Genomic DNA, 70,150 nt, shown 5'->3' with positions numbered 1-70,150 from the left:
CACTCACACTCTCCCTCTCTCTCTCACTCTCCCTTTCTCTCTCCCTCCCTTTATTTCTCTCTCTCTTTCCTTTTGGGCCTTATAGTTTGCAGCATAGATATTGAAAGTTTATCAGGAATTCCCTTTAGTACTTTCAACCCTCAGTTCCTGACCAAAATGATCATTTTCAACTATTATTGTCATCTTGGTCCTTTCTGTGTCCTAACTGCTCTCCGCCCCACACACTCTAGAGGCAACCATTGACCAGTTCCGGTCCCTCTTTACCCTGGACTTGGGCATTAGTCTCATGCTATACATATATATTTTATATCCCACACATGAGCGCAGTCATTCTATATCTGTCCTTCTCCCTCTGACTCATTCCACTCAGCATGATACTTTCCATGTCCATCCACTCATGAGCAAAGTCATGATGTCATTCTTCCTCTTGGCTGTGTAGTTTTCCCTGTGTAAGATTGCCATGGTTTCTGCTATGTGTCTGTTCTTGGGCGCTCGGGCTGTCTCCAGATTCTGGCTGTTGTGAGGCAAAGCCGTTCTTGGGGTCCAGAGCAAACCCCTCCCTCCCTGTTTCCTGACAAGGAAGCTGGGACCGGCCCCCAAGTGTGGCTGGGATGTACGACTCGGGGTGGGGGTGTCCTGGTGGAGAGGCACGGGTGCTTCAGCAATCCAGAAGGGCCACGGACAGTGGTGGTGGCATGGAACATGGTTTCCAGTGAACACAGCGCAGTGGGCAAGGGGGAATGGCCCCATGGGAGGCTGCATGCAGGCATCCCCTAGCAGGGTGCCCCCGAAGCAGGACTCTGAGCAGGGCAGACAGTGGGATGCAGGAGGAGGTGGGAAAGAGGAAGTAAATGTGGGGGGAGAGATGGGGCGCGTGCTGGGCCTCTCAGCCCTCCCCCCGGGGTCTGTGTACAAGTCCTAAGCCTGGCCTGCGGCCCTGTTCCAGGAGCAGCCCTCCTCCGCCTTCCTGCCCAGGTTCTTCTTTTTTTCCTTTCCTCTTCCACGTTCTGTTTGACTGCTCTCTGGGCCTGCGGGAGGTGGGGGCAGCAGAGCGGCCGGCCTTGCTGTCCTGGGGCTGGGCGGGTGGCTCTGGGCCTCCAAGGGGGTGGGGGGAGCTGGTGGACAGTGGGCAGGTCTACCACTGTTGGGGCTCTCCTCCAGATGGACCACTGTTGACTGCTGACGTGACACAGAGGGGCCAGCCCCCACCCGCAATTTCATGCCCTCCCCAGAGTTCCTTCTGTGGTTTGATGTCCCCACTGGGCTTTAGGGAGAGAAGGGAAAGAGCTGGAGCTGCCGATGGGGCTGGCAGAGACCGGACTTGGGGGTGTGTGTATAACTCAGGGTTCAGTGAGCAACATGGCAGGGGACACCACTGCTGAGAGAGACAGGGAGACAGAGAAAGAGAGAGAGAGAGAGGGAGAGGGGGAGACAGAGAGGGAGAGAGAGATGAAGAGAGAGAGAGGGAGAGGGAGAAAGAGGGAGAGAGGGAGAGGAAGAGGGAGAGAGAAGAGAGAGAAGCAGAGGGAGAGAGAGGAGAAAGAGGAGAGAGGAAGAGGGAGAGAGGGAGAGAAGGAGGAGAGAGAGGGGAGAGACAGGGAGAGAGAGAGAAGAGATGGAGAGAGTGAAAGGGAGAGAGGGAGAGAGGGACGGAGAGGGAGAGAGGAGACAGAGAGCGAGAGGGAGAGGGAGAGAGGAGGAGCTGCTGGGCCAGAAGCGCTCCAGACAGGGAGAGAGGCTTGCAGGGAAGGTCCTAGAATGAGAGAGGAGATGGTTGGAGGGGGGTCAGGTTCCCAACAGGCGGAAGACCCCAGGCTGCATGTTCTCACGCCTGCTGTGAGCCAGTCTGAGCTAGTGTGAGCCAGTCTGAACTGGTCTGAGGCAGTCTGTGTTGGTCTGAGCTCATCGGAGCCAGTCCCAGCTGGCCCAAACCTCCGGAGCAGGAAAGGCAGCTCCCAGGGAGCCAAGTGGAGCAGATGACGCTGTGGCACCTCCTCCCTCAGTCCCCCAGGCTGGAGCTGGCGGGATAGCCCCGAGGCCACTTCTAGGCCGTGTCCCTTAAGGGGGCAGCTTGGGCGAGGCCATTTTCCTTCCCTCCCACGTGTCTAGGAGGAGAGGGGTCTGCGGTCACCTGCCAGCCGCCCGCTCTGCTCTTCGCTGGTCTGGGCAGGATGGGGCACGGAGGGTCTGGGGAGCTCAGCCGCGTGCCTCGCAGCCTAGAACTGAAGCAGGGAGGACACGCCAGAGACCCCCCTGCCGTGTCTGGACACAGCCCTGGGACATGCGGCACACAATGACTCAGGCGTCTCGGCCTGCGGAGCTCCCAGGGCCCATCCCACAGACAGAGCCGGGCACGAATGTGCCCCCCCATGCCCCCTTCCCCTTCCCTCCCTACAGCACTGTCGGGGCTCCCAGGACCCGATCAGGAGCTGTGCCATGGCGGGGACATTCAGTGGCTCCAGGACGCCATCACTGGTTCCCCATGTGGGGCCAAGAGAAGCCTGGCTCAGGGCTGAGGGCACAGGTCCCAGCGTGTCGGAGAGGCCAGCAGCCCCGACCTGTCCTACGGGTTTCTCACGCATGGGAAGGTGGATGTGCGGCGCCAGGTGGCTGGGGATGAGCCAGTGACAAAGCCCTGCTCCTGGGCAGGGGGCAGCCACCACACCTGCTACACACACACACACACACACACACACACACACACACACACACACACACACAGTCTCTCTCTTTCTCTCACACACACTCAGGGACACACACATTCACATATACACACATATGCACCCACTACATATTCACACACATACACACTCACACATACACACACACACTCACCCATGCACTCACACACTCACACACACTCAAGGACACTCATGCACTCACACATACACATTCACATACACACATACACACTCACACATACACACACACTCACCCATGCACTCACACACTCACACACACTCAAGGACACTCACGCACTCACACATACACATTCACATACACACATACACACTCATACATTCACACACATTCACATACACACATACTCACATACACATTCACTTACATACACTCATACACTCACACAATCACACACATTCACACACTTGGGGACACTCACACACATACACAAACACACACAGTTTCTCTCACACATTCACACTGTCCTAAACACACTCACCTGCTCTCTTTCACACACTCCCCTACACACTCAAACTTACCTACTCTCACACGCCTGCACACACACATCTGCCTACACACTCACAACCACTCTTTCTCCCACAGTCCCCTGCTCTCTCACACACTCACACTCAAGCACTCTCACACAGTCTCATATTCACCTATACCCTCACACTTGCTCTCACACTCACACTCACACTCACACTCACACTCACACTCACACTCACTCACCTATACTCTCATACTCACCTGTTCTCTCACACACCTGTTTTCTCACACATTCACATTCACACACTCTCCCACACACACTCATACTCACCCACACACATGGCTGCTTTCTCACACTCACCCATTCTCACATGTTCATCCAGTCTCACACACTCGCACACATTCTCACACACACTCACCTCATGTCTCTCACACACTCACACTCACTCTCACACACTCACCCGATGTCTCTCACACACTCAGACTCACCCACTTTCTCACACACTCATTCACTGCCACACACCTGCTCTCTCCCTCTCACACCCTTGCCCATGTGCAGGTCACTTCCTCTCATAGTCACATGGTTCCTGTGTGGCAAGATGCTCTCAGGGCTGTTGGACCCAGTGTGGCCTTTCCCTTGCTGGGCCTGGCCCTCTGCCGTCCCTTCACTAGAGTCTTTTAGGGCGCAGGAAGGGAATAACTTGGGCTGCGGGGAGGGGGGTATGCTGTCAGGGCAAGCGAGGGCCCAGGGCAGTGGGAGAGGAGCACTGTGTGTGGGGTAGCAGGCATGGAAGCTTCTCGGCAGAGCCTCCCTCCAGCTGCGTGCTCCCAGGGTGTCCCCTCTGCAAACCCTCCACGTCCCCACCCTCATCTCTTTGCACCCCATGGCCAGGGGCACCTTCTCCTTCCGCCTGTCTCCTCTTGTCACGGGTCTCTGTCACGGTCTCCTATCACGCCCCGTCCTGTCACCAAATCTCTCTTTCACCATCTCTCCATCAGCCTCCTCCTGCCTGCAAATCCTCCTGTCATCATCTCCCTCTTAGTCACCGTCCTTTTGGGCCAGCCCCTCGTGTCCCCCTCCCTTCCTGGCACCTTGTCCTACTGTCAGTCTCCTGTCCCTCTTCCCTCCGGACCTGTCTCTTCTTGTCCTGTCCCCCGTCACCCTGTCCTGCCATCATGATCCCGGGGGGGGGCTAGGTGATGCTGGGGCTCCCCCACGGGACAGTTGCCTGTGAGTTGAGTCTCCCGGCAAGAGCTGAAGCCAGCCATGTGCTTTAGGCCTGGGGACATGAGGCCATGAGGCAGCTGTGTCCCCTCAGTCCCCTGCATGAGCGGGCTGAGCTGTGCGCTGAGGGGAAGGTCTGTCAGGCCCGAGCAGCTCCGGGTCAGACCACGCGACTCAGTGACTCCTCTGGCCTGAGCCTCTGAGCTGACCCCTGAGCCCTGGGACAGGATCTGGCAGAAAGGTGCGGGAATGACGTCATGTTGAGTAGTGTGAGGCAGCAGGTCCCAGTGATACGAGGACGGGCAATGGCCTGGGACTGGTGCCCCGGTGTGTGGCGGTCCTGGGCAGCAGTGAGGCCCTGTCCACCCTGATCCAGCCTCGCCCTGCCCGGCGCTGCGCTGCTCAGGCGGTGGGAGACGCTCTACAGCTGAGCCCCGGGTGCAGAGATGCTCACCCCACGGACCCTTGGGCTCGAGACGCAACTTGGGGAGGCTGAGGGAGAGCGGTGGGGCTCCCCCACAGACAGGGCCTGGGACAAGTCTCCCAGAAAGAGCCTGAGGACTCCAGGTCACGAGGCAGCTGTGTCCCCTTGGTCCCCTCCACGAGCAGGCTAGGCAGTGTGCTGAGGGAAGGTCTGTCAGGCCGGAGGAAGTGATGCCTTTGCTTCCCACCACAAGCATGCCTGCTCGTACCACAGGGAGCATTACCACGGAAGGGCTCGGAACCTTCCGAGATGGCAGGTGCTCGATCAGGGCAGACAGGGTGCGAGTGTCTGCACCGACAGCGGCCGGCCGAGGCAGCCCCCTGACCAGCGCGTGTCTGAGGGTGCCCGCCCCTTACACGGCTGCCCAAGTTGGGAAAGAAGGGTTTTTTTTCAAGAGTCTTGGAGTTTTAAGGTTAAGTCCTGCTGATAAGAAGTGAAGGAAGGAAATCTGAAATTCAGATTTCCATCTTCAAATAAGGAGCTGGGTCTGTGCCCTCAGATCTGCCTTTGCCAGTGACCGGCTTGTCGGCTTTGTTGAGAAACAGATTGCCCAATGCCGAGATAACAATCCTGCGAGTCTTCAGAAACGGGTTAGACCACTGGCACTTTCTCTTTCGTGGCCCTGCACCTGAGTGGGGCTGGGCTGGGCCGGGGTTCCTTGGGGCTCTTTTTTGGGAATGGAGAGAATCCTCGCGTCTGTTGGGCTGACCCTGAGAGAAATGTCTTAGAACCCTTCCAGGGATCGAGCGAGGGGCTGTCTGTGCTCACATCTTGGCAGCAGCAGGAGGGATTGGGGCCATATACAGGGTCCGAGAGGCAGCGCCCTGCTCCCCATCTTTTGGGTGTCACTGCCAAGGTCATGGGGACAGTCCTGAGGTCTGGCCTCTGCTGGTCAGGGGGATGGGGGTGGGGGGGTCCTTTCTGGCATTGGTGCGGGGCCGGGGTCCTCCCCGAGAACTGACAAGACCTTGGGGGCCCAGATGGGGGTTCCAGTGCTGGAGACTTCCTCATAGTCCAACCCCAGCAGCCTCTGCGCCGAGCATGTCCAGGCCACACTGGCCGGCCACTTGCCCGTGTCCCCATCCCCCGGGCAATTCTCTTGCATGATGGGTCCCACATTTCCCGGGTCTCCAAACAGCCTTGGCCTCCACTATAGGAGGGACCAGGAGGGACAAGACATCGGTGGACGTGGCAGGACCCAAAGTGCATCCGTCCCCTGGAGACCTGTGACCCAATCAGTGAGCATCCTCCTGGGCCAAGCCCGTTCTTCCCTGTAGCCAATGACGACTCATCCTGTCACCCGGACCACGTTTTACATGCTGGGCCCTTCCCAGCCTGTCCCCTGGGGCCCAGAGAGGAAGGGGGTCCCAGCACAACCATCCCCTCCCCGGGCAGCAGGCGGACCCGATGGCCCGCAGCCCTCGTGGGCGGGCCCCATCAGCCCAGTTCCTGCATTTCTGGTCTGCAGCTGGCTCCCCTCCCTGGGAGGAGGCCTTGGCCCCAGGACAGGAGGAGGGTGGGGACCCTTTCTCCTCCCTTCGCTCCGACTGCACAAAAGGGGAGCAGGACTGTCCTTGGCACACCTTCCCTCTCTGCCTGAGTACGTCGCACCGAGTCCGGGTCCAGAGCAGTGCCGGCACCATGGGTGAGGAGCTGCCGAAGGAGCAGGTGGCGGAGTTCCAGGAGGCCTTCAACAGGTTCGACACAGACGGGGATGGGAAGATCAACGTGCAGGAGCTGGGCGCCATCATGCAGGCGCTGGGCAAGAAGATGTCAGAGGAGGAACTAAAGGAGCTCATCGCCCGGGTGGACAAGGACGGAGATGGCGCCATCAGCTTCCCAGAGTTCCTGGCCGAGATGACCAAGAGGATGAAGGGGCACGGCAGCGAGTCTGAGATGCGGGAGGTCTTCCGCGCCTTCGACATCAACAGCGACGGAAACATCAGCCTGGACGAGCTCAAACAGGCCATGACCAAGATGGGGATGCCGCTGTCACAGGAGGAGCTGGAGCTCATGATCCGCGAGGCCGACCTGGACAAGGACGGCCAGATCAACTACGAGGAGTTCCTGAAGATCCTGTCCCAGAAGTGACCTTGGGGAGGGCGGGGCCGGACTCTCTGTGGCGGGGTCTGCTGAGACTGGAGTGCGAGGGGCTGCCCGGCCCCCAGTGCTCTGAGCACCCCGTGGACCCTGGGGGGAAATAAAGGAACGTGAATCTCATGGTGCTGCCGGTGTCTGCCGGGGTGGGAGTTCTGCACTCTCCCAGCCTCGGGGGCTGAGGGGACATGTGCCGCGCTGGCCCAGGACCTGCTTGGTTTGGGTCAGGACCACAGATGGACCGGCACATAAGATGAAGCTCGCAGCCTTGATCTGGGGGTTACGAGGCTTCAGCTGTCAGGAGCAGCTGGTGCCCAGGCGGAGGCTGGTGAGGGGGGCAGGGTGGGCGCTGGGCCTGGCCCTGCTCTTCCTTGTCTCAATTCCCCTACGGGACACTTTCAGGGTACCCGTGAGAGGAGGGGGACCCCCTGCACTTCCTCAGCCCCTCCCCTCTGCCTGGGCGCCCACTGACCCACATGGCCCTGCCTTGGAGTGGGGCTCGGGGTCTCCCAGCCCCCATTAGAATTGCAGGACCCCGCCCTGCAGTAGGGGGGTCGGGCCAGCCTGACTTGGGGAGCTCTGTCTGTTCTCATGGAGGGGCTGTGTGCTGGCCCCAAGTTTGTGTGAGCATGCATGCATGTGTGCATGGGTGTATAGGTGTGCATGATGTGTGTAGTGTATCTGTGCATGTGTACACATCTGTGCATGCATGTGTGTAAATGTGCATGCCTATGTACATGTTTGCATCTGTGTGAGTGCATGTGTATGTATAAGTGTGCATGTGTATGTGCGTGTCTGAGCGTGCCATATGTGCATGTATGTAGCATTTATACATGTATGTGCTTGCATGTGTGCATACATATGTATAAGTATGCCTATGTGACTGTGCGCACATGCATGTGTGTAACATATGTGAGCACATGTACATGTTTGCATGTGTGTGTGTGTGTGTATGTGTGTGCACGCAGCTCTGGCTGAAGGGAACGGTGTGCACACTGTGCATTCAGTGACTGACCGGGTGCTGAGAGTTTGCCTGGGTATCCCAGGAGAGCGGGTGTGGCTCTGGGTGGGCAGAAGGGGGCCATGCCTGAGGGCTGGGCTCTTGGGCGCAGACGCTCTTGTTCGCTGTAGGATTGTCAGGAAAGAGCCCCCCAGCCCGGCCCCCTCCCAGTTCTGAAGGGGTTGGGCAGGGTCAGGGGTGCTGGCCCAACAACAGCCCCTCCAGTGCCCTCAAGGGAGTTCACTGGGTTTACTGACTCACACTCAGGTGTCCTAGCAGCTTCCAGGGCTCCACTCACACCTGGTTCAGCTGAGGGTGTTCCTGGGGGCGTGCTCAGTGCCGACTGCCCTTCCTCCCACGACCCACTGATGCCCGCTTGCCTGCCTGGCTCTCTGCTCTGGGCAAAGAGTGGGTTGTCTCGAGAATCAGAGCTGACAGTGGGCCAGGTGTGCTGGACTTCAGGACGGGGTGGCATCCGCCTCACATCGGTGAGTGCTTCCTGTTGTCTGTTCTGCCCTCACTGCTCACAAGTGCGGTCAGCTGGCTCAGGAAAGGTGAGTCTGTGTATTTTAGGTGTTTGGGACACACTCAAGTGAAAATCACCCATGAAGCCATCAAGTGTCTGGTGAGCAGAGAGCCTGGGGAGGCGGGGGGGGGGGGGGGGACAGAGCCCTGGGGGAAACCAAGGTATCCAAACTTCAACTGTGGACCCTCTGAGCTGTGTTTGTTGATCGAAGATGATTCTAGGTGACCTCCTTTATCCCATCCCATTTGACAGAGAACTGTTCATCTACACGAGCATGCTGAAATCCGAACACCAACCCACCTGCTCTCTTGGTCAGATTCCCTCTAGGTCTAGTTTCCATCTGTTCCCAGAACCAATGAGCCAAGGGCATGATCAAATGCTTCCTCCTCCAGGAAGCTTTCCAAAACTGGGAGGCCATAGCCCCAGGAGGCCTTGACAACCTGGACAGTTCTTACCAATGCTCCCCTGATCTTGTCAGCCTCTGGGAATAGATCTCTGAATCCAGCTAAGACCATCAGGGCCCCAGGGAGAAGAGGGGGCTCCCTCTGCAGTAGCCCTGACCTTCACCCCAGGTCAGCTGGTTGCTTGGCCTCTTTCCTGCCTCTCTAAGGAGGAAGAGAGAAGGGGGCGAGAGTGGAGAGATTTGCTGTAGGAATGGGAGCCCCCTTTAGGGGCTGATCTGGAAGTCCCCTGATCTGCAACCTACAAGTCAGTGGCTGGGTGGTCAGCATGCCTGCGGGCATGGGAGGGGCCGCTGGCTGTATCTGTACCCCTTAGCTGGGGAGCGGGGTAACTGTCCCAGGGCCCAGAGCGAGACCTCTGAACGGAAGCCAGTGCCCTCATTGCTCCCCATTCGCCGTGCTGATCCCTGGAATACCCCCTAAGGGCCAAGAGGGGGCCCTGTAAGATGCACCCTGCACATGCCAATGGCTGGGTTCTAGGGCAGATCCCCCCAATGCCAGGTCCCTGGCGCCCCCATGCTGCTCCCAAACAGTCTCCCAGAGCAGATTCTGACTCACTCCCTGGAAGGCACTTCCAGGTCGACAGGGCTAATTGGGAGGATTGCTCCATCCGCCTTCAGGTTTGGGTTGACGACGAGGGCCCCTTCCCTTCTGCAGAGGATGTGGGGTGGCCTTGGCCAGCCTTGCTCCTGCTGCAGGGCTCCTGTACCCCACCCGCATCTCACAGTTCTGCTCCCCTCTGGAGGCCCAGACCCCCCCTCTGCTGCGTCTGCCTGCTGACCTGCAGTGTTGACCCCTGGGTCAGTTCTCCTCTTCGTGGCAGCTGGCATGCCCTCAGCACTGGCGCACACTCACCACCCCACCTCTGCCTTGCCAACCGGGGCCAGTACAGTCTGGGGTCTGGCTGCATAGTGAGGACAGGAAGTGTGAGTGGGCTCCGGGCTTGGCTCTCAGTGCTCCAATTACCCCCTCCTGTGGGAGCCCCCTTTTGGACTGGGCCCAAGTCTGGCCACCTTTGTGACATTCCTGGTTGAGGACCAAAACTGCAGAACAAGGCTGCAAGCGTCCCTGGAACCTGAGACGCTCCAGATGCCCCTCGCCCGGCCCGGCCCTTGCCCCACTGGGCAGACTGGCAGAGCGCGGGAATTGCCGGGGAAGGACCCTGGCTGTGCCAGCCCTGCGGGGGGAGCTTAGTTGCACAGTGGATTCTGAGTCACTCATAACAGATGCTGCTCTGCTTGGCAACCCACCAATCCCAGAACCCACTTGCCACCCAGTGACACCGGATACCAGGAACGGCAGCAGATAGGGAACTGGGGTTAGGGAATTGCCCCCTGTTGGGTAGACCTTTGACCTAGGTGAAGGGAGATCTTCAGAAAAATGTGCCAGTCATTAGGCCTGAGGAACTGTAGTCAGAGCCTGTGGTCATGAGAGTATGGCAGAGGTGATGCTCGTGGCAAAGTCACATGGTAACATCTACCCACCCATCTGCCCACTGTTGACCCATGTACCCACCCATCTACCAACATCTACCCATCTACCATCCATCTACCCCCCTACCCATTCATCCATCTATCCATCTATCCACCCACCCACCCACCCATCCATCCACATATTAATTCACTCATTCTACATATCTACCTACATACTCACCCTTGTGCCCATCTACTCAGCCTTTCATCTACCCCTCAGCCTAGTCATTCATCCACCTACCCATTGCCCTGACTATCATTTCACCCAACCATCTATTCATCCGTGTCTCACACAATGACCCACCCACTCACCCGTCCAGTGACCCATCAACCCAAGCATCCATCCATCTACCCATGTAGCCACCCATCCACCCACACCAATCTACCCACCCATCCATCCATGTTCTCTGCTAGGAGACCATGGAAGGTTCCAGATCAGAGGAGGTGTATGCCAATGTGCTGAGGGAGGATGCTATGGGCAGAATGAACAGGAGCTGAAGCCAGCCTGGAGGAGCGGATGCCAATACGTTGCATCTCCTGAGATTCGGGTGGGAAAGACAGTGCAGTGGCTTAGACACTTGCCTCGTGTGCTACCCAGCCTGGTTTGTCCCCGGCACCACATATGGTGCCCTGAATCCTGCCAGGAGTGCTCTAGGCCCCAAGCAAATAGCACACTTTCAGTGCTCAGGACCTGGGCCACAGGGAGTCCCAGCATCTGCCAGTCCCCCTGGTGGGCACTGGGCACCTCTAGGAAGAGCTGGGAGGGCAGAGCCTCGGGGGCTTTCATACTGGGGATGGGACGGTGGGTTTGAGCTGGTCCGTGTCCTGGAGGCTGGGAAGCGTCCCTGTAGGTATCCCAACACCAGGGCGGAGGGAGCAGGCCTGGTACTTCCCCTCGGTGAGGCAGAGGTTTCCATGAGGCAGAGGGATTTCCTGTTGGGAACTGGGTGGTATCAGCCCTGGAGGAGGCCGGAAGGGCTTTATCTCTCCCACTCGACTGTGTTCTGGAAAGACTGCAGCATGCTTGCCCGAGCTGCGGTGTGTGCTGGACTCCTCCACTCACCACAGGCATCTGTGGGGGCTTCAGCTTGGCAGCCACAGCCGGGGAGTGTCCTGCAGCGCTTCCCAGTGGGGCACGGGTGTCTCCCCACCTGCCCCTGGGAGCACCCTCAGGCTGCAGGATCGGGGACAATGGCACCTCTGGAACATGATGTCCCTGAATCATTGCCCCACAGAGGATGGGGCAGGTGTGAGCAGGATGGAGAGGGGGAGCACGGGTCTGGGACCCCCCCTGCTCCCAGCACTGTGTGCCCATTAGCGCCCGCTGCCAGAATAAATAAGGTAGCGTGGAAGGTGTGCGGTGTGTGTGTATGTGTGTGTGCGTGCATGTCCGTGTGTGTGCGTGCATGTCCGTGTGTGTGTGTGTGTGTGTGTGTGTGTGTGTGTGTGTGTGTGTAGGGCAGAGTGGGGAGAAGTGGGACAGTGAGCTTGTGTCCTGGTCCCCCGATGGCTCAGCCCTCTGTTAGGCGGGTGCCCACGTCTTCTGGGCTGTCTCAAACCAGGTCCGTGCCCAGGTCTGGCCTCGATGGTGGGGCCCAGGGTGTGTGTGTGTGCGGGGGGGGGGGGGGGGGAGGGGAACAGGCGAGGGAGGAGGGCGGGGAAGGAGGAGGGAAGTGAGGACAGGGCGTGGGGGAGCACTCTGTCAGTGGCCCCAGCCAGGTTCTCAGTCTGTGGCTGCTTCAGGCCCAGCTCAGCCCTCCCGTGAGAGCAGTGAGGTTGAGCAAGGCTGGGTGTTGATGACCAGCTTGTTCCTGTGTCCACTGGGCGCAGGAAGCAGGGCCAAAGGGCAGCGTCTCAGGCTTGGCCTCTGGGACCTGGGACACCACCCTCGGTTTCCCTGAAATGTCTCCTGATTGGTGCCCCCGGTTTGGTGCTCATTCAGGGGTCCCCAGGCCCATCCAGGCCATCACCCACGGTGATGGCTACAATCTGACAGCCCAGCTCAACGGTGGGGACCTAGATTCATTGTTTGCTGCTGCCCAGCAAGTTGCAGAGAAATCTGTCTTGTAGCAAAACCAAACACGATCGTCCTCTGGATTCCAGGGGAGCCGTTTACCCGGCAGTGCTGAGCCAGCATCTCTTGAGGTCTGGGGAGGTGCCCGCTTCTGTGGCCAGTGTGCTGGGAACTTGGCTGTGGTAGCTTGAGTGGCCTCCCCTTGTCACCATCCGTAGGCCGGGAGCAGGGCGGGTGTCTGGGAAGGAGCTGTGTCACCTCCCTTTCATTTCTTTGATCCGAGAACAGCCCTGTGCCCTGGGAGGCTGCCACTTGGGGCCCAGTGAGGCCAGAGCCTGCGGTCCAGGCTCTGTCCCCGGGGAGCCGACTCAGACTTCCTGGCTCAGTCAGCAAAGGTGCCTGTGAGACCTGTTGAAAGAGACCCTTCCCGCTGGCCGTGCTCGGTGTCATCGCTCTCCTGGTGGGGGCTGGCTGATGCAGTGTCAGAATGCTGAGTGACCTAGAACCTTCTGGGTTAATCTGGGTCTCGAGGATGAGCGTGTGCAGAAGGGATGGTCCAAGTGGGGGGACCCAACTGTGTGAGCAGAAGCAGAGTCAGAGTTCCAGGCACTACACTTTGCCTGGGTCAGTCGCACCCTCATTGAGCAGGCTCGTTTTAGAAACTTCTGGAAGCCATCATGGAAAGTTCCACACAGGCTGCCGGTGTGCTTCCAGGTCAGCAGAGGCCAAGCGCACACTTGTCTGTTTCTGTAACCAAGAAGCTCACGGAAAGTTCTGGGGGCATGGGGGTGGGTGGGTGGCACTGCAGGGAGAGGGTCCTCAAGTGGGTGGGGGCAGGGTCGTGGCACAGGTACGAGGTAGGGTGCAGGGGCTTCTGTCCTGGCATGACTGACAGGTGGGTTGGCCCTGTTGGCTGGCCTAGGGACCCTCTGCAGCCACCCCACCCGGGGCTGGCTCTTCCCTCCAGCCCCTCCCTAGGGGGCACTGCCCCGGAGTGGTGGAAGCAGGAGGGAAGGTGGGGAGAAAGGAGAGCCCCACTCCATTCCCTCCCGTGACAGGGGCGGTGCCTGCCGCCCCCCACCCCTGCACTCGGCTCTGGGTGTTGGCAGGGAGGGAGGCTGAGTCATGCCTGGACTTGGCCCGCAGCAAGACAGGCAGACCCGGCTGAGCCCTGGCAGAGGCGAGTGATGGCAGATAAGAGTTTCCAGCCCCAAGCAGTTTCCAGAGGAGGGGGCGCAGCCAACCGCGCCCTCTCTGGCTCCCAACTGGAGTGCCAGGGCGGCTGGCAGAGCTCAGGCCCAGCCTGCTGGGTGGCACAGGGCAGTTTCCTGGCCTTGAGCCCCCTGGAGCTAGAACCCCTGGCTTGCCGGCCCCTCCTCCTGTCCATAGCTCTGAAGGTTCTGGAATGTCCCAGTCGGAAGGTGACACGATAGTGCCTTTTTTTCACTCAGTGAGGTGCACGTCTGAGTTCCTGGGGGCTTCTCAGGGTGCAGAAGCCCTCTCCTTGCCGGTCCCGCTGGCTGTGCCATGACCCGGACTCCCGGCAGTTCCCCATGCTGTGGCTATTCATGGCAGTGCGTGCACCTTGGGGGTGGGGTGGCTCTGTGCCCACCAGCGGCCTGTGCTAGGAGGGATGTCAGGATGTTCCCTCGGCGCCTCTGCATCTCCCCAGGACACGATGTGGGCCCCCGTGTCTGTGCTGGCGTTCTGTCTGCCCTTTGCTCGGTCTGTTCGGAGTCTAAGATGTTGCTACCCTCTGGCTCAGGAGTCCAGGCTGACCTACAGGGAGCCTGGAGAGGACAGTGTGTTGGGCAAGAGGACAGAGCCGGAGTGGGAGTCTGGGCCTTGGTGACGTTACCAAAGGGAGAGGAGGTTGGAGGTCAAAGTGTGGAAGTTTTCTTTGCATTTTAATTGAGACCTGAATTAAATTGTGAAATCAGTGGATGTGTCTGTTTTGCTTGGAGGTCGCACTGCCTTCAAGCCCATCACTATTTCTTTTCTTTTGTTTTCATTTTCCTTTTGGCTATTTGTATGTCTTTATTGAGGAAGTTTCTGTTCATTCCCATTACTATTTCTGATGATGCTGCTTTCTCACTAGTAAGATTCACAGAAGCTGATCTAATTGGGTCTGGCGCAACCATGGATTTAAAGATCTGTGATTTTGGCTTGGAAGCTGGCCTCCCATGCAGGGGGGAAAAGGCAGCTCAGATAGAGAAGGGACCAACAAGTAAAGGATGCTTGGAGGGCCCGCTCAGGATGGGAGATGTGTGCTGAAGGTAGACTATAGACCAAACATGATGGCCTCTTAATGCCTGTGTTGCAAACCACAACACTCTAAAGGAGAGAGAGTAAAAGGGAATGCACCTACCACAGAAGCGGGAGGTGGGGGAAGGAGAATAGGGGTGGGTGGGAGGGATACTGGGAACATTGGTGGTGGAGAATGGGCACTGTGGGTGGAGGGATGGGTACTCGATCATTGTATGACTGAAATGTATGCATTAAAGTTTAACCCCCCCCCAAAAAAAACAAAGATCTGTGATTTATGGTTCTTAAACACCCTGCCATTATCTTTTTAAAAATATATATTTTTATACGTTGTATCTACACCCACAGGGCAAAGCCTGGCATGCTACCCGTGACGTATTCAATATGCCAAACACAGAAACAACAAGTCTCACAATGGAGACGTTACTGGACCCACTTGAGCAAATAGATGAACAATGGGAGGACAGTGATTACAGTGATACTTTGTGTGTGTGTGTGTGTATATATAGTTTTTTTTTTTTGTTCCTTTTTTTGGTCAGAACCAGCGATGCTCAGGGGTTCCTCCTGTCTCTGCACTCAGGAGTTACTCTTGGCAATGCTTGGGGACCACAGGGGATGCCAGGGATTGAACCTGGGTCAGTCAGCTGTGTGCAAGGCAAATGCCCTACCCACTGTACTATTGTTCCAGCCACTTGCTATTATCTTTTGCCACACTGATACGTCCTGGTAAATTGTACCCCAGTATGTAGACAAGAAAGATTTAAGGAAGTTTTGTGTGTGTGTGTGTGGGTTTTTAATTATAATTCATTTATACAGAGAAATCACATGGATTATCTATTTACAGATTTTCCCCCACAATTTTCATTTCTACAAAGGTCAAATATATTTCACATAATAGTCAACACTGACTTGAATAATTTTTCCCCCATCTTATGAATACATTCAGCAAATTTATCTAATACAGTAAAATTTCCAACACATTTCATGGTTTCTGTCCAAGTCCATTATTCACAGGTATTAAAGACCAAGGCAAATAAAGCTCACTTCCCCTCAACCCTTCAACAACTTACCTCACACCCTCAAGTTGACCTTCTCCCCTTTCCTTCCACATCCTGGCTCAGCCAGACACTTAGAGCCACTTAAAGAAAACTACGCTCCTTTTCCCTCTGTTTTTAACTAAGCACCAGTTAACACCTTCTCTCGTTTTTCAAACAACATTAAAATTTTCAGCAAAATCCCCAATACGTCCAGACGACAGTCATTTCACACACAGTTCACTACTCCAAAATGCTACTTTCCAAACTGCAGTTGGAAATCGTTAATTGGCTCAAAAACAGTATGGCTTGGATTCACTTGGTAAATAGGATTTAACATATATATATATATCTATATATATGTATAAATATATACACATACACACACATTTTTAATTAAGAAAAAAAGACACGCCAATTTGAAAAGGCATCAAAGTAAAAAAATAAAAGGAAATACTAAAAACTACTTTACAATAAAAAAATTAAATAATCGGCAGGATAAATGAATGCAATACGAGGAATGTGCAATGAAAAACAACTGTATACAACATTCCAGTTGAGGAAATGAAGATCTATTAAGTTTCATAGTTTGCTCTGCATGGAACTTAGTGTAATATTTCAGTGTAAATTCTGAAATATTACAGATATTCCATGTCAATTTTAGATGTCAATGCTAAAATTTCAAAATTTATTCAAATGAAAGGTTCAACAAAGAAGCACTGGAAAAATTCCAGTACTTGCAAATTTTAAGTTCGGGCCAATATTTTCAATGTCAGTTGGTGGGTACTGAAAAAGTCATGATGAACGATGAGAAGAAAACCCATTTCCTAACAGTTGATTAAAATATACTTTTTTAGCTGCCAGTAAAAAAAAAATGAACCACCAAACCAACCCCAAGCCTAGAACCCGGGAGACGGGCAGCGAGGCCCTGCTGCCACTATGCCACATCATGGGAATCAACTGTACACTTATAAATATGCCCCCCGCTCCCTCTACACCAGGGTCTCTTTCCGTTTGCCACCGAAGTGGCCCTTGTCCCTCGCTCTCCGGGCCCCAGTGAGGGCTCGGTGGCCTCTCACAGCTCGCGTGCCATCTGCTGCATGCAGCGGGGAGCTACACTCTGCCGTGCCTCCCATGCTGTGGGGCTGGGTGGCTGTGGAGGTGGTGGACGCCCTTCTCGGGGCTCTGATGTTGCCAGCAGAGGGATCGTTCTCCTCGCCCTCCTCGTGGAGCTTGGGCAGGCCCTGCAGCTCACTGGGGCTGGTGGCCGGCTGGGTGGGGGCGATGGCGGCCCTAAGGCAGTGCAGCCACTGCTGCTTGTGGAACACGTCGTTGGCCTGCAGTGTGTGCGACTGGCCCGGAGAGAGGTCTTGGCAGCGAACTCGGAAGATATTTTTAGCTAGGAAAATAAAATCAAGAACTTGAAAGTAGTTCATCCTGGATACAGCACTTGAACAATCTTAGCAGGGTTAGGAGTTAGCCCACATTCCCCGGCCGGAAGAGTAGGAACAAGCCCGGCAATGCACTGAGGGTGCGGGCCTAGGCCAGTGGGCGCATGTCACTTCCTGAACATTCTAGGAGCCGGGGACCGAACCCAACGCCTCACACGCATGAGGCAGGTGTTTGCCACCCGACCCCTAGGCACGAACAAAACTCTTGCGTCAGAAGAGAATTCCCTTTAGATTGTAAGTGGCTTGGAGTTCCTTTGCTTTACCTTTGTCCGAGTTGCTGAAAGCCCCTCGAAAGGAGCCCCCCATCCTCACATCTCCGTCCTGGAGGTCTTCCAAGACCAGCTCCTGCACTGGGATCGGCTGCCGGTACACCTGGTAGTAGGGACGCTCGTTCCGTGTAACAGGCCGAGTCAAAACCAAGATGTCTTGGAACAGGAATATGTAAAGTTTCTAGAGAAACGAGAAAACCAATGCTTTCTAAAGAAAGTGCTTTGTGACTTCAGGGGATGAAAATCCATTGCTAAAATAACTTGATTTGACATTGTTAATTGCTCAAGTTAATCCTTAGAAAAGACAATAAAGGCCATGTACATTCTCATCATAGAGCTTTTTTACCCTCATCACCGGAAGCCACAGAGGCAGCTGCAGCTCAGGAACAGGGCGCAGTAACACGAGTGGGAACAGCGGAGCTCTAGACCAGTTTCCTCACAAAGGATCAAGATATAACCTGGCAGCAATGCTAACGGTTCTACTTGGGCCCATATTAGCTTTCAATTTACCCCCCCCAAAGGACCTCAAGTTGAAACACAAATGTATTTTTTCACGATTATACTTAATTCTAGCAGGTACTTCTATAATTAAGATATTAAAAATAAATAGGCTTTTAATCTCCTGCAGAAATTTGTCCAGCAGTGCTAAAAATCACTATTTCTAAAATCCTTCCAAAAGAATCTCTAGACAATAAAGTTTCATTATATACTTCAAAACAAAAAAGGTAATATTGATGATTATCTACTGAGACATTTAAGTCACTTTGTAACTAGAGAAACCAAATATTGTTTTATCAAGATAAAAATCGGTACCGCTTTTCATTATATGATGCATTTTACAAACCTGTAACATAATTTATGTGGGAAAACCCTACCAGGGTAGGGAAAGTAAAGTAGCAGCTCACTTTTTAGCAGTATTACAGATACTTACATGTCCATTTTTATTCTTCAGTTCCCCATGGCAAAGTAACACTTTGCTTGCTTCAATTCTAGGGTCCTTTTGCTTTTCATCCAGATATTCCAGTTTGTCAATGTAATACTGGCATTCTGATTCGCCTTTCTTTAGGTTGATATCGGAAAGAACGCCTTGTATGATTAAGATCTACAAGAATTTTAAAAACCAAAGAACTTTAGCACATTATTCCGTTTCCCTACTAGGCCTAATATCACAGTAAAAGACTGTTTTTAAAGCTCAAAGGGACTCTAGAAATCAACCAGTTCCTGCATCTTCTAGATGAAGAAACAGCCTGAATGAGATTGGGTGACCTGCCTATGGTGACACAGCAAGCCAGTGAGAGAAAACAGAGTAGGGTCTGGTCCCTTGATTGAAACAGAAACAGAAAACGGGATCATCTCCATATTGCTCGGTGCCTACACAGTGCTAAGAACACAGGACTGGGGAGCTGCAGAACGGATACCTCCCTGCAGAAAGAATGCTCTCTCCCACACCTGGAAAACCCGAGGCTCCATCACAGGATGACTTACAGCCTCCTCCAGAAGCTGAACATCAGGGTGGTCTTTAGGAGTGTGCTTCAGAATCTCTCTTAACAGTAAAGGGTACTTGACTAGCCGGCTTCGAGGAATATCTAGGAAGCTCCAAAGATCTAGTTTCCGACTGAACGGAGACTCCAGACAGCGCTGGAGGAAGTCTTGGACTCTTGGATCCTGTTTCTTTTGATCGAGAAGAGCTTTGGCTGCCAGCTGGTTACTACAGTAGCCCCTGTAGGCATTCAAGCCTGGCAACTGCAGAGTAATGAAGCATAAATTCCGATTACTGCTGAATCCACTAATAAGCCCAAGAACACGCAACTTACAGCCATTTTTGAAAGTTTTAACAAGCTCTGAAAATGCAGTTGGTGCCAATGGGAGGAGAGTCTTCTGGGCAACATCAGAACGCTCTCCTCTAATTTCTCAAGGAAGCCTTCTGACTTCCCTATTTCCAGGACACCCAAGTGTTCCTCTATCACATCCCACCCACCAGCGGTTGCTGACTCCCGTGCCTATTCTCCCACTGTTGAGAAATGCAGAGGTAAACCTTCTTTCATGACACCTCCAGAACAGAACCTAGAACCTGACAGATACCTCAAAGAATAAAATGGGGGATTATATATGTGAGAATTATGTCCAAGGTGGAACACATTAAAAATGAAAATGTGTACCACTTGTATTTTCTTAAACAAACTGTTACTACATAAAGGTTACATAAATGGCTTAATGGCTTTGACGCTGTGTTTTATCTGCTTGTAGAATCCAGTTAATGGATCAAATCAATCTAATACTAAACACAAATTGCAAGTATGGCAAATCTGTCAAAAACTCTCCAGAGAAATCAACTTGCCACGTACCCAATTCACAAGAATGTCACCAATCTGTTCCACGGTCCCACCTGGCTTGGTTGCTTCTCCTATTCTTGCCAACAAATCTGCAATGCACAATAGCAGACACCCTTAAACAGGGTAGACTGAACAATCATTCAGCAGCAGCCAGAAAGAGACTTGTGCTACTGCCATTCAGAGACTAGTGGACATCATGTGGCCTGTCTGACCTTCATGCAGAGGGATGTAAGCGTCCAGATCGCCAAACAGATGGGTGAGCTCCTCTTCAGACATGATCGACAGCTTTAACATGGGGTCATGGTAGGCCTGTCAGTGGGAAAGAACGGGTCACATGAAGAGAAGCAGAAAAACAGGAGGGGAGATGACTAATGATAGAAAAGTTGGCAGGTATTCTATTTGCGACATATACAGAAACTAAAGTCTATGTTAATTTCCAGGCACTCTCTTACTAATGTTCGCATTTAAAGAGACATGTCTGAAGGTCATCGAAAGTAAGCACTCCCTTGTAGATATTTTCTACTTCTGAAGGTAAGAAAAATATCATCTAGAATTCACAAAATTTTGGGAAAAAAAAAGAAAAAAATATATAATAAAGTTACTAACGGACCTTTCTCGCCAGCTTGAGGTCTTCAATTAAATCCTGTTCTCCTCGGAACATTTCATATATTGCCTAAAAAAATGAGTAAACACAATAGGTTGGTCATTTCTTTCCCCGAGAAAGGTAAACTCTATATGACTGATATTTACTGATCTAGTGCTTTAAATGGTGGTTTTTAAAAAGTGACTCAATTTGAAACTATGATTTAAATGGAAGTGCAAATGGGAGATGACTGCGCTCTCCAATGCGGCTGCCATATATCTAATCATCGAAAGCCGGGAAGCCGGATGACAGCCAGCCCTCACAGTGTGGCCAGCATGTATGCAGATTCATAATCACAGAGGAAAGGACAGTTTAATTTTGCTGTGTCAGTACTCTATGCTTCGGGAAAATCAGAACAATGTTTAAGAATTAGCCTGGTGCCATGCTGGCAAGAGCTGGTGTACCTCCTGCCGCTTGATCTCTCTGGTGGTCAGAGACTCTTTCATGCTGACGTCCGTCAGCTCTGACCACAGTGCGCTGCTTCTCCTCCGGGAAGGCATCGGGACTGTGGATCTGCTCGACAACTTCTGGGCAGAAGCTGGAGATCTGGTATCGCCACGAAGGGAAAACGACTTCAAAGGGAAAGAAAAGATTGAGTCTATATCAATTATTCCCACCCCCCAAAACCCACCCATCAGTTTGGTTTTTAAAAGCAGGAGATAACGAGTTCTGGAATTTCTCAGTGCATGAAAGAATTATTTATCCAAAATTCAATCTATCATTCTAAGATATTTATTTGTCTAAATTTCCCTTCAGAAATGAAACCTCTTTAAGACGTTGCATTGATTAAAAAACCATTAATACAACATGGTCATACAGACATTGTTTGGGTAGTAATATTTCTAGCAAGTATATTCCAAGTTTTAGACTTAAAACTTAAGTTTAAGTCTAATAGTGCAAACTTCTTTGTAGCTCTTAAAGGCTTCCATAGAAAGTCCCTCCCAACACTAACCCAGCTTAGCCCCCCGCATCCGCTTACCTGGATTGTCTGACCGAAGCGCCTGACGGCCCCATTTCTCACAGGAGAGATTAGATTTGCCAAGGATGTGACCCTAGCTAGAGGTCGAACTCTTTTATTACTTGGCTCCTGTCAAAACAGAAACAGGTTATATGAAATGTGGGTTGAGGTGTAATGATTTCAAACAAGTATAGACAAAGTTTAGCTCTCTCAAACAACATTATACATTGTAAAATGCAGGAAAATGAAGATGCATGCTGCCCTTCACTGCTAACCACCACCGGTTAGCAATCATTTATTAAAAAAAAAAAAGACATAAAAATGAAATAAGGTTATAGGTGTTCTGAGTTTCAGGCCACACCTGGGAATGAGGAGGATGCTGGGAGTCAAGCACAGCGAGCACCCTCCCCGCAGTACTACTGCTCTAGCTCCTCGGTTATGGAGATTTTTAGTAAAGTGCTTCACTATGTGGAAAATCAATACATAAATATTACAAGAAAGGCAAATCCAACACACGAAAGTGGAAAATAATATAATGGGTCTCAAGGATGGATCTGTCTCCTCTAATGCGGCTCACAAAAGCTTGGAAATAATCAAAAAGGGGAAGTTGTATTGCCCCCTCTCCCTTCCCCAACAGTTAACGCCAAAGGAAAACTGTGACTAGAGAGCCATTCATGGACAAAGGTTCCGTGAAGTGACAAAGTCACCTCTGAGCCACGAAGTGGACTGACACAGTGTGTGCCCAAGGACACGTGTGAATGCCTCTGCAGCACCATCTGTGAGGCCCAGAGTGACACGGGCAGGCAGGAGGCCAGCAGAAGGCATTCCTTTCCGTTTAGCCAAGGCGCCACAAAGAGGCTTCTGTTTGCAGGAGATATGATCACCTCCCAAAGGAAGACACGCCAGCGGGGCCACAGACAAGGCACTGGCCGCAAGGGTCTGCTCCCCTTTTTGGGCAAGAGGTCGATTCCTCTTCTTTGTTTAAAGTGTAAAAGATGGACATCTTAGTGAATCACAAACTACTTAATTTCAATGAAAAAGTCTCTGGAAAGGTATTCTCCTCGATAGATTGCAGTTTCAAATTTAGCTGGGTGCAAAGGAATTTTTTGATAAATACTTTGTAACTTAAAAACTAAATTCATGACAAGAAATTCTTTTCTTTATAGGACCAGCCACTGTATAATTACTAATTTCTCACTACAAATCATGTGATATTTAAAACTAAAATCAGTCTTCTGAGTTAGAGAGTTAAGCGTAAGATAAAGCATCTTTCTGAACTGAATGTGTTTTTTTTTTTTTTTAATACAGTCTCTTTAGGGTGGCAGGATATGGGGCGAAGTGGTTAAAAAGGTTCCATAATTCTTGAAACCTTGAAACCCACTTGAAATTCACTTCTTTACAAAGAACACATTACCCTAAATACATCTAATCTAACATCTAAAACATAAGAAAGCAGCCACGTAGCCATGCCAATCGAGCACAAGACTCCTAAAATACAGAGGTAAGGAGGACTAGGATTAAATCAGGAAATGGTGGGGGAGAAGCACATATACCTTTCCCACTTTTTCCTACCTTAATAAAAGGATGCATGTGATGAATGCATGGAAGATGCAAATTTTTAGCATATATATCTCAAAAGTACAATTTTAATGCATTAAAATGAAAGCAGGAGCTGGAGAGATAAGAGCAACAGTGAGTAAGCTGTTTGCCTTGCAGACAGCTGACCCAGCGCTATGTGACTCTCCCCCTAGCCCCTCCAGAAGTGATACTTGAGCGTAGAGCCAGGAGTAAGCCCTGAGCCCACTGGGTGCAGCCCCAAACTAATGAGCATTTTTGCGTGAGGGGTCTGGGTAAGGGTACTAAGTGGGTCATCTCTATAGGAGCGACAAAATGTGTCTTTAGGATTTGACCCCTGTAATCTAGAACCAAACAGTTTTCTGTAGAGGCCCAGGTGAACTATTACAAACTTAAACATTTCACTGCCACAACACACACTTCCAAGACAAAGCTTTTGGAGAACTGCCATTCTACCCAACCTCGCCCTTCTGTGGGCATGAGCTACAGGTACAGGAGAGCGGGAAGAGGCTGGCCTAGATTACTATCACCCTGAAAGCAGCTCACACCGTGACTTTGTTCCCGCTTTTATTTATTTTTGTTTTGGCACCCCTGTGAAGCCAGGAAGCCAAAGAATGGTATGAATCTGAAAGGCTACACTCCTCCCTGGAGACCCAAAGCCTAGGACTGAACAAAGAACATCAGCGCGTTCAACGAACTTCTTTCCACTGTGGTAATCTTTCACTGGGGCTAAGGTTCACTTAGGTTGGAAAAATGCCCAACCCCCTCTAATATAAATTTATGTTGTTTATTTAGGTTATCTTTTAACCAGACGAGATTAGGCAATCACAAGCATGATTATAGGGAATTTCCCTTCAAACCAAGTTTTTGGAAAATAAATTTTATCTATCTACTTATATTCAAGTTTTATGCCTCAAAATATTCCTATTTATAAACAAAATTCTCACATCTGTTTTAAGTCTTTTATTAAAACGCATGCTTTGCACATAAAAGCAGTTACAGAAAAATGCTGTTTCAAGTAAGTTTTTTCTTGTTGGTTAAAAGATTTTTTTCCTACTAATGACATCATGCAGGAGGCCAGAGTCTCAGATTTCTTCTCCAGTCAACTCAAGGCACTGCAGAAAAACAGTGTCTGCCGGGGGTAATTTTATTTGGTTAATGGATAAACAAACTTCTCTATCTGGCAAGGACTTAAAAAGTCATCTGTAGAAAGATAAATCTAAATTATGACCACAGAGGACTTTTCCCCTTCCCTACTCAGTCATGGAAATCACCAAAGCGCCATGGAAGACGGCACTGCTAGTACTAAGACCCGGTGACCCTGAGTCTGAAACCAGGCAAGATTACTCTGTGATGGCCCAAACACTGTCGGTCTGTCCAGGCACAATGATGCCCACACACTACTTCTTCCACTCCAGGAAACACTTGTATATTCCGAAAAGCATGAAAGGCAAAACCCCAAACCAACCAACCAACCAACCAACCAAAACTGAAGCCAAGGCACAACAAAAACAGTATTATCACCTAAAAACGGTGGGCCGCTGGTCGTTCACACAGGTTATATGAACAATGAAGATTTACTGAGGTACATGTAAGTAAATGGACAATATACAAATTGCATAATCAGATAAATTGATATATGTACACATACACAGAAATCACAACTAAGAAGTGTATAGTTAACAAAGTGTAGAGGGCTATCCTTTCATGGAAGTGACTATTATGGCCAGAGAGTAATGGAGCATGCAGTTGACATAGAATGCCCATATATAGTATTAAATTAGAACTGTCAAAATTAAATAAGATGACATAAAGATCACTTGACACATTTTGGAAAAAGATCATAAAGTCTTAAAACGAAAAAGAACCTATATCTGACTTCGGAAAACCGAAAGCAAGGGCGGCAGAAGCGCCCATTTAATAACGCGTCGGTAAACATCTTAAACATGTTCTTTGCGTCCGAACTAAAAAGGGGGTGAGAAATGAGAAATGAGCCTTTTATGATGGGGGTCTGGAGCGAAAAATAAAAATGAGCGCCGGGTCAGATGGTGTTTCCGTGGCGCTCTCGCGGGCGGCAGCACCACTTCTCCTAGCCTCCGTGCAGTGCCTAAGCTCAGGGACCGGAGGCGGAGCCCCGCGCGAGCGCCCGGGGACCCCAGGAGGAGCCCCGCGAGTGCCCGGGGCAGTGCCCCAAGCCGGTGACCCCAGGCGGAGCCCCCCCCCCCCAGCGCCCCCGCCCGCGGCCCCCGTGCCGCGCTCACCTCCGGCTCGCGGAAGCTCTGGTTGTTGGCGTCCAGCACCCGGATGGTCCTTTTGATGGGCAGGAGGCCTCCCACCTCATCGTGCGCCACCATGCTTCCCGGGAAGCCCCGGCAGGCGCTCAGCCGCCCCGGCAGCCAGGGCCGCCGCCTCTGTCCGTGCGTCCGTCCGTCCGTCCGTCCGTCCAGCGTCTGCGAGCCGCCCGGGCGGCGCCGGGCTCCAGCCTCGGGGGCGGGTCCGGGGCGGGGCCCGAGCCACGTGACGCCGCCGGCCCGCGCGCGCACCTAACGGCCAGCGCTCACCTGCACGGAAGGCGCGCCGTGCCTCTGAAGGCAGGAGGGCTAACTCAGGAAGCCTGGAGACGGACCGAGCGCCCCGTCACACGCGGCCTCGCCTTGGGCCTGACTGCGAACACGGGCAATTTAAAAAGTTTAAGTCCCTATAAATGGGTTCCTGCCACCCCCCATCTCATTGTTTTCGGGGGTTGGGGTACCCGGCTGGTCCAAGGCAATCCCTTAGCCCCCCGAGGACACAGAGCAACAGTAGGCACATGCAGCTCCCTTGACCCCTCTGCAAGGATCCGGCTGGCTCTCAGAGCTCTGTACCTGTTTCTCAGACTTCCAGTCAGATCATTTGTTTTCCATGTGTTCTCATCTTGCTTTATCCTAACAGGGAAAGTGCTGCTTTCACAGAAGTTCCCTCCGACCTGGCCCCAGTCAGCCAGACGTTTCTGTTCTAAGTGGTGCATAGGTCTGCCACACAGGGCACGCTTCCTTCATATCAAGTACTGCGCAGTTTGGAAAGGCAGAACTTTCTCGTAACTGTGCACCACATGACATGAGGCTAGTCGTTTGCAAACCCATTTCTATTCTTAGGATCTATTAGGATGACAGGAAGCTGGGCGAGCTGTGAAAGGCACTAGTTTCCATACTATGAGTGGCACAAAATGATGTTTCACATCTGCTCCCAGGTAGAGGTATAAGCCACATGAAAAGAGAAGGAACAAGAAACAGCTATCGAAAATTCCAGAACAACTGGGAACTTAGAATTGGGTAGGAGTGGCCCTTGTGACAGTGGTCTCTAGAGCTGAGATGGGCTGGGCCATGGTGGGGAGGGGTCCGGAGGGGCAGGCCAGGCTCTCAGGAGGGAGCCCACACTGTCAGGTGCAGGGGCTGAGGGCGAGGAGCAGGAGCAGCTGCTTTAAGTGAGCAGGTGAGAGGGATGAGGACAACTGTCCTTTCATATGGCTTGAATGATGACTGGAAACAATCAGGAATCACCAGCTAAAACTGCGTGAGATGGAGTGGAGGGGAGAGAAAACATGTAGCCAACATACATCTTCAAAGGAATGTGAGGACGTGCCTCTGAAGGCAGGAGGGCTAACTCAGTGCGAATAAAGAAGTTAGAGGAACAATTTTTGAAGGAAAATTGGTTTCATTTGAGAAATAACTGTAGTGGTGAAAGAATACACACACGAAAACATGTACTGAAAATGTGGGAAGAAGACTTAGCGGTTGAGGGCAAAGGAGACAGAAGAGACAAAACTCTCCAAGAGAATGAGATGTCCAGGAGAGAAAAACTGGGGCAGAATGGACAGGCGCCAATGGGCTTAACTTTAGAGGAATGCCAAAGGAAAGAGTCATCCACATAAAAAGACGGACAGAAACAATGTAATAAGCCAAGGAAAGAAAAGATGTGAAATATAGCAAAAGGCTAACAAAAGGAAGGAAAGACTCACAATCCATGATGCACAGACAGGAGTGATTCCTGAGCCTAGAACCAGGAGTAAGTCCTGAGCACCCGTGGGCATTTTCTCCCCCACACCAGCTGCCAACATATAAAGATCATTTATGCCACTTTATTTCAGAACGAAACAAGGACTCCCACGTACATTGAGATTTAAGAAACTTTGAGGCCTTTCTGGGGCCACTTAGCTTGCATCTTTCTCTGAACTCTGCCATATATTTACTTCTAAGAGAAGCCACGGTCAAGATAGTGAGGGAAACAACATCTCTCATTTCTTTCCTGTTGCTAAGAAGACTCCCACAATAAAGGCAGGAGTCTTTATATGTAAAAACAGAAAGCTTGAAGGCGGGAGAGGATAGTTCGAGGGTTAAGGCACTTGCCTTGGGGACCACAGTGGCCATTTGGGTTCACCCCCCTGTGCCACATATAGCGCCCTTTTGAGCACAGAGTGAGAATATGTCCTGAGAATGGCCCCACAACAAGATTATATATTTATTTATTTTTTGCATAGAACCTAGAACCTATAACTATAAAAACAACTGCATTATCTAAAAATAGTAGTGGCTTTTTTGTAAAAGAGACATTTTTTGGTAAAATTACTGGTTTTCAAAAGGCTAGGCTTTGGGGTCAGGCCATGCTGGAAGCGTGGACGTGTGTCCTCTGCACGCAGGAGCCCTGGGCTCAATCCCTAAGGAACCACTGTGAGTTAGTCCCAAGCAACAAGCCAGGAGCAGCGCCTGCACATGGTCAGATTTGGCTCAAAATAAAACAAAACAAGACAACGAAGACCAGGTTGACGTGTAGCCTTTGTTCAGCTTGTAATTAGTTTTTAATACTTAATTTTCTTGAATATCATTAAGGTAAAGAGAGAAATTCTGACATATTTCTCCTATCTACAGCAAAACCTGTCAATATACTTCTTTTCCTCCTTTTAATGTAAAATTAGAACTCGAGAATTTAGAAATAAATTAGAGCTTAAGAATGATCATTACTCTTATGCATATCTTATTTTTATTTACTTTTGCCCGGAACAAAAGCAAGGAATCAGAAATCAGGCTTGGAATGCCATCTATGGTAAAGAAAGCAAAGACTAAGCTCTGTTGCCCTCTACAGGGAATATTGTGAAATGCAACAGCCAGCTAGGTTTTTCTCAACTTTCTCTTAGTGGGTCCTTAAACAGGTAACTACATAATCTTTTAATTCTTAAAGAAATATGGATAACAGAAAAAAATTTTACCTTTGATTTTGTATAACTTATATGAGTAGGCATATGAGTAAATAAAGCATTTAAAAATAAGTATATAAAAAAGATGCTTAGTACTTTAAGGTGAATGAGACCAGCTGTAGTTACTGGTCTTAAGATTCAGGTCTCCCAAAGAAGAATAGAAAGAGCTATGCTTGGAATATCACGTTTCACTCAAATGAGAGAAAGAATCCGGAGTTCCGACATCCGTCGACGATCAAGAATCAGGGACGCTGTCTCATTTGCCAAGGTGTCAAAAATCAGATGGGCTGGTCATGTAATGAGATTTAAAGACGACCGCTGGACTAGAGCTGTTACTGACTGGATTCTACAGGATGTCAAAAGACCGCGTGGCCGCCCACCTACCAGATGATCAGACTTCTTCGTCAAGATCATGAACGATCGGTTTGAGGCTCTTCATGTTCCCAGAGCGAACAGATGCCATTGGGCTACACTAGCACGCGACAGGGACAAATGGAGACATTACTGGCGTCCGCTCGAGCAAATCGACAACTAACAGGAAGTTAAGTGATTAAGTGATTAAGTATTTTAAGAACTTTTAACATTTAATTTTGTTTTTTGGGGCCAGACCCAGTGATGCTCAGGTGTTACTCGTGGCTCTGCGCTCAAGGATGATTCTGGCAGTACTAGGGACCATACGGGATGCTGGGGTTCGATCCTGGACTGGCTGCATACAAAGCAAAAATGTCCTACCTGCTGTAGTATCATCCCGGCCATAATTTTAAGAACTTTGATTGGATTTCAGTCTTATCAAGTCCCCAGTATCCTTCCCTCAGCACCTCTCATGGCATGCCTTTTAAAAAACTTTTTTAAAATGTAAGAAAACTATGACCCACTTTAAAATTCTATAGTTCAAGAGTACAAGTAACGATTATATATCTCATTAAAAACAGAACTTCTGAGAATAAGAAATTTTATCTCTGATTTTGTGTAACCCATATTTATGAGTAAATAAAATATTTAAAAATAATACAAGTATATAAAAAGATTCCACAGCTCAGTATTTTAAGAACTTTCCTAAATATAAGAGAACTATGACCCACTTTAAAAACTATAGTTCAAGATTACAAATGATTCTATGTCACATTAAAAATAGGTCAGTTAAAAATAGAATTTTAAATCTTAAAAGACATGTTGAAAGGATAAAAAAAAGGAACTTCTGAGAATACAGATTTCCAAAATATCTGGTAATAAGCTAAAAGAGGGAGGCAGTTACACTTGGACTAAAGATGAGTTTGAAAAAATAGCATTTTATGTAGCTGTTTTATTTTTAGCAGTGCTGAGGGTTCTTGAACCCAGGGCTTCACACATGCCTCGCAAGTGCCGTAACTGGTTGGTTTTTTTTTTGGATGTTGGGGAGGCCCCGAGCAGGGTGCAAGAAGCCATTCTTGGGCCAAGCAGGCTGGCAGCTCAGTGGAAGGGCCTGTGGATTCAATGCTCCCTGGGCCACACACATGGTGCTGGGTACTTCTGTGGCTGCACCTGGCGATGCCAATGACCACACAGCCAGGAACCAAACCGAGGCTGGGCGCATGCACCCTCACTATGCACTATCTCCTCATCCCTCTACTGGATATGTTTACAAAACTATTTTGGATTAGAAATTTGAGTGTCTCATTTAGTAAGAATCTGGTCTAGGAAAAGATCAATTCAGAACAGTTAAGTATTAGTGTTACTGGTTACTTTTGGGGATACCCCTGAGGTGCTGGCACTCGGGGGCCAAACTCAGCCCTCCCACATGTAAGCAATGCATGCCATGCCTCTGAACTGTCTCCCCAGCCCTGCTGGTGACTTTAGCTTTTTTATTTTGCACAAGCATAACGGGCAACAGATAATTCACGCTTTAAATAAGGTCAATTAAGCTTATGTAATAAGGTGCTGAGAGAGATGTACCCCTGAAACCCACCTAAGGCCCAAACCTGCGACAATGCGGCATTGTTCCAGCCTCCCACTTTCCCAGCCAGCTCCATTCAGGAAAGACCTGACACCCTTTCACGGGCCTGTGGGCTTCGCATCTACATGGGTAGGTTGCTAATGTGAGGGCTCGATGCCCCACCAGGTGAATGCTGGCTACTGCAGCTCAGGAAGTGGTAAGACCAGCTCTTCCCCTTGAGAAGAGATTACAGGGCTCTTCAAAGCTGGGGCAGGATCAAGCTGCAGCTGCCTACAGTGGTGACGATTAATTAATTATAGCCTTAGCTGTCTCCATTCCTGTTTCATTTCCCCATTCCTGTTCCGTGGAGTCCATACCTCAGAACAAAGCACCTGCCAATTAGCTCTCACCTCAGGCCTGTCTTCGAGGGGGAACCTGGCTAAGGCACTGCCAGTGTGTCCAACCCAAGAGATGAGACACACAGGATCGGGTTTAGAACTGGGTCACTGCTGGCAAAGAGGTGATGACACATGCTCACACAGGTGAGTCAGACGTCGTTTGTGGGTTGTGGCTTACTGACCCCCAACACTTCACAGTACGTTTTATAAAACCCAAGCCATGGGCAGGTACTAACATAAAGGCCAGCCTGAGCATTACAAAGGATGAGAATGAGTTTTACATGCACTAGAAATACTTCCAGTTAATAAATAAGGGCTGCTATTGGCTTTGTATCACTACTTGATAATCTCCGAAGAACTGGATCTAGCAATAATTTTGAGAAACATCACAAAAAACTTTTATACTCCTCTCCTGAAGGAAGTACACAGCCCCAATCTCCAGCTCTGACCACCAATTCATCAAAATTACAAGAATAGCTGAACAAAGGCAATAATACAGAAGAGACACAGTCTTGGATATTCAGGATCTTAAAATCTACAGGAAAAAAGGACACTATTTCCTTAACAAAATATTTCTAAGAAAACAGAGCTGGAGAAGGAACTAAAGATTAAAAGATATTTAAGAGCTATAACAAATCAATGTATGAACTTTACTTGAATTACAATTCAGACAAAATGAAAAATCAAAAATATGTAAGCTAAAGTAAGTACGACTAGGGAAACTGATGATACATCAAAATTGTACAATGTTCAAAATTCACTTTAAAATGAGGTAGGGGAAGGTAGACAAATAGATTGAAGATTTATAAGATCATTTATTGGTGATTGCTAAACCTGGGGTGAAGAAAGGATTGATTTTAAATAGATTCGACCATGGATTTCAATGCAGCAAACTGCAAATCTTACATCTGTATCTGATTTGATTCATACTTAAAATATTCAGGGCTGTAAATTAATACTTTCTTCTTTCTTGAATGTAAGATTTTAAAACATGTAATCATTAAATTGTTGTACAAAGAACACTTAAGCATAGTTCTCTGACAGATATTATGTACGTATACACATTTAACTTCGCTTGCTAGATTTGCTAAAATATTGTTGGGAAGACATAAAAACATAATTTTAGAAAATAGTGTCTTTGTTTTTGGACCACATCCAACAGTGCTTACTTGGAACTCTGTGCTCAGGGATCACACTCTCAGGGATCACTCCTGACAGGGACTGAGGGACCAAATGTGTTGCCAGGGATGGAACCTGGGTTGTCTGTGTGCAAGGCAATGCCTTGCCTGTGGTACTCTCTTCTCTCTGGCCCCCTGCTTTTTAATGTATACATGGTTAGTTTAATCATTGGTCAGATTCTATAAGGTCAAAGGTCGCAGCTAATTTGTAGGCGAGTGCTTTGGCTTCTTGGCTTCTAGGGAAGATCAGAGTTATCACCATGCAACAGTCACAGGGCTGCAGGCAGCTCCAGCTGGAGAATAGCAGCAGCCGCCTGACCCCAGAGAGCGTGGCAGTTGTCTCTGTTCCCCACAACTGTGACAGTGCTGCAGCCCTGGCTGTGGCACAGCATTAGAAGCCTGTCACCAGAGAGTGTGGCAGACGCTTCCCCCAAAGTCCCATTGTCCTTTCTGTCAGAGGAGTGTGGGGCCCTGTCCTATTGGATACCTGAGTTTGTGACCACAAGTTTTAGCCAACATCACTTTGGGAGAGGGTTTCTCCTTATTCTTAAGTAGAAAAGAAAAATAAGGATATATTGAAAAGTCCGTATCACTCAGTTTTGCCCTTAAGATACAGGAAAAAAACATAAAAGAAAAGTACTGATTCTTCTTAGAGCAGAGTGAAATGCTGTCTGTTAGTGTCTGAAATAATCTTTGACAGAGCAGTAAGGCTTACCTTAAGATCCAGACTGCTAAGGCTCACAACGTCATCATCTTTCTCTCTTCGTTTTCTCTTCTATAAGAAATAAAAAAAGAATTTCATTCTTTTACAGAAAGAGCTCATCTACTTCAATACATTTCCACATAAAAATGACAAAATAGTAGAGAAAGAAAAAAGACAATCCCATTTAAAATAATGTCCAAAAGCATCACATACCTAGGAATCAACTTAGCAAAGGATGTGAAAGAGTTATGCACTGGAAACTCTAAGTCATCATTGTGAGAAACAGAAGACACCAGGAAATGGAGTAAGATGGTCCATGTTTGTAAGTTGATAAAATTATCACTGAAAATGATCACATCTTTGGTCAAATGTGACTCCCATCAAAATTCTGATGACATATGTCAAGGGTTTAGAACTCTACTAAAATTTGTATGGAAAATTAAAAAAAATATATTATCCGACTTAAAAACCGACCTGTAGGGTTATAATAATCAAAATAGTGTGGTGCTGGAAGAAAGGCAGGCTGATGGAACAGAACCAAGAGCTCAGAGATGAAAGCCCATATTTATGGACAGTTTAGTCTATGACAAAGGAATTGGGTACATGAAGTGGGGCAAGGAAAGCATCTTCAATAAATGGTACTAAGGAGCAGAGAGAGTATAGATGTTACAGTGGCTGCTTTGCACACGGCTGACCTGGCTCAACTGCAGGCACTTCACATGGGCCCCTCAGCACTTCCAGGAGTTAATGCTGAGCATAAATCAGGAAGAAGCTGTGAGCACAGCTGGGTGTGGCCCCGATTAAAATAAACTTAAAAAAAAAATCACAAATGGTGGTGGAAAACTGGACAGCCACAAAGAAAAATGAAACCCGATTAACATCTCATCCACAGAAGTTAATTCAAAGTGGATTAAAACTCAAGATTAGTGCAGCGTTAGCATAGCCCTGTATACAACTGATCTGGATTTAATCCCCAGCACCCACTATGGTCTTCTGAGGCTTTCCAGGAGTGTTCCCTGAGTGCAGAGCCAGGAGTAAGTCTCAAGCACCTCTGGGTATGACCCCAAAACTAACAAACAAAACGACCTTGAGATTAGACCAGGACCCATAAAATTTACAGGCACAATTCTATAGGGTATGGATCTCAGAGATGTTTTCATTATCTGACTCTGCAGGCAAACAAAAAACAAAAAGGGACTACATCAAATTTAAAGGTGTTTATGTGCTAAAGCAAACAGGCTGAAATAAAGATACCCTACTAAATAAGAGAACATATTGGCTCCTATATATTAGATGAAGGGTAAATATCCAAGATACCTTTTTTGGGTATATTTACCCTTCATCACAAAGCTCAGTCGCAAAAAAACTAATGATCTCATCAAAACTGGGGCATGAACAGACAGATGGCCAGTAAATATATGTAATCAATTATTATCAGGGAAATGCAAATCAAAATGAAAATGGATAATAATCTCATACCAATTATCAAAAAGACTAGATACAACTAGTGTTGGCAGGGATAAAGAACCCTTATTCACTGTTGCGGGAATGTAGTTAGACTTAGGCTGTATGGAAAACAGTAGCGAGATTTCTCAAAAAAGGACAGAACTTCTATTGGACCCTGTGGTTCCACTTCTTGGCATCTAGCCCCCCCACCCCCGGACACAAATATATAAACTCGAAAATATATATATACTGTTCACAGCAGCACTTGGATAATGCCAGATTATAGGACCACTCCAAATGTCCAGGAGTCAGATGAATGAATAAAGAAGCTGTCGTCTATATATTATACACAATGGAATACTATTCAACTCTAAGAAAAGATGAAGTCTCTATTTGTTGCAACCTGGGTAGAAGAGGAGGGCAACATATTAAGTGAAATAAGTCAGAAGGAAAAGGACAAATACGGGCTGACCTTGTTCATCTGTGGTGTACACTGACAGTGTCAAACAGTGATAAACCTTGGCTTTAGATTACAGCATTGATGTTACCAAGTAGGGGAGTGAAAAATTTGATTAGAAGTAACTAAGGACACATGTGGCAGGTCTTGAGCACTTTGATGGTGGGGAAGTGTGGGAACAATGTATCTCAAACAATGTTAACACTATTGTAAACATGTGACATAAACTCTAAGAAAAATTCATAACTTCATGCTATTTGTAACACACACCTTTAACACTAATTCAAATAGGACACTGTACAGAGTTAGGGATGAACAGAGTTGCTATTTTTCAAAATAGTTTTATATTTAACTGCAATAAATTTTTTTCCTCACATATTCTTGCCTGGAAATTAATTCCTTAAAGATGGCAACAGAAACTTTACCTCAAGATATTAAAAAACATATGCAATTGACCTTTACCCCCAACAGAGAGTCCAGGAATTAATTTTATTTAATTTCAAAATAAAAAAATGTAATTATCTTCTCACCAAAGTGAAGTCCCACTGGGGGCCAGGTGTTAAAAACGTGAAGGAGCTGCCCCTCCGAAGGGAGTATCTGTCAATACAACAATAGAGAACTTTTAGTCTGACAAAGCACTATACATATGAAAAATAAACGGTCCCTTTCATAGTTTTCAGAACTATTAAGTCTTGTTAGTCACCCAATCACAGAATCAAAGAGGGCATTCAAAACAAAACAAAGTTGGAATATTCTATCATTTTTTAGAATATTGACAAAATTTAAGTGTTCATAAAATCAGCAATCAGAATGAAAGTTTATGTCAAAGAGAATTTACCAAGTCAAGTTTATTTTATGAACATAGATTCAAATATAAAAAGCCTAATTATCTGTTGGCTAGTAGATTAAATAAAACAAAAAAGTACTTTTCAGTGGATGTAAGAATTATTTAAGTTCAACAATCATAGCTAATATTTTAAAAAAAGAATATTATTATTTTTATTATTATTTTTGATTCTGGAATGTCATTGGCTCAGGGCTTATTCTGGGTGGTGTGCTTGAGGAACCATATGTTTTGCCAGAGATCAAATGCTGTACTATTGCTCTGGCCCCCAAGAATAAAAGGATATTTTTAATGGGGTGAAAACCCAAGTAGACTAATTTACTATGGAAATCCATGGCTGACATGGGCTTCAAAACCCTGCACCCCATATGATCCCTCAGGCCCACCAGGAGTGTTCCCTGAGTACAGAGCCAGAAGTAATTCCTAAGCACAGCCTGGTATGGCTCAGAGATAAAAAAAAAATGGTTCCATATATGATTCTCTTTTGAGTAACTACCAAGAGTCACTCCTGAGCACAAAGTCTGGAAGAGACCCTGAGCTATGCAGAGTGTGACCTATAAAAACCCAAACCATCCCTTTTCCCATAATTGACCTCACTAGTATTCTGTTCTTTACCATGCTACTGAGAGTATCTCGCCCGCATAGCAAAGCCTGGCAAGCTACCCGTGACGTATTGGATATGCCAAACACAGGAACAAGTCTCACAATGGAGACATTACTGGGTCCGCTTAAGCAAATTGATGAACAATGGGAGGACAGTGCTACCATTAAGTGACAGATCTTTCTTCCATCATTCAACCCATTTAAAGTCTATCTTTATCTTTACAGAATATAAATCTTTATGCCTAAAAACATTTAGAAAAAATCACAAAACCCAGCTTCGACAGAAAATATAGCCTGTAAGTTATAAAAACTAATGTTTTCAGACATTATCCTCCTTGTGAAAATAAATGATGGTCCAAAGGATAAGCAAAGGCAGGGGAGCTGGCCACCTTTACTGGTATTAAGACCAACTCAGAGGAAGCTAAGTCAAGTTCAGTGGGAAAGCAGAGGAGTAGCCCATAGGGTGGTGGGGTCAGGGACGAGAGAAAGGAAAGTCTCCCCACATCCTAAGTCCCCCGTCACGCCTTAATGCCTTAGTGACCACCCCACCCCATTGCAGTGGGACAACACGGGGTAGGCAAAGATCCATTAGCAGCATCGACAAATGCTGTTATATTATGTAGTATACTCAAAAAAAGCAAAAAAATCATCAGTGGAGACTGGGTGGAAAAGCAGTGATTATGATTTTTTTTATTAGTTTTTAAGGGCTGGATCGATAGCACAGTGGGTAGGGCATTTGCCTTGCACGCAGCCAACATGGCCGACCCGAGTTCGATTTCTCTGTCCCTTCAGAGAGCCCGGCAAGCTACCAAGAGTATCTTGCCCGCATGGCAAAGCCTGGCAAGCTATCCATGACGTATTTGATATGCCAAACACAGTAACAACAAAGTCTTGCAATGGAGACATTACTGGGCCCGCTCGAGCAGATCGATGAACAATGGGAGGACAGTGACAGTGATTAGTTTTTAAAAATCTAATATATTCTTTACAAAGCAGAAATCATATGTCATTGAAATAGTCAATAAGCATTTCCTTTCAGGTAGAAGACAAGTGTTAAGGAGAACAAAAAACCAAAGCCATTCGTTTCTTTATCCTCTAGAATTGACCATATTGCCCTCAGAATGAATTTGATGAATGCTGGAAAAAAAAAACAGTTCTTAGGAATTTTAAACAGCCTAAAACTGGAAAAATATTTCCAACTGAGTGGCAAAAGTTTTTCCAGCATTAACTGTAATCAGCTTTACAGTAGTGCTATTTTTTCCCCACTTCAATAACAAGTATCTATTTATCTCGAATGTCCATGGAAAAAAAAGAATCCCCAAAAACAAATTGTGCCCAGAAATCATGTGACAGATGTCAACTTAAAAAAAGCCCTGGAAAAGCATGGTCATTTTTTAGGGGGCTAGAGTCAAAATGAAAGAGCTATTTTAAAGATTTGTGGGAAAGTATCCTGATTTTGCAAAACATTATGATTTAAGTGGCTTCCTAGAGGATACCCAGTAAAATCCAAGGTAGGATTTAAAAGTTGAAAAGTGATGGTTCTGGCTTTTCAAGAATTTTTCAAACAATCCTCTTTCATATACACAATTATGTTCAAGATATAAAAAGCAGTATCTGAAAAAAATATTTAGGGTATCATTTTAATTAAGCCCTTCTAATGATTTCTTGACCCCCAATTCACTTCCTTCACATCTTTGTTGTTTCTGAGAAATTGTGATTATGCGAAACTAGATTTAGTCTAAACAAAGCATAATGTTTAAAAAATAGAATCTACCCAACCCTCCCAGGAAGTGCTCAATGGGTGTGGGAGCCCCTCTGGCAATACTTGGTCAACTAGGCTGGAAATCTGTGGCTCAGGCCCTGCAGTGCCAACCCTGGCTTAATGCCCAGGCTCCCGTTACTTACTTCTTAAACCAACCGATATCAGATATCATGATTTGCGTTGCTTCCCTCTTACCATGGCATATAACTTAGAACTGAGTTAGAATTATAAGTGGCTAGAAAAGTAGTTCAGTAATACATTTAAAAACGTACTAGAAATGTGAGGTCATTCTTCCATCTAACAAAGAAAATAAATCACAAAATATAAGGATGCTGACTTATAATAGTATAGGTATTTAGGGGTTCACAATGAAAAACAACCACTAATTTCAACTTCATTATTTCTTTCTGCATGTTTTTAGTGTCTTAAGATTTTATTTGGATACAATTTTTTTTTTTAAACAGGGTGGCTGAGTGCAGGGGAGGCAGGTTTGGGTTTCACCTTGCTGTGTTCAAGGCTTACTCCTGGTTCTTTGCTCAATAATCCTGTAAGCTCCACATGGGGAACCATATGTGGTGTCAGAGATTGAACCTGGGTTTGCCATTTGCAAGGCAAGACCCTTCCCGCTGTCCTATTGCTTTGGCCCTTTTATTTGAAATCTTAATAGACATCTGCAGGTACAAATTTCTAACCACTGCTTTAACTATAAACTACAAGATTTATTCTCTCTATTGACCTCAAATTACTCTGAGTTCCTTTGGGTTCTCTTATCCATTATTTAGCTGTATTTAATGTCCACGTATTTGTGAGGCCCCCAGATTTTCCCCTATGCTGATTCCCAATTTTATTCTATTGTGGATGGACATATTTTGCATTATTGATATCTCCTAAAATATATTGAGGTTTATTCCCTCCAACTAAACAAAAAAACAAAAAAAGGTGACAGAAGTGAGAGAGGGGTGGGTGGGCCAGGGTGGGGAGACAGATTCACAAATGTCCTAATGTTTTATTTATATGAGCACATTTTGCGGAGGGGGGGGATTAGTTTTCATAAGTTTTAAAGAATGCAACAATCACTAAAAATGATGTGTTTTTCTCTTGGAAGAGACAGAACAACCTCTTAAAGTGTAAATGTAGCCGTCATTGGCTCATCTTTCACTTACCCCCCATTACTTGAAGCTAAAACCCAAATTGTCATGACATATGAGGAGGTCCTTTGTGTCTCTGCTTCTTCAGTACAACCAGGGTTTCCCAGAGCAGGCTGATGCAATACCCTGCTCCTCCCCACTCAGGAATAATTCAGGTACAGTTGGAGGATGGTCTGTTTTTTCACTTAAAGAAGACAGACTTCCAGGCGGTGGCAAGCCAAATAAGTGAGAAACTGCTCTAACCAGTACCTCCTCTTTATACCTATACCTGAGACCTGTCCCCCACACAATTAAGAGTATAGCCACGGTAAACTAGTTAAAGATACTTAGGCCAAACAATGTTTATTTGTTTCAGGTACTTTATTCTTTTTTTTGCTTTTTATGGGGGGGTTCACACCCGGCAATGCACAGGGGTTACTCCTAGCTCACGCACTTAGGAATTACTCCTGGAGGTGCTCAGGGGACCATATGGGATGCTGGGAATCAAACCTGGGTTTGCCGCATGCAAGGCAAATGCCCTGCCCACTGTGCTAGTAGTGCTCCAGCCCGTTTCAGGTACTTAAACATATTTCTCCCATACACAAAATCTGCTACTCACATATACTATCTCTCCAAACTGATCTTCCAAGAACCATGGATTTTAACAGGAATCATTTCCTGAAATGCTAGTCAGAATTAAGTATTCCTTTTACTCCCACCTACGGCATCCTATGCATACTGCTACAGCAACTTTTATCACACGCCATTACATTCACCTTTCTTTCCTATAAGGTTATAGAAGAAATTCTTATGGAATAAGGAAAATATTTTTCATTCCATTTCCTATACTCGATTTGCTTGAGCGGGCCCAGTAACGTCTCCATTGGAGACTTTGTTGTTACTGTGTCTGGCATATCGAATACTCTCGGTAGCTTGCCGGGCTCTCCGAGAGGGGCGGAGGAATCGAACTCGGGTCGGCCATGTTGGCTGCGTGCAAGGCAAACGCCCTACCCGCTGTGCTATCGCTCCATCTGTCATGGTATTTCTTGATCACATTTTTTTCCTTCAACCTGCTGCAAACATTGTAAATTAATGTCCTCTTTTATCAAAACTAACTTAAGATCACTGTACTCTTCTCACTAACAGATTTAATGGTCTATTCAATCCTTATCTAATTTAAGCCTCCCACCCTCCTTTACTTATCAGTAACATGGAAGGCTCACTAAGTCCTTAAAGTTCTTTCTTGGTCTGGTTTCCTGGATTCTATTCACTTATCTCTCTAGTTGCTCCTTTGGTCTAGTCCCATTACCCCACCTTTAAATGCTGGGAGTGCCTCAGATTTGGTCCCCGCAGTCTTATATATCTAGTTGACTTAATGTCTATAAGCTGACAACTCCCAGATCTGTATCTGGGTGGTGTGTTCACTTTATAAAATTTCATGAACTTAGGCAATTACGATTCATGCACTCTTTCATCCAAATATTAAAGTTTAATAGTTTTTTTCCCCCCAAAGCATGGGAAAAAGCAAAAGACAATTGTGATGAATCTAAGAGGGTTTTTAAAATACTGCCTACATGTTCAATGACAGAATGGATTATGAAGATGTGGTATACATACACAATGGATTACTATGTAGCTGCAAGGAACAATTTGCTGCAACCTGCTTGAACTGGAAGATCTTAGTTGAATGAAGTAAGCCAGAAGAAACACAGAGGATGATCTCACTTCTATGTGGTACACAGAATAACTGGATGAGGAAACGCAATGTAGTAAAAGCGGCTGGGGGAGAGGCATGCCTAAATCACCCTTGACTCCAGAGTTTAGAAAGAAGGGCAGAGAAGAAATCAAGGGGGAGAAGAAAGATTAGAAAGAGAAGTAACTGGGGAACAGGGGTGAGGGCTTTCATTATACTGGTGATGTGGGGCAGTGGTATTGCTATCTATCCAAAGCACTCAACAACGTTGAAAACATGAGATCTAAGCTGCAACCACGGAACTCTTTAATATGTCTGTCAAGGCAGCAGGTTGTGGGGTGAGGTGAGATCGAGCATGGGAACACTGATGGAGGGAAGTTGCCACCGATGACAGGATTAGTGTTGAAATATTCTATGCCTATAACTCAATAATCAATAACTTTGTAAATCACAGTTCTTTAAAAATCATTTAAATTTTAAAACTTATTAAAATTTAATTTTTTTAATTTAAAAAATTATTAAAAAAAACCCTTCCCCCTAGTCATTTTCTCTTTGAAAACATGAGAACCATTCTTTTAGAGCTCTGAACTCCAAGGGTTAGTCCCCAACTCCCCAGGCATCATCCTTCATTCCTTGCCTCCCTAATTTTATTTTCCCCTTACATCTTATATAAGCACTGCAGTTTTCAAAGTTGTTCATGATGATTTGTTATATTCAATATATCAACACAAATCCCACAACCATTGCACCTTCCCTCCACCATTGTCTCCAACCACCCTATAGCAGGCCTTCAATAATTTATTTTATACTGCTCGTTATAATCTGCTAAAAGAATGATCAAAAACTGTTTCCTCAGAAGAAAGTGAAGATTGTGTATCTTACTATGGACTTATTAAGCCCCTGTATTGAGGGCTTACTAAAATGTTGTTACAAGTTAAGCCTACCTTCCTTGCAGCCGCACACCATTACATTATGTATGTATACCACTTCTTCGTAATCCATTCTGTCATCGAACATGTAGGCAGTATTTTAAGAACCCTCTTAGGTTCACCACAATTGTTTTTCCTTTTTTCCTTGCTTCTGAAAAAACTTGGTATTTTGTTAATTAAGATTGAATACCTACTACATTATATCCCATCCAATCTGGGCTGCTATTTCTGGTTTATCAGTGTTGTAGAACTTGAGATGTTGCTCCAGGAAGTCCAAACTTTTTAATGAAGTGATCCAGCTGGAGCTAATTTTTTAACTGGGTAGCATTTTTGGGCATGTGCATGACTGACTGCCAGGGCTTCTGAAGTACAGGGATAGGGGAGGTGGTAGTACATCCCCAAATCCATGAAAGCCTGGAGAATCCTGTCACAAAACCTGAATTTTTCAACAGATTAATTTCTTGATGAGGCTCTTCTGGAGCAGTAGAGTCTGGCTGGGAGAGTGGTGGCAATTGTGGAGACTTTGGGCTGCAGGGGCTCTGTCTAGGTGGGTGTTGGGCTCACCCTTTTGGCTCTGGGGTATCTGGACAACTCAGCCAGCCTCATGTGGAGTCCAGAAGAATCTCCTGCATCTTGTTGGTCTCACTATAGATTTATTTATGAGTCCCTGGATCATGGCCTAAACAGTGCTGAAGGTGATCCATGGGAAAGACTGTTCCCCGTTCCTTTTTAACTTTGTATTTAATCCAACTGCAAATTCTGTCAACACTATCTCCAAAATGCACTCAAAACTTGAACTCTTTTTCTACTACTCTCATTCATACCCTAGATTACAATAACTTCACTGGTAGCTTTGCCATCTAACTCACAGTGACATTTTGATAATACAGATCACATCATTTCCCATTGCTTCCCAGCTCGTTTATTCAAATTCACACTTTCTGGTGGTCTATCAGACATCACAAAATCTGGCCCATGTTGCCTTTGGTCCATGCTCCAGTGTCCTCCCAGGTTGACTTTACTGAGCTGTCACAAAGGGGCCCAACGGGTCTCGGCTTCAAAAGCTCTGCCCTGGCGGCCCCTGACGGCTCGTAGGGCTCTTCCTCCTCTCCCCAGCTCGGCTCAGGACGGTTCTCAGGGTCCTCTCCCTGGTTCTCTGCATTCACTATTCACCCCAGGTGCTGGGCCGTCCCTGGAGGGCTCAGGGACTTGCTCCTGGCACAGTGTTCACGAGTCACTCCTGGTGCACGCAAAGTCCCCGACCCCTCTGGGAGAAGGGGACACTCCAAGTCTCTGCCCTCTGTGGCTCGCGGGTCACGCCTTCTTCCCAGGCCGAAACTCGGGGCCCTGGGGGGGTCGGCGAGTGCGTTTGGGAGGTCCAGTCCGGCTTCACAGAGGCTCTGGTGCTGGGTGCGGCCCACAGCGAGTGTCCCGGGCGGGGCCGGGAAGGCTCAGCGCGGGCACCGGCGCCGCCCCGCTGTTACCCTCACGACGCTGGGTCCCGCCGCACCTGCCCCCGGGTCCTGTTCCCCCCCCCCCACCGTCCCCGTCCCCCGTCCCCGGCGCTCACGGGCATCCGTCCAGTCTTCCCCCCGTCCCGTCCCGCCTCCCCCGCCCCGTTCCACCTCCCACCAGTCTCCCTCGCCCCGTCCCGCCTCACCTGCCCGAGGGCGCCGGCCCCGGGGTGTCCGCAGGCCCCTCTGCGCCATCCGCGCCGAGCCCCGAGGTCCGGCGGCTTCTCCTCCGCGGGCGTGGCTGCTCCGGGGCCGCCAGCTCTGGCTCCATGGTGCGGAGGGCGGGGACCCCGCGGGCCACAGGGACAAACCCGGTGCTTCGCTCGGCCGGCCTGCAGACTGTCAGGAGCGCGCCGCCGCCATCTTCCGGGGGGTTTGAAAATGGCGGCCACGGCGGCTAGCCAATCAGAGCGCGCGGGCGGGGCGGGGAGCCTCTAGGCTCCGCCCCTGGGCCGCCCTGACCGGAAGACGGAAGGAGGAGGGCGGAAGGCGGAGGGCGGAAGGGGCGGGCCGATGGGCTGGTCCTGCAGAGCACCTGCATCCTGAGCGCTTTCTTGAACACAGGCTAGGCAGGCAGTCAGATTGGGAGCATCTCACCTGAATTGCTTCTTGTTGAGACGGCGTGGACTTACAGCACTATTTCTCTCAGGCTCCCGTCTGCTCGTGCCCGTGAAATGATGCCCCGGTCACTCTAGTCAGTAATCACCATACAGAGTTAGGGCAGTTGCTTCTCTGTGATGAGACTTTTCAGTCTCATTCTCTTAGCCCCTTTTCAGCAGATGATGTGTTATTCATCTGCTCTCGGTGTCAGCCAGCTGGGATTTTCTCTTTAAAGTTTAGCTAGAGACATAGCTGAGGTCTTAGGGTTTTTGTCTTTGACTTATTTCCCTTAGCATTGAGCCCTAAAGACTCATCATCTGTGTTGACGTCAGTGGGCTGTTTCCCTTATTCTGTAATTTTATTTTGCATGTTTGGCTTGGGGACCACATGGTGGTGCTAGGGGATCACTCCTGGCTCTGCTTTTTTAAGGATCACGCCTGAATGGGCTCAAGTGTCTCTAGAACTTTCCTTTTTAATTGCTGAATTTATAGATCATTGTATGTAAGTAACATATTTACTCCGTGCTTCTGTTGATTGACAGGTTATTCCCTGTCTGACTTTTGTAAATAATGCAGTAAACATTCCAGCAGAGTTAACTTTAGTTACCTTTTACCTTTAGAGTTATCAGTGTTCTTATTTTCTTCAGGTAAATACCCAGAAGTGGAATTGCTGGAACACACAGTAGTCCCATCAAAGTGTTTTTTTAAACACCTTCATAGTTCTTCATAATGATCGCAAAATTGACATATCTACCAATAAGACATAGAATTTCCTTTCTCCACATCCTTGCCAATGTGTGTGTGTGTGTGTGTGTGTGTGTGTGCTTTGATTTGCTTTTCCTTATTAGTTATGGTGAGCACATTTTATGTGACTTGCCCATCTCTGTGTTCACTTTAGAAAAGTGTCTATTCAAATCTTAAAATTAAAAATATTATTAAAAATTGCTGTTTTATTTCTTGTTATTGTGTGGGTTCCTTATATATCATTTATATTAATCCTTAGCAGACATATAATTTGCACCCCCCACCCCCGCCACATTTAGTAGGGTGTCTTCATTTTTTTTTTTTGCTTTTTTGGGTCACACCCGGCAATGCTCAGGGGTTACTCCTGGCTCATGCACTCAGGAATCACTCCTGGCGGTGCTCGGGGGACCATATAGGATGCTGGGAATCGAACCTGTGTCGGCCATGTTGGCTGTGTGCAAGGCAAACGCCCTACCCGCTGTGCTATTGCTCCAGCCCCTGTCTTCATTTTCTTAACGATCTTCTTTGCTACAAGGAAACTTTTAGTTTGATATGGTCCTTTTTTTTTTTTGCTTTCAAACAAAAAAATAAAAAATCACCACCACAATTAATATCTAGGAGTTCACAGCCTGAGTTTTTAAGTTCACATTGCCTTGCATGTGGCTGTTCACTTTTCCCAACATGATCTACTGAAGAGATTCTGTTTTCCCTGTTGTAAATTTTTTTTGGGGGGGTCACAAATTGATTAACTACATATGTGTGACTTTATTTCTGAACTCTTAATTCAGTTCCATTGATCTGTTTACCTGCATTTATGTTGATTCCAAAGTGGTTTTGGTTACTATAGCTTCTCATTTTAAAAACTCTATGTTGTGAGTGCTGGGAATCACAAACTCAAATGAGAGAGCTGCTAGGATCTACCCAGTATAGAGGGGGCAACAGAGCTTTAAACTCATGACCATACGCTTGTAAGGCTGTAAGATATGCTCTATATCTCTGTTATTAATATTTAAAAATTTTGTTTTGTTTTGGGGCCATATCCAGAGGTACTCAGGGCTTTCTCGTGACTCTGTCTTCAGGAATCACTCCTGGCAGTGCACAGGGGACCTTATGGAGTACAGATGATTGAAATCCGGGTGAGCCATTGCAAAGCAAGCACGTATCCAGTGTACTATTGCTCTGACCCCATAAGACACTGTGTTTTTCTTCCAACCTGAATACTACAGCCTTGAAACCAGGGGACATGATGCTTCTGACTTGGTTTATTTTCTCTAGATTGCCTTGATGATTTAAGGATTTCTTTTATCATTCTGATTTTTAGCGTTGCTTATTCTATTTCATTGGGAGGTGGGGTGAGAAATGCCGTTGCAATTTTGATAGGACTTAACACTAAATCTGTGCATTGTTTTGGGGTAGTATGCTTATTCTTAAAAAATATTAATTCTTTTGTTTTGGGGTAGTATGTTTATTCTTAAACAATATTAATTCATAACCATGGAAGCATTTTGGATCATTCTTAGCATTTGAGGAGAAGAGAGTTTGAAAGTAATGCCCTGAAATGAAGTTTGGTTATTGGTCAGATACAAACTGAAATGTTCAAGTGAGTTAAATTTCTAGTTAGCAAAAGAAATAAATATGTTCTTGGAAATGACTTGAGACATTAGTAAGATTGAATAACAATGAGATGTGCTGCCACACAATCCAAAGACGCAGTCTCCCTCTAAGCAAAGTCAAGTGAGCATTCTTCCTCTTCTAATAATGAGGAGGCAACATACCAACAGGAAGAAAACATTTTTATCACCAGAGATGGGAGTTCAGGCAGAGAAATTCCTGCATAAACAGACAATTAAAATAATCCTTTTTCTCTTGGTCTCCCCATCAATTTAGTTACTTTCCCACAACTGTTTCTCTTTATTTAACCAAGTATGTAGCCACTTAGGCATGACACTTCTTGGGGGCTTTATTTTCTAGGGAGCTCCTTGTACATGGCAGAAATGAATTATTTTCTCCCTTTATTCTTTTTCTATAGTTTCAATTCTAATGACCAGTAAAAGACCCTAAGACAGTGAAAGAAAAGCTGTGTTGTGTCCTCTATCCCTGAGGATAGTAATAGGCATTGTTGCTTACAGTACCAGGAAAAGTCAGGATGATCCAATTAAACAATATTTGGCTATGGCTGATCTCTGGAAAGTATTTCAATTCCAATATGCAACATGCACATACTGTAGTTTAACATAATATTATATTCTACATAATATACATAATAAAAGTATGTAATAGGATAATATGTATCAACAAGTCTCACAATGGAGATGTTACTGGTGCCCACTCATGTGAATGGATGAACAATGGGAGGACAGTGCTAACAATGCTAATAGAATAATATATTACAGTTTTGTAAAGTAAAGGCCCTCCCGTTGATCATCGATTTGCTCGAGCGGGCCCAGTAACGTCTCCATTGGAGATTTTGTTGTTACTGTGTTTGGCATATCGAATACGTCACGGGGAGCTTGCCTGGCTCTGCCGTGCGGGCGAGATACTCTCGGTAGCTTGCTGGGCTCTCCGAGAGGGGCGGAGGAATCGAACTCGGGTCGGCCATGTTGGCTGCATGCAAGGCAAACGCCCTACCGCTGTGCTATCACCACAGCGGTAGGGCGTTCGCCTTACAAGCGGCCAACATGGCCGACCCGAGTTCGATTCCTCCGCCCCTCTCGGAGAGCCCGGCAAGCTACTGAGAGTATTCGATATGCCAGACACAGTAACAACAAAGTCTCCAATGGAGACGTTACTGGGCCCGCTCGAGCAAACCGACGATCAACGGGAGGGCCTTTACCTTTTACCTATTACAGTTTTAATAATGTAAACATGAAGAATAGAAGTATATGCACTATATTTTGACTTGTTGCACTAGATTTTAAGCTGTTAATTGTATGAGATTTACCAGATGAAAAGGATGAAATCAATATATTACAGTGTCTAGGGGTAGTTAGACTTTTGGTATTATATTTAAAAACTTTATTGTGTTTCACAGTTTCAAAAAATAGTGAGGTACTGAACTTGCATTTTTTTAAATGTCACAAGGAGAAAATGGGTAAGAAATTAGGGAGTATGAGGCCTTTTGTTGAGAACCGCCTCTATTCCTCCTTACTCTATCCTCCCCCAGTTACAGCACAAATTGTTTCTTTGAGCCCCAGAGAGACACGTCCTCTGTACAGTTAAGTGCCCCTTCAGCCAGAGCTCCATAGAGTGCACTGTTTAGATTAAACTGTGTGAAATCACTGATATTTGGTCTTTTTACCTATATCTTCAGTTCATCATTTCTACTTCGCTGCAGAGATCTGCAGGGCGTAGAGTTTGTTCTCAGTTTTTCAGGTCCTGAAGCTATTTTATGGTGTAATTAGAAGTTGCCGGACCTTTGGAAACTTAATTCCCAAAGTGGTTCCCTATCAAGGGTATTTGTCAATGGGAGCTTCTTCACCAGCGCTCTTTCTTCCCAGCGACCAGGATGCTGTCGCTTTCTACAATCAGTTGTTTTCGAAGTCCAGACACGTGTGCGCTTACTACTTTGTTCAGTCATTAGCAGTCATTTCTTGAATCCAAACTACATAATGTCTGTAGATTTTATTTAGGGAAACAATATTTTTGGGTTTTGAGCCACTCACAGCTGTGCTCAGGGCTTGTTTTAGGACTACCCCCTGAACATAGAACTCTGGAGGATCATGGGAGACCATATAGGGTGCCAGGAATTGAATCCTGGTTGGTTGCATGCAAGGCAGGCTCCCTACCTCTGTACTCTTACAATGTTTTATTATTTAGGGAAACAATAAATAGAAGATGAAGTTTTATCAGAAAATTGTAGGGTGCCATAAAGAGAAAGTGGAACTGTTCTGAGGCTAATCATTTAAGACATGGAAAAGTCTAGACAAGTGTAGTGATTCTGTCAGAGATAGGCTTTCTGATGTCTGAATATCCCTACCTCCAAATTCAGTGTCTTACTCTGCCTGGAAGAGTATCATATACACTGGAATTTGTCTTACACCACCGATAATAAGGTCATTTTTACAGTTAGCTGATTATCCATCTACCTATCATCTATTTACTATATTAGTTTCCTTTCAGATATGTATCTTGGTGAGAGAAAAGTGTTTCTTTTGGGGGGGGGTGTTAGAGTGTTAGCTATTGGGTTTAAGGAGTTAATTTAATGTATGATGAAGAAGTGCATGACTGTCTGTTATTGTCAGCAGTAACAGACATATTTCTCTCATGCTAAGAGAACCTTGAATGCTAAGGATGCTGCATTTTGTCAGAAAAGGGGAAGAGGATGGAGGAGGGAAGGGGAAGGATGTGACAACTGGGGCTGTGACTTTCTCTGAGTGTGACTGACAGTGGACACTCAGTCAGGTCAACCCCAAAGAATCATAAAGCCTTGGTATTCTAGTGGAGGGAAGAACTTTCTGCTTGCAAAGAATTCCTTGTTTAGGTTTTTTCCTCATTACTTTGCCAGTGAATGAACTGACTAGCCTTATTAAAAAATGCTGAATAATGAAACTTTGAGAATAAAGAAAACCCTGACTCTAAGCACCAGACTTTCATGCTTACAGAGTTTCCTGCTGCTTTCAGATATGTTTCCTTTCAGATATGTATCTTGGTGGTATTGTTTGTCGTTTGTATAGTGAGGGATAAGCCAGAGGTTGGATTCCTTCCCCTGTTTCAACCCCTTTCACTCTCCCCTCTCTGTTTCTTTCTCTCTTCCCGTGTCCCATCTCTTTCGTCCTGTCGTTATCTGTATATACTCTTAGCTAATTTGTTAATGGAATGTGCATAGTTCTGGACACTTAAATGTACACATTCGCATGCATGGAGCAAGGGAGTAATCAATGATTAAGGGACTTACTACCAATAATTGCTTCATGTTAAGATTGCGGGGCTATAAAACTTGGAGCTGGGAGAGCAAATGGGAAATTCTTGGATAAGAACAAAAACTGAAGCTGCCTTTGTCTTTCAGGACTTTCTTTTTCTTGGATACACTTCTTCCCTGTGATCAAGGGTAACTAATCTTTACTGAAGATCAACTGATTGCCTCTGTTAACTGTTTCTAACAAATATCCTGGGGCAGGAATCAGGGCTAGTGTTTGCTGCAGTAACTGGGCACTATACCCTCATGAAAATGATAAAGAAAAACTGACCGTGATCCTAGATCTTCAGTCTGGAAATTCCAATGATGAATACTCAGGAAACAATTTTTTCCCCCTCCGACAAGACTATTTCAAGGAAAACCAGAATTATAACCAAAAATTAAGATGCATTTCTTAAATTATAGATTTTTTTCTCAATTTTTTTTAATTGAATCACAGTGATATACACAGTTACAAAGTTGTTCATGATTGGGTTTTAGTCATATCATGTTCCAACACCTGTCCCTTGACCAGTGTACATTTCCCACCACCTATGGTCCCAGTCTCTCTCACCCCACCCCGCCTGCCTCTGTGCCAAGCACTTTTCTTTTGTTCTCTATCTCTAATTGTAGAGATTTTTCTAAGTATCTCCTCATTCCTTTGCAAATGTAAGTTAATCATAATTCTATATGAGGTTGAGAACTTTAAAAAAGGTAATGAAAAGTCTGAGTGTATTAGTAACTCAGAAATGAGATACTCAAATAATCTAATTTTCCCTTGTCTGTGATAGAAAATACCAAGGGCCAATGGGAGAAATTTAACACAGCAATAAAATAATGAACACTCTAGATTTATCCAGTGGAACTCACTGGATTTTCTGTTCATTACATAGAACACTTCAAGACCTTGGCAATAGGGGGAACTATGGGCAGTGAGATGCAGATAGGATTGACTTGATAAAACTCAGTGTGGAGACAAGAAGAGCTAAGGATACATTCAGGAGAACACGCTCCTCTCCCCCTCTCCCAGGCAGAGCCAACAGGTTAAAGCAGCGCAGGCTCCCAGTAGCTGGAGATGCAGAGCCAGAGCCCAGGAAGCCAGATGTTCCAGGATGTGGGGCAGCACCAGTGCAGAACAGAAACCACACTCTGGGGGGTGCTCTTTCCAACCCTCCCCTCTTTCCCATTGGAGTCTGTGGGAAGGAGCGTCTGCTGGACAACAGGGCTCTGACACAAGCCAGGAATAAAGGACTAAACTCTGGAAGATTAAGGAAGAGCTTCCCTGTGTGTGAGGGAGACATCCTAGCATGGGGGACTCAGGCATACCAGGGCAGGTTCTATAAACAGAAAGAGGAGGAGAGACCAAAGTGGGCACAAAATAAGGATACATCAAACTGTCCCATCACATAAAGTAAACAACATTCTGAAGACAGCAGGGCAGAGCCCACCCCAGGAAGGCAAGCTGGGGAGCCTAGAGCACTAGCTTGGCAGGTCTGCAGAGTGCAGTATGGAGAGCAAGGAAGGTTGGTGTGGGGGAGGAGGATGAGGGGCAGAATGGAAAGTTCCCACCTGTGTCTCACAGGAAATTCAGGACTGAGAACAGGAAGTTAGGCAGTGTGGAGAGCTGAGAATAATCAAGGGAACAGACAGCCTGGAGTCAGGAAAAACTGTGACTTGAGAAGTGAAACTATCAGTTTGGATGGTTGGTGTAAAAATGTATTTTGAAAATATTCTGGCACTTAAATTTTATATATCATTTTGGAAGCAATGACCATGAGGGTGGAAATTAAAAAAGGAATTGAAATGTGAATATATGCGCGTGTGTGTGTGTGTGTGTGTGTGTGTGTGTGTGTGTGTTTTAGGGAGCAAATATTAAATGTGTACAGCACAACTGTAGGGCGTTTGCCTTGCACGCAGCCAACATGGCCGAACCGAGTTCGATTCCTCCGCCCCTCTTGGAGAGCCCGGCAAGCTACCTAGAGTATCTCGCCCGCACGGCAGAGCCTGGCAAGCTCCCAGTGACGTATTCGATATGCCAGACACAGTAACAGCAAAGTCTCCAATGGAGACGTTACTGGGCCCACTCGAGCAAATCGATGAACAATGGGAGGACAGTGCTACATATTAGCATATAACTACATAAGCATTTAATTTTTTTGTTATAGTATGTTGCATTAAGTTTTATTTTATATTAGTATCTCATTATGGTAATTATGACTTACCTATTTTAATAAAACTTTTAAAAAAGGGGCTGGAACTATAGTACAGTGAATAGGGTATTTGCCTTGCGTGTGGCCGACCTAGGTTTGATCCCCGGCATCAAATATGGACCCCTGAGCACTCTAGGAGAAACTTCTAAATGCAGAGGCTGGAGCAGCCCCTGAGTATCACTGGGTGTGACCCCAAAAGACAACAAAAAAATCTTTTTTTTTTTAGCCTTTTGGGTCACACTGGCTATGCTCAGGGGCTATTGCTCACTCTGCACTCAGGAATCACTACTGCCAGTGCTCGGGGGACCATATGGGATGCTGGGGTCCGAACCTGGAGAGGCTATGTGCAAGGTAAACGCCCTGCCCACTGTACTATCGCTCCAGCCCCAACAAAAAACTTTTTTTTTTTTACTTTTTTAAAAATTTTTTATTAGTGAAACACCATGAGGTACAGTTGTAGATTTACAAATTTTTGTGCTTGGGTTTTGTTTATACAATGATCAAATACCCATCCCTCCACCAGTGCCCATTTTCCACCTCCATGGATAATATCCCTCCCCCCCACCCCCCCACCCCATCCTGCCACTGTGGCAGGGCATTCCCCCCTGTTCTCTCTCTCCTTTTGGGTGTTGTGGTCAGCAAAAGAGGCATTGAGTGGAACAAAAAACTTTTAAAGAAATTCTGTGCTAATATATTTTTGGTGTTTACATGAAATAGGTAAGGCTTACTTCTGTCAATTTTCCTTCATACACTTTAAACAAACATGGTGTTTGCAAAGTTGTTCATGATGATTTGTTCCAGGCATTCAATATTCCAACCCCAATCCCACCACGACTGTCACCTTCCCTCCACCACTGTCCCCATTTTCCCAACTACTCCACAAGCCTGCCCCCATAACAGGCCCACAGTAATTTATTTATTTATTTCATATTGCTTGTTGTCAACAAATTGCTAATAGAATGATCAAAATTTATTTCCTTAGAAGAAAATTAATGTAAATTGTTGCCTCTCACCAAGGAGTCCTTGCATGAGGGATTACTAAGAGGCTGTTACATAAGCCTCCTGTGCTAGTTTAGTTAGTCGAGACTGGTTGCTTTCTATGTTACAGCCCATCCAATTTGGCGTGCTTCTACTGGTTTATCAGTGTTGTAGAGCTTGGAGATGTTGTGCCAGGGCTTCTGGAATTACACAGAGGTGGAGGGAAAGGAAGCCCATCCCAACTTGGAGAAAGCCTGGAGATTTCAGTCATGAAGACCAGTGTATCTGAATTTTTCAGCAGGCTAATTTCTGGGTGTGGCCTGGTCCCAAGACAGTGGAATCTGGCCAGAGGACTGGAGGTGATTTTGCAGTGTCACATAAAAATTTAAGAGTCACCACTGAAAATACTAAAAAAAGTTTTGCAACATATATAGCTAGACAAGAAGCTGTGGTACAAGGAAAAATTACTCTATCAAAAAGGAGGGAAGTGAAAGAAGAAAAAAACAAGTCAGTTGAAAGCATAAAGTAAGGTGTCAGAATAAGCCCACTACATTGCAAATAATAGTAAATGTCAGTGAATTACATTTTCCTTCAAGAACTAAGACTTTTACCATTTTAAATAGAGACACACACACACACACTCATAACAAACTTAGACATCAGCAAGTGGACTGTCATCCCAGTGGTAGGACATGGGAAGCCATCTGGGCCACCAGCAATCACTTATCACTTATCACTTAATCACTTAATCCCTGTTATTCATCGATTTATTCGAGCGGGTGCCAGTAACGTCTCCATTCATCCCGGTTGCGTGCTAGCGTAGCCCAATGGTATCTGTTCGTTCTAGGAACATGCAGAGCCTCAAACCGATCATTTAGGGTCTTGACGAAGAAGTCTGACCATCTTATAGGTGGGCGTCCACGTGATCTTTTGATGTCCCGTGGAGTCCAATCAGTAATGGTTCTAGTCCAGCAGTTGTCTGTAAACCTCATTACGTGTCCAGCCCATCTGATTTTTGATGTCTTGGCAAATGAGACAGTGTCCCTGATTCTTGAGCGTTGACGAAGATCAGAACTCCGGATTCTATCTCTCATTTGAGTGAATCGTGATATTCCAAGCATAGTTCTTTCGATTCCTCTTTGAGAGACCCGAATAGCGTTCTCATCCTGTTTTCGTAGGGTCCAGGTCTCTGAGGCATATGTTAATGCAGGAAGAATAGTGGAATCAAAGAGATGTGCTCGTAGCTGGAGGTTCTTTGTCCTTTTAGTTATTTCTTCAATGCTCTTGAAGGCATTCCAAGCCGCTCTCTTCCTCCTGCGCAACTCAGGTGCCAGGTCATTCATCATGTTGATTTCTCGACCTAGGTATATATAACTGTTGCATTCGGAGATGGTGGTTCCGTTGAGAGCGAATGGAGCGTCAGGAACAAGGCTGTTTCTCATAAACATTGTCTTCGTAAGATTCAGCTGTAGTCCGACCTTTCCACATTCACGGTCAAAGTCATTCAGCATTTGTGCCGCTTGGCTGATGTTTGGTGTTATTAGAACGATGTCATCAGCAAAGCGGAGGTGGTGTAGTTGCCGACCATCTATCTTCACTCCCATGTTTTCCCATTCCAGTCGTCGCATGATGTTCTCGAGGGTGGCACTGAAGAGTGTTGGTGAAATGGTATCACCCTGCCGAACCCCTCTCTTGATATGGATGATTACTTCTTTGTAGAATGGTGAGATCTTGGTAGTGAATCCGCAATAGAGTTCACGAAGGATCCTGATGTATTGAGTTTGTACGCCCTGATTGGCTAGGGCTTCCATGACCGCTTCCGTCTCAACAGAATCAAAGGCCTTCTTTAAATCAATGAACGTTAGACAGAGCGGCATCTTGAACTCCCGAGAAACCTCAATGAGCTTGGTTATTGTGTGGATATGGTCGATGGTACTGAATCCTTTTCGGAATCCAGCTTGTTCACATGGTTGTCCTTCATCTAGTGTTCTGCTAATCCTATTCAGGATGACTCGAGTGAATAGTTTGTAGATGACAGACAATAGGCAGATTGGGCGATAGTTGCCAATGTCGTGGATGTCTCCTTTCTTGTATAGTAGTACAGTCCTGCTGGTTTTCCATTGGGATGGAACCTTGCATTCAGACAGGTAGCATGTGAAGAGTCGAGCCAATGTATTGATGAGTACTGATGGTAAGTTCTTCAGGTGTTCAGGTCTGATCTTGTCTGGGCCAGGTGCTCTTTGTTTCTTTACCGACGAGATGGCATGTTGGATTTCGGAAGGGAGAACATTGGGAATGACATATCCATCATGTGGTATGTGGTATGTGGGCAAGTGGATGTGGCTATTAAAGAGATCTGAGTAGAAGTCATGAATAATCTTCTCCATTGCCCTTCTGGAAGATGTGATAGATCCATCATGATGTCGGAGGGCAGTCATCTTGGTTTTGTAGTTGGTGAAGGACAGGCGGGCATTACGAATGTTTTTCCCAGCTTCTGCTGCATCTACCAGTACTGCTGCTCTCCTGTTTTTGAGGTCATCCTTGATGGCTTCTCTGCACTGTTTTGCCAGTTCGGATGTTCGCTTGTGGTTGCCTGAGGCATGTGCCAAGCCATGTTGGCGAATAAGTTCAAGAGTGTTCGAAGAAAGACGGTTTTTTGTGGTTATCTCTCTCTTGGCATTCCTTGCACAATCATGGAGGTGCTGAATCATTCGATCGTATTCCTCATCAATGTTGTCAATGACGACATCTTCCCATGTTGCCGCAACAGAGCCAAAGAGCCCCCAGTTGGTGGTTGTTCTGGGAGTCCTCTTCTTAAACCTTGCATTCTTTTCTCCTCGTTCTGTGAGGTAGAATTTTGCATAAAGAAGACGGTGGTCTGATCCCGTTTGGAATTTTGGGACAACAGCAACATCGGTTAGGCAAAACCGCCGATTGAATATGATGTGGTCTATTTCATTGTGGAACCGTCCATCGGGAGACTCCCATGTCCAACGTTTAGATTCAGCCTTTTGGAATTGTGAGTTACCATGGAAGGTTTTGGTTGACATGATGAACTCAGACAGTCTGTCACCCTGTTCGTTCCATTCCAGACCATGGGTTCCGATGTGGAGTTCATTGACTGATCTTCTTGGTCCTATCTTGGCATTAAAATCACCGACAATGATCTTGTAGAAGGTGTGATCTTCTTTATAGAACTTCTCCAGCTCCATGTAGAATTTCTCAGTTTCTCTTTCACCATAACTGGATGTTGGTGCATAGACAACAAAGATAGAAACTGCCGGTAGTGAGCCACATTTATTCAAGTGTAATCGTCCAATTCGGGTTGTTAGGCATTCGAATGAATCAATGCTCGTGACTAAGTTTGTGTTGACAAGGATACTGACACCATCGACGCCTCTTTTATCACATGTTCCAAGGAACAGTTCTTCTCCAGTGTCGAAAACAGCATGATGGGATTGATGTCTTCTCGTTTCGGTCAGACCAATGATGTCGTACTTGATTTTTCGCGCTTGTACCATAAGGTCTTCAATGGATGCAGCAGATGCCAGCGTACGAGCATTGAAAGTACAGACAATCATTTTTGTTTTTCTGCCTTTTGGCAGCCTATGTCTGCCTTGGTGTTTTATCAGCCTCTCCTTCCATATCCTTCTCGACTCTGCATATTCAGGGTTAGGGAAATGAGATCCATTTATTATTGGATTTGGCATATCAATATGGTCTATTTGGCATAGACCACGGATAGCTTGCCAGGCTCTGCCGTGCGGGTTGGATATTTAAGGTACCCTGAAAATTTGCCACCAGCAAATAAAACAAAAATGTGAAGATACAAAAGAACATGTTGAAAACATGGCCGAATCAAAGATGATAGTAAAGACACACTGGCCTCCACAAGAATTCTTGCAGAGTTGAATAACATCTCAACCCTGTAATCTCTAAGAAGGGCCAGGGCTTGGGGCTAGCTACCTTATCTTACCTTGTGTTTTTCCTGTGTCCATACTCTTGTTTTCCTGCTCTCTTTCTGGTTTTCTCTCGAACGACGACATATTTTCTGAGCATGATAGTGATGTTTTCATTAATCAACACGCAGGTTGATTCTTCAGGAACCTGAGTTTGCATCTGTCACCCCATGCTCTGCACTGAGAAGAATGGAGTAACATATCATGGCTATGCATCCCCATCCAGCAGGCCGGGGATAAACACCTCCTGGGACCCCCAGGCACGAGGTGACATCACTTGATCACTTGACTTCCCCTTAATCATCGATTTGCTCGAGCAGGTGCCAGTGACGTCTCTATTTGTCCCTGCCATGTGCTAGTGTAGCCCAATGGCGTCTGTTCGTTCTAGGAACATGAAGAGCCTCAAACCGATCGTTCATGATCTTGATGAAGAAATCTGACCATCTGGTAGGTGGGTGGCCACGCTGTCTTTTGACATCCTGTGGAATCCAGTCGGTAACGGCTCTAGTACAGCAGTCATCTCTAAATCTCATTACGTGACAAGCCCATCTGATTTTTGACGCCTTGGCAAACGAGACAGCGTCCCTGATTCTTGATGGTCAACGAAGGTGGAAACTCCGGATTCTTTCTCTCATTTGAGTGAAACGTGATACTCCAAGCTTAGCTCTTTCAATTCCTCTTTGGGAGACCTGAATAGCGTTCTCATCCTGTTTGCGTAGGGCCCAGGTCTCTGAAGCGTATGTTAATACAAGAAGAACAGTGGAATTATGACGAGGTGACATGGGGGCAGCATTGTGGGCCCCGGTAGGATTGAACATTGGACATTCAAAAGGTAAAGGAAATTTTACCATAAGTTCCTTTCCCCATCAATTCCTAGATCCTTTTCACCAGATCATTAAAAAAAAGGCATTTGTAATCTTTGTCTGAGGCAGATGTTGGCAGTGGGTACCTGTCTCTGGACCACCTTGGCACGTTGGTCTCAGGTGCTCCCGGCCTCCCTGCAGGCAGAGAAGCCGAGAGGAGGTCAGGAGGAGACTGTGCTCCTGGGAGTGGAACATCCGTGCCAGGTGGGGTCACTTCCTGCCCCGTGACACAGCTGCCGACCTGAGGCTGCTCGTCACACCCGCGGGCAGAGGGCCGCTGTGATCAGCATGGTGAGTGCTCGGGGCACCCTTACTTGTTGACAGCTGGGCTTGGGTGTGGCAGCTAATTTTCCTCCTTCTTTTTGGGCCCTGTCCCCAGCAAACATTTCTCTGTTCTTCCTCAGAGATGAAGCCATGGAAGAGGTTCTATCTTCTTCCCTACAGTGAATCTGTGTGGCTAGAGCTTTTCTACCTCACTGTACTCGAGCTGCATGGGGGCGTGCGTGTATGTGTGTGTGAGTGTGTTTGTGTGTGTGTGTATGTGTGTGTGTGTAGGGGGGACATTCCCCATTCCTACCTGTCCATTTCTGCCTTTCACTTCTGAACTGAAGCCACGGGACAGGACTGGAATTGTCATTCCCAGCGCCTTCTCGTTTCTCTGGTTCCTCCCCACAGACCAGCTCCTTCCCCTTCCCTTTGGCTGCTCGGGTTTCTGGGGACTTCGACCCAGGGCTGCTGGCTACACTCACAGAAGCTGCAAGGCCAAGGGCTGACTCTGTGCTCTGAAGAAACGGTGCTATGTCCGCGGCGTGGAGCGGAGCAGAGTCACACAGTTCTATCTGGGGGCCTCTGTGAGGGTCCCTCCCCCTGGGGTTGTCGGCTGTTTAGAGTGTAGACACTTCAGCTCTGGACCTGCAAGCAGCCTTCAAGCAGCCTCCCGTCTTCCCTGAGATTGTCGCTGCAGCACGCTTGGCCTGTCAGGCGCGTCCTCTTCCCAAAGCGTCTGCTCCGGATGGGGCACAGAAGTGCTCTTGGTGCAGCGCTGCAGGTGGACCTAGGGCTTCCGGCTGTGATGGAGTCTGGTGAGGTGGTGCCAGGGCAGGAAGTGGGCTCAGGGAACATGGATGGTTGCTGCATTATTTCTCACACTGTCTGTGTGGCTGCAATGCAGATTTAGCTCAGAATACTACATCTGATGCCATGGACGTCTGTAACTCTGGTAAGCTCTGTAGCATCTTGGAACCGGCCATGGCCCATCATGAATGTCCCAGCCGCACGCCCCCCTCTCCTTCTCTTCCTTCCCAACTGCTGTTGTGTTTGCAACCTTTATCCTCACCGTGATCTGCTTGCTTTGAGACAGGTAGGGAAGTTGGGCTGGCGGGAAAGAGTATCATCAGGAAGGCAAGTGTGACGGATATTGTCCCTGGGAGTTGGGGAAGGAGGAAAGGCCTGGGGAGGATGTGGAGCAGACAGCCTCTGTTCAGAGAGCCGCGGCCGAGATAGGGCTCCCGCTCAGCTGCTTCTCACGCCGGGCTGTCCTCCTTTCTCCTCCTTTGGAAGGCATCTGAGCCTGTGGGTCCAGGACATGCACAGGGTTGCCAGGGTGGTCTGAGGGCGATGGGAGTGACGACTCCGCCTTGGTGAAAATCACAAGCAAGGACAGCCTGCAGTCCAGAGGGGTGTCGGAGAGAAAGGGATGCATGTGAGTTGAAAGCAGCCCCCCCCGGACAGCTGCACAGTGGAGGGCAGCCCTCTGGTGGGGAGGCAGCGAGTGGCAGGAGTACTGCTGAGGGCTGTCCGCGTTGGCTGAGGAGCCAGCACTGTGGCACACACAGCAGAGCCCACACACACAGCAGGGCCCGCACACACAGCAGGGCCCGCACACACAGCAGGGCTCTCACACACAGCAGAACCATCTTCCCAGCAGGCTATAGCTCCGAAGGCAGAGGGTGTTTTGCCCCTGGAATGCAACGCCAAAGTCCAAGGGGCAGAGTCCATGCCAGATTGTCCTGTGGGGAGTGGCAGCAGAGGTGATGGCTGGGGGCACCCAGGCCTGGCCTGGGAGGGCGCCCTGACTCAGAAAATGCCCCGTCCAGCGCCAACCGAGCACCCACTCCGTGCACACCCAGAGTGTCGGACCTGCCCTCACTGGTCCTTTCAGGGCTCAGAATTTGCCTCCTAGCCCTCAGCTGATTAGAAATTTAGGCCTGTTTTAATCAGGATAATCAGGAATCAAGTTATTAACCTTTAGAAAATGGTGATTTCAAGAGGTGTGGGACGTGGAGACTAATGGAGCGTCTTAGAGTTTCTTACTGGTTTGTCTTTGGGTCACTCAGGTGGTGCTCAGAGATCACTGTTGGCAGGGATGGGGTGGGGGACGCATGGGGTAACCCAGTTCAACTATGCGAAAGGCCAGGGCCTCCACCTGTAATTTCTCCCTGGCCCTGGAAAGCAAGCATGGAAATAAGACTAAAGCCCCTCTATATCCAGACACCACTGACTAATGGTCGGACACACTTGAAAGGCTTTTCTGTGTTTAATTGGAAAATGTGTTTGACCATGTGCTCATATGTAATCATGCTCTGACCCCGTGGCCGTTACAGCGGGTACCTGCAGGCTCTGCCTTCCAGTGGGCATCTGTGGGCTCTGGCTCCCAGTAGGCACCTGTGGGCTCTGCCTTCCAGTGGACACCTGTGGCTTTGACTTCCAGCGGACACCTGTGGCTCTGGCTCCCAGCAAACACCTGTGGCTCTGCCTTCCAGTGGGCACCTGTGGGCTGTGGCTCCCAGTGGGCACCTGTGGGCTCTGCCTTCCAGTGGGCACCTGTGGGATCTGCCTTCCAGTGGGCACCTGTGGCTCTGGCTCCCAGCGGGCACCTGTGGGCTCTGCCTTCCAGTGGGCACCTGTGGCTCTGCCTTTCAGTGGCACTTGTGGGCTCTGGCTCCCAGCGGGCACTTGCGGGCTCTGCCTTCCAGTGGGCACCTGTGGCTCTGACTTCCAGTGGGCACCCGTGGGCTCTGCCTTCCAGTGGGCACCTGTGGCTCTGACTTTCAGTGGCATTTGTGGGCTCTGGCTCCCAGCGGGCACTTGCGGGCTCTGCCTTCCAGTGGGCACCTGTGGCTCTGGCTTCCAGTGGGCACCTGTGGGCTGTGGCTCCCAGTGGGCACCTGTGGGCTCTGCCTTCCAGTGGGCACCTGTGGCTCTGACTTCCAGTGGGCATCTGCGGGTTGTGGCTCCCAGCGGGCACCTGTGGGCTCTGCCTTCCAGTGGGCACCTGTGGCTCTGCCTTTCAGTGGCACTTGTGGGCTCTGGCTCCCAGCGGGCACTTGCGGGCTCTGCCTTCCAGTGGGCACCTGTGGCTCTGCCTTCCAGCGGGCACTTGCGGGCTCTGCCTTCCAGTGGGCACCTGTGGCTCTGGCTTCCAGTGGGCACCTGTGGCTCTGACTTCCAGTGGCACTTGTGGGCTCTGGCTCCCAGCGGGCACTTGCGGGCTCTGCCTTCCAGTGGGCACCTGTGGCTCTGGCTTCCAGTGGGCACCTGTGGGCTGTGGCTCCCAGTGGGCACCTGTGGGCTCTGGCTTCCAGTGGGCACCTGTGGCTCTGACTTCCAGTGGGCACCCGTGGGCTCTGCCTTCCAGTGGGCACCTGTGGCTCTGACTTTCAGTGGCACTTGTGGGCTCTGGCTCCCAGCGGGCACTTGCGGGCTCTGCCTTCCAGTGGGCACCTGTGGCTCTGGCTTCCAGTGGGCACCTGTGGGCTGTGGCTCCCAGTGGGCACCTGTGGGCTCTGCCTTCCAGTGGGCACCTGTGGCTCTGACTTCCAGTGGGCATCTGCGGGTTGTGGCTCCCAGCGGGCACCTGTGGGCTCTGCCTTCCAGTGGGCACCTGTGGCTCTGCCTTTCAGTGGCACTTGTGGGCTCTGGCTCCCAGCGGGCACTTGCGGGCTCTGCCTTCCAGTGGGCACCTGTGGCTCTGGCTCCCAGTGGGCACTTGCGGGCTCTGCCTTCCAGTGGGCACCTGTGGCTCTGGCTTCCAGTGGGCACCTGTTGGCTGTGGCTCCCAGTGGGCACCTGTGGGCTCTGCCTTCCAGTGGGCATCTGTGGCTCTGCCTTTCAGTGGCACTTGTGGGCTCTGGATCCCAGCGGGCACTTGCGGGCTCTGCCTTCCAGTGGGCATCTGCGGGCTGTGGCTCCCAGCGGGCACCTGTGGGCTCTGCCTTCCAGCAGACACCTGTGGGCTCTGCCTTCCAGTGGGCACCTGTGGCTCTGCCTTTCAGTGGCACTTGTGGGCTTTGGCTCCCAGCGGGCACTTGCGGGCTCTGCCTTCCAGTGGGCACCTGTGGCTCTGGCTTCCAGTGGGCACCTATGGGCTCTGCCTTCCAGTGGGCACCTGTGGCTCTGACTTCCAGTGGACATCTGCGGGCTGTGGCTCCCAGCGGGCACTTGCGGGCTCTGCCTTCCAGTGGGCACCTGTGGCTCTGCCTTTCAGTGGCACTTGTGGGCTCTGGTTCCCAGCGGGCACTTGCGGGCTCTGCCTTCCAGTGGGCACCTGTGGCTCTGGCTCCCAGTGGGCACCTGTGGGCTCTGCCTTCCAGTGGGCATCTGTGGCTCTGCCTTTCAGTGGCACTTGTGGGCTCTGGCTCCCAGCGGGCACTTGTGGGCTCTGCCTTCCAGTGGGCATCTGCGGGCTGTGACTCCCAGCGGGCACCTGTGGGCTCTGCCTTCCAGCAGGCACCTGTGGGCTCTGCCTTCCAGTGGGCACCTGTGGCTCTGCCTTTCAGTGGCACTTGTGGGCTCTGGCTCCCAGCGGGCACTTGCGGGCTCTGCCTTCCAGTGGGCACCTGTGGCTCTGGTTTCCAGTGGGCACCCGTGGGCTCTGCCTTCCAGTGGGCACCTGTGGCTCTGGTTCCCAGCGGGCTCCTGTCAGCTCTGCCTTCTAGTGGGCACCTGTGGCTCTGCCTTCCAGTGGCCACTTGTGGGCTCTGGTTCCCAGCGGGCACTTGCGGGCTCTGCCTTCCAGTGGGCACCTGTGGCTCTGGCTCCCAGCGGGCACTTGCGGGCTCTGCCTTCCAGTGGGCACCTGTGGCTCTGGCTTCCAGTGGGCACCTGTTGGCTGTGGCTCCTAGTGGGCACCTGTGGGCTCTGCCTTCCAGTGGGCATCTGTGGCTCTGCCTTTCAGTGGCACTTGTGGGCTCTGGCTCCCAGCGGGCACTTGCGGGCTCTGCCTTCCAGTGGGCATCTGCGGGCTGTGGCTCCCAGCGGGCACCTGTGGGCTCTGCCTTCCAGCAGGCACCTGTGGGCTCTGCCTTCCAGTGGGCACCTGTGGCTCTGCCTTTCAGTGGCACTTGTGGGCTCTGGTTCCCAGCAGGCACTTGCGGGCTCTGCCTTCCAGTGGGCACCTGTGGCTCTGACTCCCAGCGGGCACTTGCGGGCTCTGCCTTCCAGTGGGCACCTGTGGCTCTGGCTTCCAGTGGGTACCTGTTGGCTGTGGCTCCCAGTGGGCACCTGTGGGCTCTGCCTTCCAGTGGGCATCTGTGGCTCTGCCTTTCAGTGGCACTTGTGGGCTCTGGATCCCAGCGGGCACTTGCGGGCTCTGCCTTCCAGTGGGCATCTGCGGGCTGTGACTCCCAGCGGGCACCTGTGGGCTCTGCCTTCCATCAGGCACCTGTGGGCTCTGCCTTCCAGTGGGCACCTGTGACTCTGCCTTTCAGTGGCACTTGTGGGCTCTGGCTCCCAGCGGGCACTTGCGGGCTCTGCCTTCCAGTGGGCACCTGTGGCTCTGGCTTCCAGTGGGCACCTGTGGGCTGTGGCTCCCAGTGGGCACCTGTGGGCTCTGCCTTCCAGTGGGCACCTGTGGCTCTGACTTCCAGTGGACATCTGCGGGCTGTGGCTCCCAGCGGGCACCTGTGGGCTCTGCCTTCCAGTGGGCACCTGTGGCTCTGCCTTCCAGTGGGCACCTGTGGCTCTGCCTTTCAGTGGCACTTGTGGGCTCTGGCTCCCAGCGGGCACTTGCGGGCTCTGCCTTCCAGTGGGCACCTGTGGCTCTGGTTTCCAGTGGGCACCCGTGGGCTCTGCCTTCCAGTGGGCACCTGTGGCTCTGGTTCCCAGCGGGCTCCTGTCAGCTCTGCCTTCTAGTGGGCACCTGTGGCTCTGCCTTCCAGTGGCCACTTGTGGGCTCTGGTTCCCAGCGGGCACTTGCGGGCTCTGCCTTCCAGTGGGCACCTGTGGCTCTGGCTCCCAGCGGGCACTTGCGGGCTCTGCCTTCCAGTGGGCACCTGTGGCTCTGGCTTCCAGTGGGCACCTGTTGGCTGTGGCTCCCAGTGGGCACCTGTGGGCTCTGCCTTCCAGTGGGCATCTGTGGCTCTGCCTTTCAGTGGCACTTGTGGGCTCTGGCTCCCAGCGGGCACTTGCGGGCTCTGCCTTCCAGTGGGCATCTGCGGGCTGTGGCTCCCAGCGGGCACCTGTGGGCTCTGCCTTCCAGCAGGCACCTGTGGGCTCTGCCTTCCAGTGGGCACCTGTGGCTCTGCCTTCCAGTGGGCACCTGTGGCTCTGGCTCCCAGCGGGCACTTGCGGGCTCTGCCTTCCAGTGGGCACCTGTGGCTCTGGCTTCCAGTGGGCACCTGTGGGCTGTGGCTCCCAGTGGGCACCTGTGGGCTCTGCCTTCCAGTGGGCACCTGTGGCTCTGACTTCCAGTGGACATCTGCGGGCTGTGGCTCCCAGTGGGCACCTGTGGGCTCTGCCTTCCAGTGGGCACCTGTGGCTCTGCCTTTCAGTGGTACTTGTGGGCTCTGGCTCCCAGTGGGCACCTGTGGGCTCTGCTTTCCAGTGGGCACCTGTGGCTCTGGTTCCCAGCAGGCACCTGTGGGCTCTGCCTTCTAGTGGGCACCTGTGGCTCTGCCTTCCAGTGGCCACTTGTGGGCTCTGGCTCCCAGCGGGCACTTGCGGGCTCTGCCTTCCAGTGGGCACCTGTGGCTCTGGCTCCCAGTGGGCACCTGTGGGCTGTGGCTCCCAGTGGGCACCTGTGGACTCTGCCTTCCAGCAGGCACCTTTGGGCTCTGCCTTCCAGCGGCACCTGCGGGCTCTGCCTTCCAGCAGGCACCTGTGGGTTGGGGCACTTGTGGCTCTGGTTCCCTGCGGGCACCTGTGCCTCTGGCTCCCAGCAGTCACCTGCAGGCTGTGGCTTCCAGCGGGCACCTGTGGCTCTGGCTTCCAGTGGGCACTGCGGGCGCTGACCCCTGTGCCCTTTTTCAGAGGGAGTGCCTTTCCATTCACATCGGCCAGGCGGGCGTGCAGCTGGGCGAGGCTTGCTGGGAGCTGTACTGCCTGGAGCATGGGATCGGGCCCGACGGCATGCTCGCCGACAGCAGCAGGGATGCCCTGAGCGCCTCGGTGGATACCTTCTTCTGTGAGACGAAAGCTGGGAAGCGAGTGCCCAGAGCGCTCCTGGTGGACCTGGAGCCCACGGTCATCGGTAGGACAGCTCCAGCTTCACGGGCGCCTCACTGGTTCTTAAGTCCTGTCCCAGAGAGGGTTTCTGTGGACACAAGCTAAAAAGTATTCAGAGGGGGGTGGCTACCCCCCTTCTCTAGGGAACAGGACTGGGGGATTTTGTGGCCTGAGGAGGCTTGTGACTGAACTGAGGAGAGGAAGCCACCAGAGCTGAGAGTCTGTGGAGAAGCAGCCGCAGGAGGCTCTGTGCTGAGCATGTTCCCACCAGGTCTGGAGGCCTGGGCAGGGGGCAGCACTCACCTGGTCACTGAGGAGGGCTGAAGGGAGAAGGGAAGCATTGTAGATAATTGTGCCTTAGGTGAGTCAAGGTGGCGCTGCCCCTGGGGGCCTTCACAGGAACCTCCGCAAGAGGGAGAGTGTCTCCAGTAAGGGGCGCCAGGAAGGAAGCCTAGTAGTGTGTGCACCCCACTTCCCTCTTTAGAGATGGAAATGCCCCTGAGTGGCACGAGCCGCATCACCTCAGTGCCCACGCCCACCCGAGGCCCCAAGGCACGGGTTTGGAAGTGGGCTTTGCAGATGTGCATAGAGAGGAGGAGGTCTTTCCAGCTAGGGTGCCTGAGGGCTGAGGTCTGTCCTTCGGACAGAGGCACAACAGGAGGGTCCTGCGACCAGACGGGGGGCCAGGAGAGCCACAGGCCCCAGAGCAGGGGGAGAGGTCTGGAATGTCACAGTGTGTCACTGCGGATGGAGACAGGACCTGTGGGATCAGATTGTGCCACTCACCTGCCTTCACTGACGGCCCCGTGGTGACCCTAGAGGTGCCCACAGGCTGGGGCAGGGCTCTGCCCTTACCTTTACAGGAGCCGCTTAGGCCGTGGCTCTGATGTCCTGTGCCACAGCCTGTGGAGATCCACTTCTCTCTGAAGCCAGTCCCGCGTCCCGTATGATGGGTTGGCGGTAGGATGGGGAAGTTCAGCTGCTCCATGAATGGCGCTTCCATCCTCCCGATGTAGGACGGGGCTCGGAGCTCCAGCTCACCCCTCTCCACGTGAGGGGGAGTCGGGCCGGGCCAGGCCTGGGCCTGGAGTCCTTACTTGCTCTCTCTGCAGACGGGATCCGGACCGGCAAGCTCGGCTCCCTCTTCCACCCTGAGTTGCTCCTCAGCGGGAAGGAGGACGCTGCCAATAACTATGCCCGTGGTCACTACTCGGTGGGATCAGAAGCCATCGACCCAGCACTGGAGAGGATCCGGAAGCTGGCAAGTGGTGGGGTGGGGTCCTGCGCAGGAGACTGGGCCCAGGGGCGCGCCTGGTCCATGGTGTGTTCGCAGGCACTTGTTCTTTGCCTGGTGTGGATGCGGCCTGGCTCTTAGTCGCAGAGGGCAGCTGTTTCTCAGAGCCCCACCACGCTGCCTGCGATGCCTGTGCTCCGAGGACCTGTCCTCCGTGGTCTCTGGGGGCCTGTCCTCCATGGTCTCCAGGGGCCTGTCCTTCATGGTCCTACATGGGCCTGTCCTCTGAGAGTCTGTCCTCTGTGGTCCTTTGTCTGTGGCATGTCCTCTGTGGCCGTGTGCCCTATGTGAAGGTGTGTCCTGGGCCTGACTGCCCCTGCCCTTGCCCACAGGCCGAGCAGTGTGACGGGCTGCAGGGCTTCCTGGCCTTCCGGAGCTTTGGTGGTGGCACCGGCTCCGGCTTCATGTCTCTGCTCATGGAACGGCTGTCGGCTGAGTATGGCAGGAAGACGAAGCTGGAGCTCTCAGTCTACCCGGCGCCAAGGATCTCCACGGCAGTGGTGGAGCCATACAATGCCATCCTCACCACCCACGCCACCCTCGAGTTCTCGGACTGCGCCTTCATGGTGGACAACGAGGCCCTGTATGACATCTGCCACCGGCAGCTGGGCATGGCTCGTCCAACCTATGCCAACATCAACAGGCTGGTGGGACAGGCCGTGGCGGCCATCACTGCACCCCTCAGGTTCGAGGGGCCCCTGAACGTGGACTTCATCGAGTTCCAGACCAACCTGGTCCCCTTCCCTCGGATCCACTTCCCCTTGACCGCCCTGGCACCCCTCGTCTCTGCCGACAAAACCCGGTACGAAGAGCTGTCGGTAGCCAACATCACGGCTGCCTGCTTTGAGGTCCCCCACCAGCTGGTTCAGTGTGACCCCCGGCTCGGGAAGCACATGGCCTGCTGCCTGCTCTACAGGGGGGACGTGGCCCCCAAGCAGGTGAACGCAGCCATCGCCGACATGAAGTCAAGACGCTCCGTCCAGTTCGTTGACTGGTGTCCCACTGGCTTCAAGGTGGGCATCAGCTCCCCAGCGCCCGCTGTGGTGCCTGGCGGGGAGCTGGCCCCAGTGCCGCGGGCCCTGTGCACGCTGAGCAACTCCACAGCCGTGCTGGAGGCCTGGACCCGCCTCAACCACAAGTTTGACCTCATGTTCGCCAAGAGGGCGTTTGTGCACTGGTACCTGCGGGAGGGCATGGAGGAGGCAGAGTTCTGGGAGGCCAGGCATGACCTGGCCACTCTGCAGAGGGACTATGAGGAGGTGGGCCGGAGCTCCTGATGGGGTGGGTGCCTGTGGGCCAGAGGAGGGGGAATCTTGCCCTCAGAATGCCATCCAGGGCGAGGGCAGAGCTCCAGGAGGAGATGGGGCACTTGACTCCACTGACCCGTTGGCCGGGCTCCCCCCGTGCTCCTGGGCCTTGTCCACTGTGTAAGACAGCCCCTCCATCTCCCCCCCAATGGAACCTTCTCAGACCCTTCGGCTACCACCTTGGGGCCCCTCTGCTTGTCAGAATGGGGACTGTCTGGGCACTTTGCTCCTTTTCCAAGTTCCCGTGACAGCCTGGAGGTGTCACTGTCCGAGCGCCACCATAGGGGCAGGGATCCCGAGGGCCTGTGTTCTCCCTCCGGCCGTGAGCACTGTGCCAGTGGCCAGACTTCTTGCACCTTCCCAGGTGGGCCTGCAGTTACCAGCCTGCCTCACTATTTTATTTGGGGACTGACGAGGCACCACATGCCTCTGGGAACTTTCTCCTTCAGGCTCTCTGCTCACTCACCTTCCATCACTGACGAACGAAGGTTCTGGACACCGAGGCGCCCGGAGATCATGGGTTGGGTTTGAGGGCTTGGCCCTGGGCTGCCTCTTGGCCTCCTGTGTCATACCTTGTCCCGGCTCTCAGCATGTATGGCTGCTGCGTGCTCCTGCTGCCTGCTCCAGAGATGAGCCAGCACCCCTGCCCTTCCGTGCCCATCTCTCCACCAAGTCCCCTCATCGGAATCAGGCCCCGGATTCTCTCCTGCCTGTTTCCTTCTGGTCCCTGCTGGGTGACGACTGTGCGAAGCCAGTACGGTTCTCTGGAAGAGTGTGAAGTGTCCCCCAAGAGGGGCTGGTCCCTCTGCAGATGTTGCTGTGCCATGTCTCTCTCCTCGAACCCAGTCCTCCTCACCCATCCTCTCACAGGACTCTCTGTGTCAGGGCTCTCCCCATGTGCCCCTCTGGGCTCCATCCCGCTGCCGGGCGCTGACTCCCACACCAAGCGAGGGCTGAGAGTCCCTGCCCTTTTCATCCCACAGAGAACCTCCTCACGAGCTTTCCTTGTGTGTGTCTTCCAGAGGGCTCTAGACTAGGGTGAGGCTCTCACTGACCAGACAGAGCCTGGGCCAGAGAAATAATCCGGCAAAGACACTGGCCTTGCACGTGGCTGAGTTTGGTTTGAATCCCCGGCACAGCTATTGATCTCCGGAGCATGGAGTCAGGATGAGCCCCTGAGCACCACTGGGGGGTGCCGCCTGCACCCAAACACAAATAAAGAATGAAACAAATGTGGAAAAGTCGTTTTCTTTGGAGCTCAGTGTGATTTCTGTCTTCACTGACAGGTCACTAAGAAGGGGTGTGTGTGTGTGTGTGTGTGTGTGTGTGTGTGTGTGCATGTGTGTGAATGTGTGTTCATGTGTGCACGTTTGTGTGTGCGCATGTGCATGCATGTGTGTGTGCATGCGTGCATGCATGTTTCAAGCTGTGTTCAAGGTGGAGGTACAGAACATAGAGTATTTGAATGTATCAAGGTTTATCTCCAAGGAAAAGTATGGGACGAGGGGGTTCAAGGACTGACCATGGCATTTAAGTGGCCAAGGAGTGAAGAGAAGCTTGAGTCGGGCAGTACGAAAGGGAGGTCTGGAGAGAGCACCAGGGCAACGCGCTGCAGGATGATTGGGCTGGGCCTTGGGCAGAGCGGGCTGGGCAGACAGGGGTATGGAGGCAGCTCCCAAGTGGTGCTCAGGAGACATGGGGTCCCCAGAGGCAATACTCGGCCAAGCAGGCAGTTGGCTCTCTGTGATTCTGGGGGGCCTTTGGGTTGCCACCGTGGTGCCTGGGACCAAACCCTCACATGTGCCCTAACGCTCTCCCGGTGCCCGGCTCTACTTTTTGCAGAATGAGCTTTCTTGGGCAAGAGTATGTCAATTGAACTCAGCTCCTCTGTGCGAAGCCAGTACGGTTCCCTGGAAGAGTGTGAAGTGTCCCTCTGAGCATGCCACACTCATCAGGGCCCTCCGAGACCACAGTCACGTGTCACTGACCACCTCCTGGGACGGGACACAGGTGTCCTCTCAGATGCAAGCCACCCAGGTGCTGACCACACCACACCGTCTGTCCTGCATCAGTTAGAGCCTTGAGCGGGGAGAAAGCTGCAGGCGGCTGTGGGGACAAGGGAAGTGCCCATAAGGAAGCCTGAATGTTCCCCGGAACCACCCCAGGCTGGGTGGAGCTCAGGGTGCTCCAGCTGAGGCCTGTCCCCCGGAGCTGGAGTGCACTGCAGGCCTCCTGACTGGGGACAGTTTTGCTCTCAAGGCCATTCCTGATAGTCCCCTCAGCTCTCTCTCATGAGCTCTTCCAGTGCTGACCCACAACTTAACCGTCTCACACGAGACAAAAGCTTCTCCAGATGTGCCACTCATCCGTCACTGAATGGCACTCTTAATGGTAGATGGCTGCTGTGTGCACTTGCGTGTGTGTGCATGCACATGTGGGCGCTTGTGTATGTGTGCATGTGTGAGCATATGTACACATGTGTATGTATGTGTGCATGTGTGTGCCTGTGTATGAGTGTGCACATGTGTATGTGTGTGTGAGTGTGTGCATGTGTGTGAGTGTGTGCAAGTGTATGTGTATGAGTATGTGCATGTGTGTTCAGTGTGCACATGTGTGTGCAAGTATGTTATGTGTATGTGTGCATTAGTGTGTGCATGTGTATGTGTGTGACTGTGTGCAAGTGTGTGCATGTGTGCATGTATGTGCATGTGTGTGAGTATGCACATGTGTATATATGTGTGCCCAAGAGCATGCATGTTTGTGTGCATGGCTGTTCATGTGAGCATGTGTACCTATGTAAAGGCATTTGCCTGTGTATATCTCCATGCATGGCCATGCAGGAGTGAGTGCCACCTGGCCCTCCTCAGGAGTCTGCCCCTGGCCCTGCCAAAGTCCTGGTTGTTGCGGGTGCCCTGTGGTACCCCAGGGTGCCCCAAGCCCATCCTCCCAAGAGGTGCCTCACCTGTTTGTTTGCTACACTAATTCAGGTCATACCGTTCCCGGTGCCCTTCCTATACAGGATCGGGTAGGGCCTCAGAGGGGCAGTTGAACCCAGCTGCCTCCCAGCCCTCCCAGCCCAGGGCAGCCT

The 70,150-nt window shown here is 49.6% G+C and overlaps 3 protein-coding genes across 4 annotated transcripts; 2 read left to right on the top strand and 1 right to left on the bottom strand.

The window, feature by feature from the left end:
• The first annotated feature begins 6,499 nt into the window (after window positions 1-6,499).
• On the top strand, window positions 6,500-6,969 carry LOC130024076 (calmodulin-like). Its single transcript, XM_056114723.1, has one exon. It carries the CDS (start codon window positions 6,519-6,521, stop codon window positions 6,966-6,968), a length of 450 nt encoding a protein of 149 aa, XP_055970698.1. The 5' UTR covers window positions 6,500-6,518; the 3' UTR covers window position 6,969.
• An 8,521-nt stretch (window positions 6,970-15,490) lies between these two features.
• NET1 (neuroepithelial cell transforming 1) lies at window positions 15,491-43,083 on the bottom strand. 2 transcript variants are annotated; one of them, XM_056114566.1, is made up of 12 exons: window positions 42,918-43,083; window positions 34,830-34,896; window positions 32,409-32,468; window positions 21,422-21,529; window positions 20,847-21,014; window positions 20,410-20,472; window positions 20,012-20,108; window positions 19,812-19,888; window positions 18,952-19,209; window positions 18,398-18,568; window positions 17,461-17,647; window positions 15,491-17,145 (listed from the first exon to the last, which is right to left on the bottom strand). In XM_056114566.1, exons 1-12 carry the CDS (start codon window positions 43,040-43,042, stop codon window positions 16,739-16,741), a joined length of 1,788 nt encoding a protein of 595 aa, XP_055970541.1. In that variant the 5' UTR covers window positions 43,043-43,083; the 3' UTR covers window positions 15,491-16,738. The 2 variants fall into 2 exon arrangements, with proteins under 2 accessions (XP_055970541.1, XP_055970542.1); XM_056114567.1 differs by lacking the exons at window positions 32,409-32,468; window positions 34,830-34,896; window positions 42,918-43,083 and adding an exon at window positions 25,237-25,401.
• A 15,135-nt stretch (window positions 43,084-58,218) lies between these two features.
• TUBAL3 (tubulin alpha like 3) lies at window positions 58,219-67,032 on the top strand. Its single transcript, XM_056114576.1, has 5 exons — window positions 58,219-58,237; window positions 63,975-64,120; window positions 64,267-64,486; window positions 65,574-65,722; window positions 66,088-67,032. Exons 1-5 carry the CDS (start codon window positions 58,219-58,221, stop codon window positions 67,030-67,032), a joined length of 1,479 nt encoding a protein of 492 aa, XP_055970551.1.
• Window positions 67,033-70,150: the final 3,118 nt, after the last annotated feature.

Source organism: Sorex fumeus, unplaced genomic scaffold (assembly GCF_029834395.1).
Source record: "Sorex fumeus unplaced genomic scaffold, SorFum_2.1 ptg000026l, whole genome shotgun sequence".
NCBI classification, from domain to species: domain Eukaryota; kingdom Metazoa; phylum Chordata; class Mammalia; order Eulipotyphla; family Soricidae; genus Sorex; species Sorex fumeus.
Note: the sequence above shows the minus strand (reverse complement) of the source record. Positions and strands in the feature narration are given on the sequence as shown.

Excerpts from the sequence above, each read along its gene's own strand:
- NET1 (XM_056114566.1), bottom strand. The coding sequence starts at position 43,042 with ATGGAGCCAGAGCTGGCGGCCCCGGAGCAGCCACGCCCGCGGAGGAGA. Across the intron at positions 32,469-34,829 it reads CCCAGTGGGACTTCACTTTG|AAGAGAAAACGAAGAGAGAA; the intron begins GTGAGAAGATAA and ends TATTTCTTATAG. Across the intron at positions 20,109-20,409 it reads ACCTCAAGCTGGCGAGAAAG|GCCTACCATGACCCCATGTT; the intron begins GTCCGTTAGTAA and ends TCCCACTGACAG.
- TUBAL3 (XM_056114576.1), top strand. Across the intron at positions 64,121-64,266 it reads CTTCCAGCAGGCACCTGTGG|AGGGAGTGCCTTTCCATTCA; the intron begins GTTGGGGCACTT and ends GCCCTTTTTCAG. Across the intron at positions 65,723-66,087 it reads TGGAGAGGATCCGGAAGCTG|GCCGAGCAGTGTGACGGGCT; the intron begins GCAAGTGGTGGG and ends CCTTGCCCACAG.
- LOC130024076 (XM_056114723.1), top strand. The coding sequence starts at position 6,519 with ATGGGTGAGGAGCTGCCGAAGGAGCAGGTGGCGGAGTTCCAGGAGGCC.